Source organism: Chelonoidis abingdonii, chromosome 16 (assembly GCF_003597395.2).
Source record: "Chelonoidis abingdonii isolate Lonesome George chromosome 16, CheloAbing_2.0, whole genome shotgun sequence".
Taxonomy (NCBI): Eukaryota; Metazoa; Chordata; order Testudines; family Testudinidae; genus Chelonoidis; species Chelonoidis abingdonii.
In genome coordinates, this window is record NC_133784.1 from 10,951,522 (window position 1) to 11,023,338 (window position 71,817).

The following is a 71,817-nucleotide window of genomic DNA, read 5'->3' on the forward strand; positions in this document are numbered from 1 at the left end:
CTGAGGGAACTGGGGTTATTTACGCTGCAGAAGAGAAGAGTGAGGAGGGTTTTGATAGCAGCCTTCAATTATCTGAAGGGGATGGAGCTAGGCTGTTCTCAGTGGTGGCAGATGACAGAACAAGGAGCAATGGTCTGAAGTTGCAGTGGGGGAGGTCTAGGTTGGATATGAGGAAACACTATTTGACTAGGAGGGTGACGAAGCACTGGAATGTGTTACCTAGGGAGGTGATGGAATCTCCATCCTTAGAGGTTTTTAAGGCCCAGCTTGACAAAGCTTTGGTTGGGATGATTTAGTTGGTGTTGGTCCTGCTTTGAGCAGGGGGTTGGACTACATGACCTCCTGAGGTCTCTTCCAACCCTAATATTCTACTAGTCAAATGCTTCAGCCGGACAGGCAGCTTGCAAGTCCAGGCCCTGATGTGGTCACTTTTGTCCTCGTAGATGGTAAGCCCAGCTGGCAACTGAACCAGTGTGGCTCCCAGTTGTGGGATACATATCAAAGGAGGAAGGTGAGTATCAGTACGGCGGGGGATGGGGGAAGGGAGGGTGACTTGCTGTCTTACCACGGTAGGTATCCTACTGCTTTCCTGCAGCCACAAGGTGCTAAGGCTGCCACCTCTGATCTGCTGTTTCCCAGGAGAATGTCAAGACCAAAAGCCTATTTGTGAACACGTTAAGGGGGTCATGGCAAAATATAGAGACAGAAACTCCGTGGCCTGAAAGCAGCTTGTGTTCCACAAACCATAAACCCTGCATCTTCTCACCTGTCATGGTTACTCAGCGCATACTGAGTGCAGGGGAATTGTTTTCATTCTCTGTTCTTTACAGTTTACTGAGACCTCAGTCTTTTAAGACACATTTTGTACCAGAAATCCCGAGAAAATCCCAGTGGTGAGCAGCCTCTCTGAAGACTAGGTCTGCAAATGCTCTATGCCTCAGTTTCCCCATCTGTGAAATGGGGATAATGGTCCTGATACTCCTGTAGAAGGTGCTGTGAGATCTGCAGGTGGAAGGTGCTGTCTGATTTCTCAGTGTAATGGTGACAAGGAGAGTCACACAGGCCAGGAAGGCTAGAGACCCTTATCAGAAGGTTTGCTGCCCCCTAACAGGTAAAGCCAGGTATTACACTCCTGACTCCTATCACATAACCTGCTCTAGAGCAGACTTGGGGGCAAGTGACCACTGAGATGCCTGTGCCTCCAACAGGCTTTGGCATGTTCCCAGCCCCCTCTCTGCTCTTGCTGATTGCAGCTGTCCCTTCTTGAAGTAACCCATTGAACACACATGGGAATAGGCTCTGTTGCTGTGTAGCTGGCCCTTTAAGAGGACAGTGGCTTCAGCCCCATCTGTGACACAGCCCACTCTCCTCCCCAGGTGGGAAAAATGAAATTCATGGGCCCCAATCAGACTGCAGGGGTAGATAAGGGAGAGGCTGTGGGGAGGTACAGCAGGGCCTTCTTCAGAAAAGCTGTTGAGATGAAGAATGCACTCTGTATAAAGCTGTGGAAACCCTGCTTCAAGGGGAATTATTTTAGGAGCTGGATTAGATTAAGTAAATTACACCTTCCTTCCTCTACCCTGTATACTTGTGGGGGAATATTGTGTTAAAGCTTCTTTGCTGTGAGTAGATTATTTCTGGGACCCTTGGAGGGAAACTGAGGTGGGGGGCTGTAGAACTGCTCCAGGCCATGCAGGGGGCGCTCTGAATATGGTAACCCTCTTACAAGCCCATTTCCCTCTACACTTGGCACTGAGGAGCAACTGATCCCATTAATGTATGGGGAGGTCCCAGCAGGATAGTGTCCAAAGTGACCCCAGGTTGTGGGGCTGGCAGTGCCCCCTGAAGGACGATCAGTTTGAGGTGATCCTGCTTGGGTGGTGTTTGCTCTGGGTCCCTGGATGAATTCCTTTGTGTTCCTTTCTTAGAGACATTTGCACAGGCTTCCTGTTCTGTAAGGGCCTGATCCAAAACCCATTAGAGCTGACTGACAGATGGCCACTCATGTTGGATCAGGAGCCCATCTGTTCCTACCCACTTGCTGTTGCCTCAGTCCCATGGGTGGGGCAGTTCTGAGCAGCAGGGCCTGGCTCACACCCTGCATGAAGCATGAGAAGGACCAGGTTATAGGGAGTCAGGGCTTTGTATTATCAATGCACTGCACACACTCATCAACCCTCACAACTTCCACTCTAGCCAGCAGGGGCTGTGTCAGCTCAGCACCCTGATCACCAGGTCCCTTTAATTTGGGCATCTGCGTGGGGATTTAGGTGCCTCACTGCAGTGACCTGGGGGGCGGGGGGATTGCTGAATGCTGATCCCAGTTTTAGCACTAATGTACTTCATGGCCTTGGTCAAGTTGGTTTTTTGTGTGCCTCAGTTTACCCATCTGAAATGCTGAGCACCCCAGCCTGAACCTTTGGGCCCTGGTTCTCAGTGCTCAGCACCAGACACTGCTGTCTATCCCAAACAGTGCTCTGTGGGCAGCAGCAACTCTTGGGGTTCACTAAGGGGCAGGGCTGGGATCCCTGAGCTGCCCTGAGGGTGACTCGTGTGGTGATAGCATCCAGGCACCTTGCAATGCATTACAGCAGGGACCAAAATGAAGTGAAAGCGTAGCCTTTATGTGTGTTTGAAGCTAAGGAAAGAGCCTGGTGTCCATTTGCTCTCCTGGGCTTCACCATCTAACCCCAGTGTTGCTTTACCCAGCAGAAGGCTGCAGTGGTCTGGAAAACATGGGAGTAACATGCTGGGGAGAAACACTGCCACCCATGATCCTGCTGCTCTGTCTTCCCCGGCCCTGCTGCAGAGGGGTGAATGTCACCCTGTTACTGCAGCTTGCTGCCTTTGGGTTTGTTGGCCCTGAGCTCTGGGCTGGGCTCGCTGGTTTGGAATGTTAGTTAGCTCCAAAGGAGATGGAGGAGACTGAAACCCCACCCAAACAGGGACTTGGGGTGGCTCTCCACACCCTCCATGATTGCTCTTCCAGGTCTTCAGCTGGGAAAGGGGCCGTAGCCTTTCACACCTCTCATGTGGCTGGCTCGGATTAATTGCTGATTCAGTGGTCAGACCCTTGTCCCATCCCTCCTTCCGAACCCTCCCTGCAATAGATTCTGTGGGGCTGATGTAGCCCAGCTCTCACGGGAGGCTTTCCGTGCCCTACAGTCGATCTCCTGTTCCCGTTGTCTCAGTAGCAAGGCAGGGCTGTGCCATCTGACGTGCGAGGGGATGGATTCACCCAGGCTGCAGTCTGGCAAGAGGCCAAGGTTCAGGATCCAGGAATTGCAGGATTAGGGGCATCTAGTCCAGTATCCTTAGGGTGACCAGATGTCCCAATTTTATAGGGACAGTCCAGATATTTTGAGGTTTGTCTTATATAGGTGCCTATTACCCCCCACCCCTTGTCCTGATTTTTCATACTTGCTATTCTGTCTCTGACAGTCACCAATGCTAGCAGCTTCAGAGGAAGGAGCAAGAAGTCTTGTAGCAGGGAGTTATGGGATGATCTCCCCATCCCTGGAAAATTCCTTCCTGACCCACGATAGCCAGATGTCCACTCATGCCCTGAAGCAGGTGGATTTATCCGTTCCAGAACTCTTCAGTACATTTTAGTCCTTACTCTGGATATTCTTGTTATCCCTATAAATGATGCAGGTGAGTGGCTGTTTCAGTTGTCCCAGTGATAGCAAGGGATAGAGTAGAGAGGGCTCTGAGTAAAGCCCCCCATCTGAGCATAACTGTGGTGATGAACCTTTGACCCCTGTGGCCATCATGGACTGACCCAAAATCCTAGCTCTAACCATCAGGCATCTTTGTGGCTCAGGCTCATCTTACGATCAAAGCTGTGTGTTCCCCCTTTTTCTAACAGTGAGACTCTCCCAGGGCCGATGAGAGGTGGGGAAACCGGTACAAATTACCGGAGCCCAGTGGTCTGGAATGGGGCCTGGGGTCCGGCTTCCCTGGCTTTGTTGGCCCTGTTTAGCTGGTCCACCCTTGCTGGGGGGCCCGAAAAATGTTTTTCACCGGGGCCTGAACCTGCTCTTGGCGGCCCTGGTCTCTCCCCATGTGGAATGGACTGGGGATGTCTCTGTTTCCTACCTGCATTTCTTTCCCTGAATTTCAGCTGACATTGGCCTATCATCAGAAATACTTTCCAGCCCTAAACCGCCTCCAGCTACATGGCAAATTCAGCCCTCCGCTAATAAATACATAGGTGCAATTCCTATGACCTTCAGGGGAAGTTCCACTCCTTTCAATAAGGACAAAAATGGGCCTCTTACATTTGGGACACTGATGACTGAAACAGTGCTATTTTTAGATTAACCACTGGAGGCCAGTACATGACAATGAATTTCCGTCAAACACACATAGCAAAGCCCTGATGTTGCGGTTCATAGATTCCAAGGCCATAAGGGACCCTGTGATCATCTAGTCTGACCTAAACATCTAGTCTGACCTGCCAGAGGCACCACAGGGATCTGTATCCTGGATTTCCTGTTTATTAGGCAGGCACCTTAACCAACTAAGCCACAGCACCCTCTAAAAGTGCCTCGCTGATATTTTGCTATCTGCTGTGTTGTGCCTTGCTAGAATGAGTACAGCTGGGTAGAAAGTTTCCAATAATGTTTTTCTGTTGGAAAATGCGGATTTGATTAAATGGACACATGCTGCAGGCATGTGTCAATTTCAGTGAAATTCCTCTGGAAGCCAGGCAAATTTCTGACAGACTCCTGCCTGCCAGACAGGTTTGCAAACCTACCTGATTTCTCATAAGCTCGCCTTCCAGATCCTCAGCAGCCTTGTTCTCCCAGGGCTTCCTGACTCCTCAGCAGTCCAGAAGCCCCAAGAGCCTGTTCCCAGACCCATGAACCATCCAACTCTTTGCCTAGTAGGCTGCCAGGGTTCCAGGCATCTCTCAGGAAGCCTTGGAAACATTTCAACAGAGAGAAAATTAATTGTCAGGTTTTTTAAAACAAAATCTTGGGATTTCTTTTCTTTTTGGTTCAATTTCAGAACAAAAAAATTTTTTTTTAATTTTGAAATTGCCACTGAATGGAGTTTCCAGACACTCTAATAATGACCTGCCCCCTTCTGCGAGGCAAGCATTTAACGAGATAGTGTCAAGAGTGTTTGGGGAATCCACAAACAACTGTGACTCCTCGATGTTTTTAAAACAAGCCAGACAAGGGAGGGGGCAGGGGTCTGCCAGCAGCCCAGTGCTTGTTGGGGGCCTGTGGTGCGGTGTGTGGCGTGGAGTGCCAGGCACAGAGTTGGAAGGCCATGAGTGAGACAGAGGCAGCAGTGAGAGACACACTGAGGATGACCAGATGTGGAAGCTGTGGCATGTACATGGTCCTGGAGGGGGCACCTGAAAGGAGTTTTGTCTGCATGAAGTGCCGCCTGTGATAGAGCTGCTGGAAGAAAAGATAAGAGGACTGGAGATGCAGGTGGAAACTCTGGCTGAGTTTAGAAGGGGTTTGAGCAGATGATGGAACACAGACATGGATGAGGCACAGGGGATAAGCTCAGACATGCAGATGGAAGCAGGACCAAAGAATTCTGAGAGGGACTGCTGGGTGAGGAAAGTGGACCGGTGGAAGCATGTGACTAGGAGAACCAGGCAGAGGAAAAGACGGGCCAGCGACGGAGAAATAGAACTCAGGAACAGGTTTGCTGAGTTGGAAAATGAAGATGGAGCACAGCAGGTGCTCGCTGAAGGAGAGAGGGCAAGGAAAAGAGACGAGCAGCTAGTCCTGCAGAAGGAGGGGAGGAGTCAATGGAGGCAACACCAAGTATGAGCCCAGGAGGATTGCAAGGCGAATACGAATCGAGAGGACTTGCGGCCAGCAGGTGCAGGGGGATAGACCGGAGAATCACACTGTCACCAGAAAAGGCAGGTCTACGTGATTGGAGACTCCTTACTGAGAAGAATAGACAGGCCTGTAACTAGAGCTGATCGGGAGAACAGAAGGGTGTGCTGTCTGCCGGGTGCTAAGATACAGGATGTGGACCTGAGGCTGAAAAGGATCCTAGCGGAGCGGGAAAGAATCCGTTGATTGTCCTTCATGTGGGAACGAATGATACGGCTAGTTACTCGCTGGACTGTATCAAGGAGGACTATGCCAGACTGGGAAGACGCTCAAGGAAATCGAGGCTCAGGTGATCTTCAGTGGGATTCCGCCGGTTCCTAGAGAAGCGCGACGAAGGAGTGACAAGATTAGACAATTAACAGATGGCTCAGGCAGTGGTGCTATAAGGAGGGCTTTGGGATGTACGGTCATTGGGAAGCATTTACGGACAGACGACTGTTCTCTCGGGATGGACTTCACCTAAGTAAGGAGGGAAATAGACTTCTAGGATGGAGGCTCGCCGACCTCATTAAGAGAGCTTTAAACTAGGAAGTTGGGGGAGATGGTTGGGAGATGTCCAGGAGATCTCCACGCCAGAATTTAACCTGGAGAGGGAAGTAAACAAAGTGAGAGGGATACGCTTGTGGACCGAAGAATTGACCCAAGGAGGAAAAGCGGTGTAGAAACTAGACTAACAGGTGATGCTGGTGGTAGAAGGTCTGTGCACAACGGGGTAAAGAATGTCACTGACGCCAAACGCCAAAAATTAAAATGTCTGTACACTAATGCGAGGAGCCTAGGTAACAAGATGGAGGAACTGGAGCTACTGGTGCAGGAAGTGAAACCGGATATTATAGGGATAACAGAACCTGGTGGAATAGTACTCATGACTGGAGTACAGGTATTGAAGGCTATGTGCTGTTTAGAAAAGACAGGAAGAAAGGCAAAGGTGGTGGAGTAGCATTGTACATCAATGATGAGGTTAACTGTAATGAAATAAAGTGATGGAATGGATAAGACAGAGTCTGTCTGGGCAAAATCACACTGGGTAAAAAAGCTACTAGAGCCTCCCCTGAGATAGTGCTTGGGGTGTGCTACAGACCGCCGGGATCTGATTTGGATATGGATAGAGACCTCTTTAATGTCTTTAATGAAGTAAACACTAAGGGGAAATGTGTGATCATGGGAGACTTCAACTTCCCAGATATAGACTGGAGGACAAGTGCTTGCAAGAATAATAGGGGTCAGATTTTTCTGGATGTGATAGCGGATGGATTTCTTCACCAAGTAGTTGAAGTACGACAAGAGGGGATGCCATTTTAGATTTGGTTTTGGTGAGCAGTGAGGACCTCGTAGAAGAAATGGTGGTAGGGGACAACCTTGGTTCGAGTGATCATGAGCTGATTCAGTTCAAACTAGATGGAAGGATAAACAAACGTAGATCTGGGATTAGGGTTTTTGACTTCTCAAGGGCTAATTTTAAAGAGTTAAGGAAATTAGTTAGGGAAGTGGATTGGACGGAGGAACTTGTGGATTTAAATGCGGAGGAGGCCTGGAATTACTTTAAGTCGAAGCTGCAGAAACTGTCGGAAGCCTGCATCCCAAGAAAGGGGAAAAAAACCATGGGCAGGAGTTGTAGGCCAAGCTGGATGAGCAAGCATCTCAGAGAGGGGATTAGGAAAAAGCAGAAAGCTTACAGGGAGTGAAGAAAGGCGGGATTAGCAAGGGAAGCTACCTTAGTGAGGTCAGAACATGTAGGGATAAAGTGAGGAAGGCTAAAAGCCATGTAGAACTGGACCTTGCAAAGGGAATTAAAACCAATAGTAAAAGGTTCTACAGCCACATAAATAAGAAGAAAACAAAGAAAGAAGAAGTGGGCCGCTATACACTGAGGATGGAATGGAGGTTAAGGATAACCTAGGCATGGCCCAATATCTAAATAAGTACTTTGCCTCAGTCTTTAATAAGACTAGTGAGGAGTTTAGGGATGATGGAGGGATGATAAACGGGAATGAGGATATGGAGGTGGATATTACCATCTGAGGTAGAGGCCAAACTTGAACAGCTTAATGGGACAAAATCGGAGGGCCCGGACAATCTCCATCCAAGGATATTAAAGGAACTGGCGCATGAAATTGCGAGCCCCGTTAGCGAGAATTTTTAATCAATCGGTAAACTCAGGGGTTGTACCGTACGACTGGAGAATTGCTAACGTAGTTCCTATTTTTAAGAAAGGGAAAAAAAGTGATCCGGGTAACTATAGCCTGTTAGCTTGACGTCTGTAGTATGTAAGGTCTTGGAAAAATTTTAAAGGAGAAAGTAGTTAAGGACATTGAGGTCAATGGTAATTGGGACGAATTGCAACATGGATTTACTAAAGGTAGATCGTGCCAAACCAACCTGATCTCCTTCTTTGAGAAGGTGACAGATTACTTAGACAAAGGAAATGCGGTAGATCTAATTTACCTCGATTTCAGTAAGGCATTTGACACGGTTCCGCATGGGGAACTGTTAGTTAAATTGGAAAAGATGGGGATGAATATGAAAGTTGTAAGGTGGATAAGGAACTGGTTAAAGGGGAGACTCCAGCGGGTCGTACTGAAGGGTGAACTGTCAGGCTGGAAGGAGGTTACTAGTGGAGTCCCTCAAGGATCGGTTTTGGGACCAATCTTATTTAACCTTTTTATTACTGACCTTGGCACAAAGAGCGGGAATGTGCTAATAAAGTTTGCGGATGACACAAAGCTGGGGGGTATTGCTAACACAGAGAAGGACCGGGATACTATACAGGAAGATCTGGACCACCTTGTAAACTGGAGTAATAGTAATAGGATGAAATATAATAGTGAAAAGTGCAAGGTCATGCACTTAGGATTAATAATAAGAATTTTAGATATACATTGGGGACCATCAGTTGGAAGCAACAGAGGAGGAGAAGGACCTTGGGGTATTGGTTGATAGCAGGATGTCTATGAGCCGCCAATGCGATATGGCCGTTAAAAAAGCAAATGCGGTTTTAGGTGCATCAGGCGAGGTATTTCCAGCAAGGATAAGGAGGTGTTAGTACCGTTTATATAAGCGCTGGTGAGACCCCACCTGGAATATTGTGTGCAGTTCTGGTGTCCCATGTTTAAGAAGGATGAATTCAAACTGGAACAGGTTCAGAGACGGGCTACTAGGATGATCCGAGGAATGGAAAACCTGCCTTATGAAAGGAGACTCAAAGAGCTTGGCTTGTTTAGCCTGGCCAAAAGAAGGCTGCGGGGGGATATGCTTGCTCTATATAAATATATCAGGGGGATTAACGTTAGGGAGGGAGAGGAATTATTTAAGCTTAGTACTAATGTAGGCACAAGGACAAATGGGTACAAACTGGATATTAGGAAGTTTAGACTTGAAATTAGACGAAGGTTTCTAACCATTAGGGGAGTGAAGTTCTGGAACAGCCTTCCGAGGAAGTAGTGGGGCAAAAGACTTATCTGGCTTTAAGACTAAGCTTGATAAGTATATGGAGGGATGATATGATGGGATAGTTTAATTTGGGCAATTGATCTTGGATTATCAGCAGATAAGTCTGCTCAATGGTCTGTGAGGGATGTTGGATGGGATGGGATCTGAGTTACTGCAGAGAATTCTTTCCTGGGTGCTGGCTGGTGAGTCTTGCCCACATGCTCAGGGTTTAGCTGATCGCCATATTTGGGGTCGGGAGGAATTTTCCTCCAGGGCGGATTGGCAGGGGCCCTGGAGGTTTTTCGCCTTCCTCTGCAGCGTGGGGCATGGGTCACTTGCTGGTGGATTCTCTGCAGCTTGAGGTCTTCAAACCACAATTTTGAGGACTTCAATAACTCAGTCATGGGTTAGGGGTTGTTATAAAAGTGGATGGGTAGGGTTCTGTGGCCTGCTTTGTGCAGGAGGTCAGACTAGATGATCATATTGGTCCCTTCTGACCTACGAGTCTACGAGTCATGGGCGCTTGCAAATAACATATTGCCTCACCAATACTTTCCATTAATAATAGCAGACTTTACAGATGCAAATACCAAGAGTATACTGCTTTTCTACAGTCACTGCAGTGACTCGGCAATGAAAAAGAAAGCCACCATCTCCTTATCATTGGGCAACATTTTCAAATGTGGGTGCCCACGTATGGGCATACAAGACACCTCAATCAAATTGGTCTGATTTTTTTCAGAGCTGTTTGGCTTCTGACTAAGCTAATGAAGTGGGAGGCGCTCGGTATTTCTGATGGTCTGCATGGGGAAATTCACCAGCAGAACTACACTGGGATAATTATACCACTAGAGTTGTACGATATAACTCCCGAGGTGGACATTCAGTCCAGAATAAGAGTGTCCACATCATAGGGAGCTATACCAGTATAATTTCAGCAATAGAACTATCCCAGTAGAGTTCTGCTGGTCAGCTTTCCCCACACAGATAAGCCCCGAATCTCAGGCCACATCCATTATTTGGATGCCTAAATATAGTTTAGCTTAATTTTAGGCTTCCAAGTTTGAAACATTTAGATCAGAGAGAAATTCACAACTTTTGTTGTTGTTTTTTTTATTTCCCATTACTTACTTTTGCAATTGGTGCAATTTTTGCAACCCTTTCAAACTGAGGAAGGCTGAGATCTTGTAGCTAAGGCAGTGGGGCTGGAACCCAGGAGATCTGGAACCCAAGAGATCTGGCTCTGATTCTCAGCTTGCCCTTGGACACTGTGAGGATTAATGTTTGCAAGGTGTTCAGATATTATGGTGACAGGGTTATATAAGGACACACAATTTATGGTAAACTGGATTTCTTTTTAAAGCAACAAAGCCACTCTTTGCTCTTGCAGAAGACTTTAAAAAAACTTCACTTTATTAATTGCATTTTTTGGCCTATTTTCCCTTCTCACTAGTGTACAAATTATTTGTGCGCCATGGCGATTCCTCACCCCCTATCAGCCTCCCCCTTTTTGGTTTTTTGGGGTTTTATATTTGCTTTTTGGTTTTTTTGCAAGTTCACTATAAAACGTGAAAAACCATGTATTTCAAGTAGTTTTGCATTTGTCCAGATGAAAACCAGTACTCAAGAGTTGCCTTAAACAGGACTGTCTGGATTTGTTTGTTCTACAAGTAAGCTTCCACATTATCTAGAGATAAACTGTGGAGAACCAGCCATACCTTTGAACTGCAGGTTGAGCTCACAGTACTGCTGTGTTGGGCCTACGAGGTAGAAAATGAGCCATTACCTTGCAGGGTCCAGTTCTCCAAGCCTGGTTCATGTCAATGAGTACTCTTGCAAAGTGTCAATGGGACAAAGGTCAATCTGAGTGACTTGAGGGTTGCAGATTCAGCATCAGAGAGAAAGCAGCAGCGTGTGTCTATTTATTCCTGCCTCCCATTGCGAAAGGCTTTTGAGAATCATTTATCAGGGAAATGCTATTGCCTTGATCAGGAAAACATCTAAATGTATAAAACTTGAGGCTGGTTTCTGATTTCCATGTAAATAGGGCATAACTGCACTGACTTTGATGAAGTCGATATAGGTTTCTAGCAATGCAAGTAATGAAAATCTGGCCCCCAGAGCTTAGGGTCTGGTCCAACACCCTTTGAAGTCGGTGCCTCTCTTAACTTCCAGGGGCATTGGATCAGGTCCTCAGAGTCAGGGAACATGAAGAAGTAGCTGCTAAAAAAAACTGATTAAAGAATCTGTCTGTAATATTTAAAAAGGCCTGTTTCTTCTGCTGAAGACATGAATTTATATAGCATCTTCTTAGACTGTCAGCTCTCTAGGGCAGATACTCTCTTTTTGTTCTGTGTTTGTACAGCACCTAGCACCTTTCCTGTTCTGCTTATAAGTTTGTAATTGAGTTCACCATTATCCTGGGCTATTGAACGTAAGTACTCCAACTTCTGTCCCTTTGGTAGTGGCTAGCACTACAACGCTGGAGTTAGCTCCTATTTTTACCAAAGGGATCCTCAGTGACCACATAGTCTTTGTTTCTCCTCTCATCTTCTTTATTATAGATTGTTACTGATAGTGTCATAGATCTCCTGGCTCATTACTATGCATAACAGTAACTTGCATCCCCATGATCATTTATGATGTATTAATACATTATTATTTCATTTCCAGTTCCTTTTTTTAAAGGTTCTCTCTTTAGATGGATCAGTGCAAATGTTAAAGCGATGCTGCTAGATTGCATTTGGGTTTTGTGGAAACATGGGGGCTAATTCGCCTCCCACTTTCTTCAGTTTATATTCATGGCTAGCCATTGACTCACTCCTAATTCTCACCAATGTGAGAGTGGAATTGGATGTCAGGTTTTTACTAAGCCTTTTGTTTCTATGCTTTCTGAACTTTCTTCTGTCCTGTTTGCTGCCCTAACACAGCAGGGTCTGACTAGCCTGTTGCAGTAGTTCAGGAGAGCAGGAAAGTGAGTGACTAGAAATAGGCCATGAAAATCTTTACTGTGAAAAATGGCAGCAGGGAAGTGAACAGCATAGATGGTTGAACAGAGGTAATCTGAGATTAAAAAATTCATTACAACTAAAAAATTTAAAACCTAACAGCAATGACAGTCTTCTGCAAGCCATAGCCAGCACTGTCCGTTCTGCTTTTTGCAAGCCAAATCCCTCATTACTTTGCGCTGACACACCCACATGCTTACATAGCAACGACAGCTACTCCACCTGATGATCTCATGTGCTCTTAATATCAGAGGTAAAGAAATTTTGTTTAATAATGTGGGGGGGTTTTAAGCGAATGATATGTGGGGTCACATCTTCCCATGTAGCCAGATGGCTAAATGGGCAGTTAGGGCTAATTGCTGGTAAAGGGGATGTGGCTGGTGGAAGGGGGCATGACTGTGCTGTCCCTACACCCTAGTGATTCTTCACTGGCCTTGGTATCCTTCAGATTGTAGCAGGCTGGACCAGGTCAAACAGAGCAGCCCTAAATTTGAGAGGGCAAAGATCTCTTAAAGAAGCCTTAGCATCCTCCTCTCCTGAGGCCCCACCTTTTAAAAACATATATCAAATCTGTTGAAGTTTGAGCAAACTCTTGTCAGTCATTCTTGAATTCCCCAAAGCTGCCAGTGAGGAAATCAGCACAGAGATTAAACACCACAACCCCAAACCTCTGGTAGTCCCGACAGCAGAACTGAGAAAACCTGAACACAGAGCTAATGTCAGGGGTGGCCCAGAACTCCAGAGACCCCCAACAATCTGGGACGGCTTGCACAACAGGCCAGACTCTGGAAACTTCTGCGTGATCCTGTGATCATCATGGGAAACAATGTGAGGGGTGGAGCTGCAGCTGGCAGCGTTGTTCGCTACCTCAGGGCGTGGATGTTGCTCTCCAGAAAGGAATGTTACTGAGACAGTTATTGACCCCGGAAAGCTGGGCACCGCTCTGGGGCGTAGGAGGAACCACTCCCTTACAATCCGTTTTCCAAAGCCTTGCAATAACTGCAAATCCCCCAGGATGGCTTGAGCACACGGTGCCTGGGCTCAGTCTCTGAAGGGAACAGGGTCTAAAGCGGAGATCGATCTCTCCAGGTTGGGCTGGTCTGCCTAAGTCAAGCTGGCCTAGGCTATGGTAGTAAGAGGGCTGGGAGGAGCAGCCAGTCACTCACTAGAGGGGTCTTACAGTTCATAGTAGTCCAGTCCCTGATTTTCATTGGGCTGTCTGGCATTTGAGAGCCATGGGCCCATTACACTTGTATCCATCTTGCTCAGGATGGGCTGATTCCCTCCCCGTTCCCCCAGGAAGGCACTTATGACCAGATCTGTGTATCCCACTGAGGGATTCGGAAAAGCCACAAAGCGGCCTTGTTTGGCCAGCTTTAATGGGGAGGGGAGGGGACGGAGGGGGGGTTCATGAGTCCATCACCCTGAGAGTAGGTGATAGAAATGGAATCTCCACTGGGCTACATCTAGTTGGTTTGGGCCTGGCTAACAGACCACTTCCCTCCTCGCATCATTCTGGTGCTGCTGTGATTGTCAGAGGCCCTTGAGTTCCCAGACCTTGCTCCAGCAGAGAGGGTACATCTCACAGTGCCTTCTCCACATGGGGCTCTGGAACACCCTTCCCTCCTGGGTCTTCATAGCCTCAATGTAGTGAGCTTCGGTGCAAGTTGTAGGCCTCCTTTTTTTCTCCTAGGCTTTGTGGGGAGGGATGGGGCACCAGGTGGGGATTAGCTGAGGGAATGAGTGTCATGTTTCGTTAGGGTACAGATAGTCTTTTCATAATTAGAGAGCAATTGATCCGAGTGTTGTAGGGTGCTCTGGGCCACAGTGGTATCTTGACATTTATCTGGCTGTAATTTCCATGTTGCACAAGCCCCTGGGGCTAAGACAGGCACATTGTAAAAATCAGAAACGGAAATTCAAACTTTAGTCAACCAGGTTTGCATATGAGGCTTTTAACCAGGGAAGACCTGTTACTAAGCAACCACATCTCTGCCAGTGAGATCATCTGTACAAAAACCGGTTGAACCATGTCTTTAGGGTGTTGCCTTGTGAGGTTTATAGAAAAGGAAGGCGCATGTTTGTACATTTTTGGTGCAGAGGTGCCAGTTAGACCCTGCAGCGATCAGTGTGAATAGACCTCCAGAGAGCAGAAGAATTATTTTTTCTTATTTTCTAGTGGTGAGTTTGCAGGAAACTTTTTTGTCTTTCCGATTCACATGTGCTCAAGACCTTTAACTTTCAAAAGATCTAACGTGTAACTTCCTTTATTTACAGGAAAAAGAATTGCTACCAAGTATACCATGGCGTGGTGGAAGGGCTGGGTAAGTAGAGGAAATACTGGAGTGAGAAACTCTCTATGCATGATTTTAGAGGCATATTGTCATGCTTTAGACAATATATAAATTCTATGTGTAGAGACACAGTAAAATCCTTCCACTTACAAAATGACTACACCTGTTGCATGATTACTCTGTGTGCGTGTGTTTGATTGAGGAATTTGTTAAACATGTTTGCTGGTTTTTAAGCAACAGGCTGGCACTTTTATTGGCTGGTTGCTTATGAAAGGGATTGGGTGGGTGGAGAATTTACTGAAGGACAGCTAAGCTGAGGAAGTGAGTTTTACATTTAGTTCTGAGAACTGTGAACAATTTGGTCTGTCTTCTCCCTTGTGGGAGTGAGTTATATATTCTAGGTCCAGCGCCTGCAAACATTCAACCTTCCATTGTCATCAGCCTCTCGACTGGCCACCAGGCTGATTGTTCCAGGTGTGGTGGTAGGTCCTGGTCCTGGAAGGAGATGTGGTCTCAAGTAGCTATGCCATTGCCATGGAGGGTTTTGAATATCAGTACAGGGAGCTGGACTCAATGGGGAGCCAGATTACAATGTTCCTTTAAAGTTCATATTACTTTGAAATGTATGTTTCAAATATGGTTGAATGTCTGAATGGCTTTCACTGAGGCAGACTCATCCTGTACCTAAGGTCAAAAGTGGAGGGCAGCAACTGATAGTGTGTGTAATCTAGGCCCCACTGAAATTATGATGTGACCTGAAGGAACTCAGTAGGGAATGGAATTGCTCACCCTGAACAGTCACCTACCAGCCACCAGAGTTATCAGGAGCCCTGTCCGCTGTAGAGCGGGTCAGAAACATTTTGATGACACATTTTCAGTTGTTCCATTGGAAGCTTCCTGTCAGCTGGGCCATTCAGCTCCTCCGGAGCCCACCTAGCAGGTTAATGGGGAATCAGGGAGATCCAGCTCCCCAGACTCTAAGGCACATGGTTCTTAGGCAGCTTAGGTTCTTGCACTTTCCAGGGTCTCTGGCTCTAGGGCAGCCCTTCAGGCAAACTGCCCCACAGCTGGGCAGAGAATAATTCCCTTCTGCAGAGAACTTCAGAGCTTTGGCTTTTGTTCCAAACTGGAATGAAACCAGATTCTGAAATCTCAAAATCCTCCACAGAATGGTGGTCCAGTTCTCCATCCAGCAATGGCTCGCCGTGTTCCAAACACCAGTGCCAAACTGTCATTATCCTTATGGGGTTTGTTTAGATGTCTTCCATTAACTGTTTTGTCCCAAGGCCGCCTCCTCTCTGTATTGCCCAGTAATTGGGCTCTATGGTTCTCATGTGATACAGATCCGTGTACACCTCAGATCATGCATCTCCTGGTGCTTTTACTCTATCCAGTATAAAATATGGAGAACAGTGAGGGTCAGGATTCTACTTCAAATGGACAAAACATTTACTCTGGTTTTTGACCGTGATTGTTACTGGTAGAGTTGATTGGAAAATGAACAAACAATTTCATGGAAAAATTTCAAATTTGTTTCCATTTCACAGGGTCCAAATGCAACAATTTTCTGTGTGTTTTGTTAATGTTTTCTCATTTTGCCCCCCTCATATTTCTCCATGAAACAATTGAAATATCAGCATTCCTCTCCCCCCCTTTCACCACCGGGTCCAAGAAGTAGAATAATGGGGGGGGAGGAAAATGACTTTTTCCTTTTTTTCCCTTTGTGTGTTTTTTTTTTTTTTTTAAATTTTGCTGCTCTGTTGCTCTTCCAAAGTTGGAGGCACTTTGAAAAATGAGAGTGGAAAGAGGAAGCAAAGTACAGAACTATGACCACTCCAGAGCCCTGGAGATTGTTCTTTCTAATCAATAAAAAAGTGAGGGAGGGAAACAAAGTTTGAATTTTCTTTTAGTTTTTGAAAAACAGAGTTAAAAATTTCAATTCAAAATACAAAATGTTTTTGTTTGTTGGTTTGTTTTTTAGAAACTTTCCATTTAAAAAAATCCAGGCAAAACCCACATTTTCCCATGAAAAACTTAGGTTCTTGGACAAAACGCCACTTTTCAGTTAGAAGAAAATTAGTTTGGAAAATTGTAACTAGAAATGGTCACAAGTAAAAAAGCCTAAATTAGGAGCATGTCAGGTGGAGTAGATTCCTCTGCTTGCCTGTCTAATGGTCTTGCTCATTATGGCAGTGACACATACATTTACTCATTTCAGTCAGCTAGCTATGTGGAGTCTCCTGGAAAAAGGTGGCCAGATGAGTCTCAGACGGATTCTTGTCCTAACCTGATATGTCCACACCTTTCTCCCTCCAGAGGCTATGACAGCCAGAGAACACAAATAGAGGACCTGGGTGGTTGTGAGTCATGCCTGATTCCTTCTAGCCAGAACGGACTCAAATCCCTGATTGGGATTTTTTTTAAAAAAGGTCATTTAAATTTGTCTGCCTTGCCACCAAACCCCTAAAAATTAAAACTCTCCTTTGCACTCCCCCAATCTTGGAGTCACGGTGCACCAACCTGGAGCACTCCCCAGGCTGCTCTAACTCACACCCAGGCTGCTAACAGCCCACAGGGACTGAAGCTGCAGCCAACAGTGGAGCATTCCAATCTTGCCTTTTTTCTTTGCCCACATCACCTCTGCTAGTAGCAAGAGCAAGGGGTGTCTTGATGTTGGTTATAAGGAACAGTGCGGTGATCCTGCGATCCAAGGTCAGGAATGCCAGCTGGACTGCCACCCTCCACCAGAAATATAGCACAAAGTGGCAGCCCCTCACTTGAGGATCTGGACCTTTGCATGGCTCTGGAGGGCGGTGGAAAGGAGGACAATGAATTTGAATTTCATGCAATGGCGAAGTGGGAGTGGCAGGGCTGAGGAGACAATGCAATCAACAACAAGGAGGAAGATGTTTAGCAGGGCAGCTAACTTTGGGTGCCCATAGGGGGGATGATGTAGATATGAGGATGAGGATAAATAAAGACAGAGAAACAGCAATAAACCTAACAGTCAAACTATGGGCTAAGTAAACCTAACCCCAGTTAACTAAATCTAGACAGAGGAACCCCCTTGGCCCCTAATATAGAAGGAACCAAGCTTCACATACAAGGAAAATTACGCAAGTAACTCTCACTATTCCAACGGCTTACAGTCCTAGGCTGTGTCTCAGAGTGAGCTAGATACAGTAGCATGGATGGACACAGACAACTTTCTATCCACACAGATGTTTTCCTCTGTTTCTTCTGCTTAAAGCTAGGTCACCCCAACAGCTGCTTTCAGGCAGATGTAGTCAGCTGGCAGGAACCTTCGATTCATAGAGAATAAGGCCATAAAGGACCATTATGATCACCTAGTGAGTCTGATCTCCTCCTGCGTGACATGGGCCATAACATTTCACCTTATGATTCCTGCTTAAGTATGAATCCCTTCTGCTATTACCACTGGTGCAGCCTCAGCCTCCACACCTCTTTTCCTAGAGATTTACTGAGCAGTCCAAGTTCTTCACCCACACAATCTCTTTGCTGCCCACATTCTTCCAGCCCACGGCTATCTCCAGGAGACCCTTGCCAGGTAGAAGAGCTTGAGAAAGATTCCTCCAGGACTCGCATGCCTGGTTTCCAGTGAGATTTTGTGAGATCACCAGCATGCAGCTCTGCCCTAGCATTACTATGGGCATGGTTCCCAGTCTCCTGCCTGGCAGATAGTGCTAACAAAAGCCGAATAGGGGTGACTATTGGTTCCATTAGCTCTGCATTGGAAAACTGAGTCCAAGGTTGGCAATTGCCTTTCATGGAGAACAAGAATGTAAATAAACACATCTGACTAGTCAAAGAAAACCACTGACTTCCCTTGTAAGGTTCGGGATAGTCTTGGAAGCAGATGGTCTGAAAGTCTAGCAAGATATGTCATGTTGCTTTCACAAAAGCAGTCTCCTAGACCTGAGTCCAGCTGATCTGGAGACTTTGGGGTCATCTATGTGGGCAAGTTTCACCAGTTATATTGAAATGGCTATCCCATATGGACTCCTAGTCTGGTACGAGTGCCTCTTTCAGGTTTAGCTTCAACCCTTTCCCAAGCAACATAAACTAACCGGAAAAGACCCTCTTATACTGGAAGCTGTCCACCAGGGGGTAATACCAGAACAACTGTATTGGTGTAAGTTCACACTTTTAGTTTACATCAAAAATCTTTCCCATGTAGACAAGACCTAAAGCCCCAAATTATATGGAGTTGGTGGGTAAATCGAAACCTGTCCCCAACTAGCTGCGTTAGGTGAACCCTACGCTGCAAGGCTGGGTTTGGGATGTTTGCATCACAAGGTTGGGATGTGTTAAAATGCTACCACTTAATAAAGAGTACAGGGAGGAGAGGGCTGGCCATTTCCCTGTGGCTTGCCCAGAGACCTCCTCTAAGCCAGGACCCCAGGCCGTGCATGAAGGAAAGAGATTCTGGCTCAAATTTGCTAAACCTGAACTTCTCCAGTTTCAGCCACCCTTGCAAAGTACACTGGTTCCTCTTGCTTGGCCTGTAGTGCTCCTTTGGTATGCCACACCCTGTGAAGCCAGTCATGCCAAACTCCACCTCAGTCAGGAGCCAGCCAAGTAAAGCTATGGCACAGAAAAGCCCATGTTTTCAACAGGGATATGCCATGGAACAGATGAAGTTATGTATGAAACTATCCTGAATGATAACACTCTGATTATAGCAGCGGTATAGTATCACACACAAATGCTCAACCCTGCTCATGATTTACATGGTGTCTGGAAAACTGTGCGTAAAATGGCAAGCGATCACTTTAAGATCGAAGGGTTTCCAGGTCCTACTTGCAACATAGGGGCTCAGTAGGGAAGCTTGTGATCTGGGCTTGCAGAGTCAGTCTGCAGAAAGGCAATCTAGAAGAAGGTGGGAGTGAGTTGTGCTGTTGTTTTAGGGAGCAGCCTGTTTTGTGTCTTTCTGTTTGGGGTCTTGTGTGTTATCGTTCTGGATTCTAAGAAATAAAGTTGTGTTACACTGCAGCCTTTCCAGCAAGAGTATTTTGTGTGTTTATCTAACTTGTGCATGTATATGCTGTGAACATAACAAGATACCACCTTTCAAGGCAACAGAAAAGTCCAGTTTTGATAGTCAGGTCTTTCTACTGGGACTGCCATTAAGGAGTTACTGAGCACCTTTTGCAATAGTGTAATTTGTGCTCTAGGTCCACTGGGACCTGGACTGAGCCCCTTCAAACTAATTTCACATGGGATACATAGTTGCCTTGTCTTACAGCGTGATGAAGATGGGAGCTCAGTGAGAGGCGCCCTGAGCTTTGACCCCACACCCGATGCCCAAGTTCTGTATAAAGCCATGAAAGGACTGGGTGAGTTGACTCTATCTATTACCAGCCATGTGTTTAAAACATTCTACTCTTCAGTTATAGCATTAGCACAATTCCCTACAGAAAAGCACAGCTGTTTATGCCATCATGTGGGGATTCAGAAGCCAAACTGCTCCAAAATGTGCCTAAATTCCCTCATTGTCAGAGCAGTGAGTTTGAGAAGGTCGGATGGGTAATACCCTTGGGAGTTTTAGACATATCTTGCCTAATTCTCCTGCACAGTGTGTTTACATCCCATCATTGTTTATTTCCAGGGACAGACGAACAGGCTATAATTGACGTCCTCACCAAAAGGAGTAATGCACAGCGTCAACAGATTGCCAGATCGTTCAAGGAACAGTTTGGAAAGGTTATCCAGAGAAAGGACATCTGATAAATTTTCTCTTTGCACTGCATGATGCTTTTCCTGGAAAGTGAGGTGTCAGGGACCATGGGAGCACTGCCCTCTGCTGTATGGAATGTCAGATGTTGTGTGTTTGTGTCACCCGTTGGTCTATTGGCACTGGTGTTGTAGCCGTGTTCGTCCCAGGATATTAGAGAGACAAGGTGGGAGTGGTAATATCTTTTATTGGACCAACTTCTGTTGGCAACAGGGACTAGCTTCCAAGCTTACGCAGACTTCTTGTCTCTCACCAACAGAAGCTGGTCCAATAAAATATTCCCTCACTCACCTTGTCTCTCTCTAGGTATTTTATGGAAGGGTGCAGAGGTGACGGACACTGACGCTACTACAACAGTACAAGTCTACCTTCTTAATGGAGGCCTGTGTTCTTGGGACCAAAGGTTCTATCTACTGCAGATATGTGTATAATTAGTGGCCATGATGTTCTGCGGCATCCAGATTTCTTGTCCAACACCAGTCCCCTGATTTATTACCAGGCCTGGGCTGGCCAGAGCATGTGTGCATGAAGAGCAGAGCCGATTGGAAAGCCACAAACTTCCCTATGGGAAATTTCAAGGGTTTGGGTTTGTGGAAGGGTCGTGGGGATGAATTCTAGAATGTTTGTGAAGTGCCCGGATATTGCAGTTATTGGTGGGGGCACCAGAGAAACACCTAGACAGAGTCCACTCATAAGGGTGGCCTCCTGATCAGCCCATAGGTGCTTTTATAATAAGCCAGTCAGCATGACACTGTGCATCAGCTTCATTGCTGTAGCTCGTCATGAGGGTTACAAATGAAGATTCAGGGAAAGCGATGTGCAACGCAGTGAGCATTGGATGCACTCTTCCCTTAATTTGATCTTTCATGTTTAACAGGATCTTATTGCCAGCTTGAAGTCTGAACTGAGTGGCAAGTTTGAGAGGCTCATCGTTGCCCTTATGTACTCACCGTTCAAATACGATGCCAAGGAATTACATGATTCCCTGAAGGTAAATCAGTGACATGCTGCTTATTAAGTGGTAGCAGGAACACTGCTAATTTCCTGTGCTAATACAAGTGCTTAGTAACTGAACTGGATGAACCCTTTCCATGGTATTGTTTCTCAGCAGGCCAATGTTTATAGCAAATATTTGGTTGGATACGCTATTACAGCCCGTCTTTGGTGGAAAGGGCACCCTTTAAAATATTGTTTATGCCTTTGACTTGAGGCCAACAGCAGAACTGTGCAAAACTCCCTATTTCTGGTGAAGAATGATTGCTGAAAATTACAGATCTCTGGTTTATTGCCACTTCTTGCTCTATAAAATTCCAAAGATCCTCTTCTTTCTGTCCAGACAGCCACGGCTCTGATCTAGGCCCTCCTCTGCTGTCTTGACAACATAACCTCCTTCTCTCTCGGGCCTTCCCAACAATGTCAGGTCCCCACAAAACAGCTGCTAACGTCATCATCCTCACCATCAGTGACCATATCACCATATTCTTTGAATCCCTCCAATGGCTCAAGTTTGAAGTTCTTGTCATCCCCTTCCAGGCCCATCACATAGGAATGGATATAATGGGTCACACAAAGTTCCATCTAGCCCAGCATCCTGTCTTCCACCACTGGCCAATGCCAGGTGCCCCAGAGGGAATGAACAGAACAGGTAATCATCAAGTGATCCATCCCCTGTCGCTCATTCCCAGCTTCTGGCAAACAGAGACTAGAGACACCATCCTGACCAGTCCTGGCTAGTAGCCATTGATGGACCTATTCTCTATGAACTTATACAGTTATTTTTTTAACCCTTTATAGTCTTGGCCTTCGCAACATCTTCTGGTAAAGAGTTCCACAGGTTGATTGTGTGTTGTGTGAAAAAATACTTTCTTTTGTTTGTTTTAATCCTGCTGCCTATTAATTTCATTTGGTGACCCCTAGTTCTTGTGTTTTGAGAAGGAATAAATAATACTTCCTTGTTTACTTTCTCCACACCAATCATGATTATCATATCCACTTTTTAGTAGTCTCTTTTCCCAGTCTTATTAATCTGTCCTCATACAGAAGCCGTTCCATACCCTCTAATAATTTCTGTTGCCCTTTTCTGAACCTTTTCCAATTCCAATATATCTCTTTTTAAGATGAGGTGACCACATCTGCATGCAGTATTCAAGATATGGGCATACCATGGGTTTATAGAGATGCAATGCGGTATTTTCTGTCTTATTATCTATCCCATTCTTAATGATTCTCAATATTCTGTTTGCTTTTTTGACTGCTGCTGCACATTGAGTGGATGTTTTCAGAGAACTATCCACAATGACTCCAAGATCTCTTTGTTGAGTGGTAACAGCTAATTTAAGACCCCATCATTTTATATGTATAGTTGAGATTGTGTTTTTCAATGTGCATTACTTTGCATTCATCCACACTGAATTTCATCTGCCATTTTATTGCCAAGTCACCCAGTTTTGTGAGATCCAGTTTTGTAATTCTTTGCAGTCTGCTTGGGACTCACAACACATCCCCTCCCTGCTTGTCCCCTGTTGTCTACGGCAGCCTACTCATTAAATCTGCTCTGCAAGAGAGGCCAGCATCAGCCGCTCATTCATCAGTTTCTAACACCAACATCCCTGCACCTCCTCCCAGCCTGTCCTTTGTGCATGGGATGCCCTCCTTGGACCAACGCATAAGGCTACTCCCCTGTCCTCTTTCAAATCCCTAACCGCTGGCATGAAGCCCATAAGAAATCAGCCAGTCATGATGACTGGAGGGGCAGGCTAGGGTAATGTCTTTTTCCAGGTCAGAAGAGGTTGGTATGGGATGTTTGCATCCCAAAGTTGTGATGTGGGACTTTATTTCTCTACTTCTAATAATTTGCAAAATTACCAGTGGAGAGCAGCTTATGAAAATTGTATGTAGGTGGCTAGATTTGATTGTATCACTCCCCTCACACCCTTCTAATCCCACTTGTCATCGAAAGCCTTGATGAATGCATTGTACATGGGCAGAACCCCATAAAATCAACTTCAGCTCTAGGATTACTCAGAGGAGGGGTGAGCCTTAGCAAACAAATCTGTACTAAAACCGAACAAGTTGCTTGTGGTTCCTGGTTTCACAGTGACAATTTATCACAGCTCAGTACACAGCCTATGGCAACCCTCAGACACTTTAACTTGAGGCCTAGTTTGTAAAGACAGCTTTAATTGCATGGCAAAATATTTTCTCCCACTCTTTTTTTTCTTCTCCACTTAAAGGGTCTAGGAACAAGCGAAGGTGTCATTATAGAGATCCTGGCATCACGGACAAAAGTGCAAATTAAAGAAATAATCAAAGCTTACAAAGAAGGTAAAGCAGCTTTTGCTACACTGTGTGTGATGGGAGCACTGCAAGGGGGTTTTGTGCAAATTGAATTAACTGCTAACATTTTGTGTAATAAGGCGGGATCTTTAAAAGAGCTCAGTGTTTACTTCCCAAAGGAGTCAATGGCAGTTGAGCCAATGCTGGCTGCTTCTGAAAAAATCCCACGTTTAAATGTCCCATCTAGTAACAGGCAAACCTCAAATGTGTCATGAGTTTAGTTCATGTGGGTAGCAAGCAAACCAATGTTGGCATTATGGAATCTTCTTGCCTATGAAGTGTTATTTGTTCACTGGTGTCCACTTTAGTTGGACATGCCCCAGTTGAGAATTTGTCAAATTTATGTCTATGCCCATCCTTCAGTCCCTCAAGGCTCCAGGGCAGCATCTGGCCTTGAGAGAAGGTTTCAGAAAATAAGGCCTGGATTCTGTAAGGTACTTAATTAAATATATGCTTGGCTTTTGAGCATGTGCTTGGCCCCTTGACTTCATGGAACTACTGATGTCTTAAAATTAGACACCCTGCTGATGCGTATTCCTGAGTCGGGGGTAAGTGAGCTGCTCACAGACATGTCTTTCCCTCAGGTTACCTTCTTGGGGCCTGCCAAGCATTTATTTGTCTCTGGAAGGCATGGTGACACTTCAGTGATTCACTGTGCCTTTCAGTAAGCCCACATCACCTCCGCCTCTTTTTGGTCCTCTTTCCCTTGCAGAATATGGTTCTAACTTGGAAGAGGACATCAAATCGGACACAAGTGGCTACTTTGAGCGGATATTGGTTTGCCTTCTTCAGGTAAGGTTGTGATGAAAGAATGGGGAGCCAGGACTCTTCATCTCCCCTTCTTCCAACTGGGGTTAGCAGTGAGTACAGGCCTTTTATTGCAAGCCCACCTGCTGCAGGTATCCATCAGAATTACTAGATAAATCACCCGCACAGATATAGATCTCAGCTATAAAAGCTGATGCAGAATGGAGAGTTCCTTTAGGCACTAGTAGTTAGCCTTCAAAGCTGCTTCTGTCAACACAGCCACTGGGGGCACCATCCTACACACCATCCATTCCTATACAGCAACCAGGGCATTGCTCTCCAGCTAGTTTCAGAAGTGATGTACCCCAATTGCATTGTGCCCCCTTTCCATATCCTGCCCCACAATCTTCAGAGAGCATCTCCACAAATCAGAATTATTGACCTGAGTTAGCAATAGCAACAGATTGACTCCTTATCATATGAATGGTTTTAGCCAATCATCAACCAGGATTTTTCTCTTGTATTGTACGTAACAATATGGCTTCCCTACCTTGCAGGGATGAAGGGCTGGGAGGATGAATTAATCCATCTGTAAAGTGCTTTGAGATCCTCATGCGGGCAGCATTGTAGGAAAACAAATAACTGTGTTTCCATTGTACCCTCCTAGGGTGAGAGGGATGATCCAAGATGCTATGTGGATTCAGCAATGGTGCTTCAGGATGCACAGGTATTTCTATAAAGTGACCAGCCCTTTACCATAACACTGATTCATATGGTGTGACCTGGTAGGGAATGGAATTACTCACCCTGCTGTAACAATTAGTTACTATCCCAGTTTAAACAAAGAAAGCAGTGTGAAAGGGTCTAGCTCACCTGGCAGGAATTGGCATTGTAAAATCGGTTATCCAAGCGGTGCCCCAGGATACATCCAGCGGGAGCGGAATTTCTGCTTTGCACCAAGCTGCTTGAACCCCTCCTCTGTGAGATCCATGCCTCAAATGTCAATGGGAGCTGTAACTGATGTATTTCAATCACAGGCTCTTTACGCTGCTGGGGAGAAGATACGGGGCACTGACGAGATCCAGTTCATCACCATTCTGTGCACCAGGAGCGCTACCCACTTGCTGAGAGGTACAGAGCAGGGAGATGCATTCCCACACACAGCAGCAGCTTCCAAAATGAGAAAGCATCCCCCACAGAAAGCAGAGCCGAGGCCAGCCCAGGCCAACCGAGACACCCAAAGTTAGGCAGCTAAATCCACATTTAAGCACCAAAATACATGCCTTGACCTTTTTTCAGAGGTGTTGAGCATCCAAAAGCTCCCATTCACTTTGGTGGGTGATCTGAGCACTCAACACATCTGCAAATCAGGCCATTTACTGAAGATTCAGATACTATAGAGACTGGTGTGTTAGACAAAGATGGCTGGAGAGAGAGACCAGGTGGGCGAGGTAATATCTTTCATTGGACCAACTTCTGCTGGAAGGCACAAGTTTTTGAGTTTCATGGACTTCTTCCTCAGGTCTGGAGATGGTAATCATCTTGTCACCTTCTCCAGACCCGAGGAAGAGCTCTGTGACGCTCAAAACCTTGTCCCTTCCACCACAGAAGTTGGTCCAATAAAAGATATCACATCAGAGAGAGAGTGTGTCACTTTCTAAAATGCATTACAACATGCTGTTCATACCTGTGGCATTGTTCTGTGTTGAAGAATCACAACACACCCAGGTGGAATCTCTGCACCATGCTTCTAAGAACATGATAGATATTAATTTCAGAGGGAAGTAAGACTTCAGACCGTCCCCTGAGAAGCATAGAGCTGCCAGTGACCACAGATTGTTCAGCCAAACAGGCTTTGTTACATTGGCTGTTGTGCCCAGGTTCATAATAGGCCAGTCACCCGGTGCAAATTTAGACCATGTGCCTACAGCAGGTGAACTTGAACTTAGCTTCTGTGGCCTCTTGCTAGGAATCTGAGGCCAACTCCCTCTTACATTTCCAATTATAACCTCACAGAATCCATTCAGTATTGCTGACCTCGAGAGATCAAAAATCATGAGACAGACCCCCCAAAAATCATGAGTTTAAAAAAAAAATCAAATTGTTGATCAAAGAAGGGCTGGAGGGTAAATAGTCTGAAATCCACTCACCTAATTAAATGCGTCATGATTCACATGCACACATTGCACTTACATTACTTTTAAAGGTCATATTAAAGAACATTAAACCTCTATCAATCACTCATATAAGTGATAATGTCACAGTAAAAACAATATGGGTTTGGTTTGGCCTTTTGCAAGAAGCAGCTCTTCCCTGATTTCCCCCCACCGCTCTGACAGCTGAGTAATGGTATCCGTTTAAAATTCAGTTTATTTCAACTCTGTTCCAGCTCAACTTATTTTTGTTATAGGCCTGAGCTGAGGAGGTCATCTCCAGTCTGTTAGTGTCTTTCACTGTAGTATCTAAGCACTGAGGTTAGAGGAGATAAGCTTGAACGCTGCTGAGGTTTAAATTTGAAGCTCACTGTATTACATAGAAACATGGGCTTAGAAGGGACTGTAAGGGTCATCTAGTCTAATTCCTTGCAGATGCAGGATTTGTTGCATCTCAACCATCCAAGACAGATGGCTGCCCAGCCTTGTTTTGAAAACTTCCAATGAAGGAGATTCCATTACTTCCCTAATACACAGCTCTTCTTTAATGGCTAGCTCTGTATGCAGGTCTAGAAGTCAAACTTGAGGCTTAATAATTCCACACTTGCAGTGTCTACACTCTACATAGAGAGAAAACAAATCTTCACTGCTGTAGTTGAACATGAACTTTCTGCAGGAATCTGAGTAAACCCAAAGATCTTGGAATTTATCTCTGTATTTTTGCTTATGATTTTCTCACTTAGTGGTTTGTTTCTTTTTGCATGGAGGAAAACAAGAAGTTCCAAGTTTCCCCTGGTGTTTTTCCCCATCCAAAAACTTAAGGCCCACAAGCAACCCAGATCTTGTGTTAGTTCAGTGTTACTTCAGCTCCCTGAGCCAGTGACAGCAGCAAACACAAAACTGAATGCTAGAGCCAGACACATCCCTTTGGAACCTGATTTAGATCGATAGCCAAAGACAGAGCTCAAGGGCCAGATTTCCAAATGAACGTGCAATAAGCGAACCTGTATTTCCAAATGTAAGCCAGTAATTACGTACACCAGTGCCCATCTTCGTGCGTTCTTACCCATCATATTCACATGCAGATACTTACTTGGGTTTATGTGGTGCCAGCATTTTTCTCTCTCATTTTTGGACCTGATCTAAAGTCACTGAAGTCAATGGGAATCAGGCCATCCACCTCTACGGGCTTTGGGTCAGGCCCCTCAGAAGTGCAACCAGTGGAAACAAGGCACAAAATGCCTGGGGAATTGTTTGGCCTGGATTTAAAAGTCCTTCGTTTGTTGTTTCCCACAGTCTTTGATGAATACCAGAAGCTCGCCAGTAAAAGCCTAGAAGACAGCATCCGGAGTGAAACCCACGGCTCGCTAGAAGACGCCATGCTGGCTATCGGTAAGGAACACAGGACTCCCTTACTCTTGTCTATACTTTTAATCTACTGCGATAGTGGGCTAAGCACATCCATCCCATAATACCATCCCATGGCACTTCTTAGCTGCCATGATCCCATGGGGCTGTTTAGAGAAGGTGATAGGGAGTTGAATTATTGTCATCTGCTGTCCCTGGGTTAGACCGATCCTGAGCACTAACTGAACGTTCTCCTGTATCTAGTGAAATGCACGAGGAACATCCACAATTACTTTGCAGAGCGGCTGTACCATGCCTTGAAGGTAAGACTGTTATAGCAAAGGCTGTTCAGAGCGGGCCTGCTTCTCTTCTGGCTTCAGTCTGAAGCACTGAAGGGGCAGTGGGTAAAACAGGTGCAAATGAGAGCACAGTCAGGCCTGGCCCCTTTGGAAGAAGAGGGACATGTAGGGTTGAAGTGCTGCAGGAGCTTGCTTCTGTGGAGTTGAGGCTGGCACAAGGAGTCCAGTTCCACCCTCAGCTGCATAAGTGGACCACGGAGGTCACTGGATTTGCACTTGGTATAAATTCGGGCTGGGTTTTGCCCCTAGTGGTGGTTAAATTGTTCTGGTACCAATAAATTTGCTGGTTTTTAGGATGCATTTTTCTCAGTGACATTAAAACAAACAAAAGAAGTCTAGGGGGAAGTACATGAAAATCCCTGAATCCTTTGGAGCTGAATGTGTCAGTGCTAATGGGGCTCTTTAGCCCACTGATCATAGATGTAACAAAGAAATGTGGGGTCTATGCAGTCCCACTCAGTGGAATATACTGCAAATGAGAGAGGCTTTCCCCAAGATTTTTGCTACTGATGAATATCATCTTCATAAGGGTAAAGGACTAAACAGATTGGCTGGAGCCCTGGGCAGATGCTCTGTAAAGCTATCATGCTTAGCTGTGCTTTATGCACCAATAAACCTCCGTTCCTTCTTGCAGCCCTGCAGGTCTCTGGCTTCTGAGTTTTTCATGCACAAAGATTGGCAGTCACACCAAACTGCAGGATGGGTTTTGTGACACGTATAGTGGGCCACCAGGGTGAGAGGCAGAGATGTGCTAAATTCATTTCCAGCAGCATCTGAAACTTGGTCTCCTCCATTTTGGACCAACTTGCAAACGCTAAATCTACCTTCTCTTCTCCCCACCCCCATTCCCAAAAAGAGAGAAAATTTGATCATGCTAATACCCAGCAGCACTGCCAAACTGATAAATGTGTCATTGCAGGGGGCAGGCACTTGTGATGGGACCCTCATAAGGGTCATCGTTTCCAGGAGCGAAATTGACTTAAACCTCATCAAGGCTGAGTTCCTAAAGATTGCAGGCAAATCCCTCTCCACCATGATTCTGGTAAGCAGCAGCTTTCTTGTTGTTATGAATCACTGACATGCCTTTCTGGTATGTCCATCACCATGGTATCTGGGTGCTGTCATAATTGTTCTGGGTGAAGGACTATCCCCTAGTAAGATTGTGACTCTCCCTTCCATAAGTCCTCCAAAAAGAGTCAAACACCAAGAGGGAATTGGGGATCCCTCCTTGTCCATTAGGGAAACATCTGCCTGAGCAGGTGAGTCATGGAATGTCACCTGCAGGTGATAGGACTTGTGCTTAGACTAGTTGCTGATGGAAGCTGGTTCTACTGCCACAGGCTCTGCACCAACCAAGCTCTGCTCCCACGTGCTTTGAGCTCCGCCAGCTGAAGCACTGTGGTTGAATGCAGCTGCTGTCCGCTGTCCTTGCTCCCTTCCCAGCCCCTGTGTGGTTCAGCACACATTGCCCATTCTGCCCTAGTTCCTCTGTCAAGCTGAACACCACCAACTGGCCTAGCAGAGCAGTTTGGAGCCAGCAGGGGCAAAACAGTCACTCATTTAATATCTGTGGTTTTGCAGCCAGGGGGGATGGTGCCAAGGGTGGGGTTTTGCAGAAGGCCGTGGCCCTGTTTGGATTGGTCAGAAATGTTGCAGGCAGAGCTTTCTGCCTGTCCTCTCCCACGCAGAGCCAAGGGCCATGGAAATCTCTTGGACCAACTCCTCCAGGGGGATTACATCCGTGTCGCTCTGTCATAGATCCTAGCAAGCGCCCCGTCCAGCTGCTCCCTAGGGTTGCAGCAAAGGGAATGCAGGCTCTGGATTGCCCAGAGTTTTAAGCCCCTGGAGCCTACAGAGAGTTCAACCATTGCCCCAATGCTGGGTTCCCTAGACACACTCTCAGAACACAGATCTTCTCTCTGGCATCTCCTGTGGGGAGCTGGAACCAGCTGTCCTGTTCCTTGCCCCTGGGCACAACGATGACTCTTCAGACTCCGGTCTGTTTAGACACGCCCTGTCCCAGAACTCCACCCCAAAGGTGTTTGGCTTAACTCGCTCAGGGGGCACGTGGCAGCTATGAACACACTTTGCACAGAGTCTAACGCATTAACGCTCTTCTCCTTAATCATGTAAAGCACAAGAGGGCACAGATCATATAAAACAATAAACACCAGATGCCAGTCCCTACCTGTCTCCTTTCCATTCTAGGGTGTCCTTTGGGCTGGGGGAGAGAGCCTTGCATTGTCTAGAGGCCTTCTGGGTGGACTGGAGGAAAAACGACTATGGTGATATACACTAACTGGGGATCTGGCCCATATGCTGTGTGTGACAGGTCTAGAAACTGAACATTTTCCAACCCCCCATCCACCCACCAAATGCTTTGGAGTTGGATTCTTTTGGTTTTCAAGCGGGTTGCTCCTGCCTAGTAAAAAGCCCCATTCTGCATTGGGGTTGAAATCCCAGTGTTCTCCCATTCTATCTTTATGGTTTGTTCCCTTCCCCTGTGCAAATAGCACAGAGGCCCCCACGAGCAGTCTCCTGGGAAATCTTTCTGTAATTAAGGTCCCTTCTCCTAATCTACACTGTCAGTATCTGTCATGTTGATTAATGATCCGTCGTCGAAGGTCCTGACTGAATAATAATTCCTGCTGAGACGTTGCAGTAGGTCCCCCAAAATACCCAGAGAGGACGAAATGAGCATTTCATCACTTTCTCGTTAACACTCTCCTCGACAGAGACTGAGAGATTGTCTGTTTCCTAAAAACTTGACTTAACGAAGTACGTTGACCAAGGAAGAGTTCTACGCTGCCAGCAATCACGGGGGCACTAAAACTTCAGTGGTGCAATGTGATAATAAGTGATGGACATAGATTGAGCAGCCAGACAGACCATTTTAAGGATGCTCTGTAGGCCCTTGATCTGTAAGCAGCAGTGCTCTATGCCCCTTTGGGATTTGCAGTGGCAATGATACAAATTTGACGCTTCACAACTACGTGCTCCACTCTTTCTCTGCCAGTGAGTGGGGAGAATGGTGCGTAAATGTTCAGGCAGTTTGAACCTTGAGTACAATGGGCTTGAGACTATTTTTCATTTGCATGATTTTTTACTCCTGAGTTACTCCATTGACCAGGGCCACTCAGAGGATTCAGGGGGTCTGGGGTCTTCGGCGGCGGGAGGCCCCCACCGCTGAAGACCTGGCACTTTGGCGGCAGAACCCGGGATGGAAGGACTCCCTGCCACCGAATTGCAGCTGAAGACCCGGAGCGGAAGAAGCTCCGGGGGCCCAGGCCCCGCGAGAGTTTTCCAGGCCCCCTGGAGTGAGTGAAGGACCCCGTTCCAGGGGCCCCAAAAAACTCTCGTGGGGGTCTGGGGCAAATTGCCTCACTTGCCTCCCCCTCTGGGTGGCCCTGCCATTGACTTAGTGGAGTTAGTCCTGTTTGGTTGCAAACCAATATAAGTGAGAGGAGAATTGGGCTCAATATAATACACTGAGGGGAAAACCTATGAGGGTTGTTTCTCCTCTCACAATGGAGTGTAAATCAGGAATAAATCCATTGAAGTCAATGGAGTCTGGCTTTCTCAAAGCCCTTGTCAGATGTGAGTTTATCCTATGGAGTAAGAATGCTAGCATGGTCCTCCATGTTCCAGTCTACTTTTGTTCTTCCCCCTGTCAGGAGGACACGAGTGGTGATTACAAGACAGCCTTGCTGAATCTCTGTGGCAGTGATAAATGAAGAAATCTGAAGGGAAAAGGCAAGATGTTGAAATGGAGGCACGGAAAACGGTGGCAATGAATAAGTGTCTGGGAATGGATGTCTAGAAAATCGTTAGCACTGAATAAATAGAAAATGGAAAATCTGCATAGAGGCTAAGATTTTTAAAGGAATCTATGTGATCTGGGTGCCCAATAAAGAGCTCGTCAGGAATTTTTCAACAAAACATTTTTTTCACAGGAAAATGCCATTTTGTCAGAATTGAAACTGTTCACAAAACAGTGTCCATTTCAACTCAATTATTTTTAAATTTCAAAGTTATCAAAACATCCCATTTTGACTCTTTCAAAACAAAAGTTCTGGTGTTTTGACTTGAAATTGCTTTTTTTGAATTTTGAAATTGGGGTAAATTTAGACTAAAAGCAGGTTTGAAATCAAAATGAAACATCTTGGAAGGCTGCAATTGACCTGAACCATTTCCCCCCACTTTGTCACTTCATGAACATTTTTGAGATTTTAACTTTGTTCTCATTTTCTGCCCATCTAAAGCCCTATATCCATAAAAACCAATGTTTCCTAGGCACCTTTAGAGATCTTACCATTAGTCTTCTAATGCTTTAGCTTCCCTTCTCTTCTACTGGGAGCCCTTCACTCCCCTGGACTTCAAGTGGGTGTGTGGATGCTCAGGCCATGATCATACATGCTGCCAAACATGCAGCAATCCCACTGGCTTCAATAGGACAAGGTCAGGCATAATCCACTCATTAGCTCTTGCAGGATAAGATCCATAGTGAATCCCAAACCTGCAAGGGGGCATCAGAGATTGGCTTTGAGAATTCAACACTAGGGGACTGGGTCTCACAGCCTTTATTTGAAGGAAGAAGCCCTAAGGTTTCAGCAGGACATCTCCCAGGAATAGTGGGTGCCAGAGCAGGTGGGTGCTGAATGCATAGTTACAAACCAATGCAGTTGATTCCCCTCTTGCTGACTGTCAAGGTTTTTTCCCCACTTTGAACTTTAGGGTTCAAGAAGTGGGGACCTGCATGATCACTTTTAAGCTTAATTACTAGCTTAAATTTGGTACGCTGCCACCAACCAGAAGTCTGTGTCTGGCACACTTCTGTTCCCCCAAACCCTTCCCTGGGAACCAGACAACTCCTTGGATCTTAACAAAAAGAGAATTACAATCCTCCTTCCTTTCCCACCAATCCGTGGTGAGTTTAGACTCATCCCTTGGATTCTAACAAGGAAAATCAATCAGTTCTTAAAAGAAAATTAATAAAGAAAGAAAAGTAAATTATCTCTGTAAAATATGGATGGAAAATGCTTTACAGTAATTCAGATTCATATAGACTAGAGAGTCCCACTCCAGCTGATTTCAAAGTTACAGCAACGAGGTAGAAATCCTTCCAGCAAAGACACATTTAACGTAAAGAAAAAAACATAAGACTAATCGCCTGTGGGCTATCCTTACAATTTTGAAACATGAAGACGACTTGTCAGATTGGGAAAAATCTGGGTGTAGTCTGTCCTCCTTAGCCCAAGCGGAACAAATGACAAAACAAAAAGACAAACAAGACTCTCCACCAAATTCTTTCCCACCACACCAACGCTTAGATGAAAGGATCTTGTCCTAGTTGGTCCTCTGGTCAGAGTTCAGCCAGGTTCACGTGAGCTTTTTAACACTTTACAGGTAAGAGAATTAACCTTTAACCATGCGTTATGACACTGACATCAGTGAATAGCCGGATAAACTCAGCTTGAAGAAATGGATTACATAAAACTATGTGAGATAATATTGGCATACGGTGTTTTTGTGAACACATATGTTAGCCTCATTCTGGCTTATTAGCGCTCCTATCTGGCTCCAGATTACAGAATGCATCCATTTATGCTCAGTGAAATTTTCTGCCTTACTCGCTGTGACAGAGGCAAAAATAGGCCAGGACCAGACACTGGCACACGGAGAACAAGATCAAATGTTCCGCAAACTTGTTCTCCTCTGCTCAGCAGTTCACGCACGGCTCCTTCTCTGTCAACTGCAGGCAAAATTATGTGTAATACTAAAAGCTTAATAGTCAGAGGGTAGCTCATGTTGAAGCTGGATCTGTAAAAGCATAACGAATCCTGTGGCACTTATAGGACTACAGATGTTTTGGAGCATGAGCTTTCATGGGTGAATACCCACTTCAATCGATAGCATGTAGTGAAATTCCAGAGGAGGTATATAATGCCAAGCAAGAAGAAGCTAGAGATGACCAGTTATGTTCAATCAGATGGAGGATAAGGCCTGTTCTTAGCAGTTAAAGGTGTGAAAAACAAGGGAGGAGAATATCTGGTTTTTAGTTGGAAGCCATCAAGTCTTTGTTTATCCTGAGTGAGGGTCCAATTTGCAGATGAACTGAAGCTCAGCAGTTTCTCTTTGAAGTCTGGTCCTGAAGTTTTTTTGCTGCAGGATGGCCACCTTAAGATCTGCTATTGTGTGGCCAGAGAGGTTGAAGTGTTCTCCTACAGGTTTTTCAGATATTATATACAAAAGCCTTGCTTTCTTGGGCTTGCTTTCAGGGGGATGAATGGAAAAATCTAGAGGGGTCGTGGATGCAGAAATGTTACCCAGCCTTCATAGGCCTCTCAGTGTGAAACTTTTCCTACCATCGCAACAGGGAAGTGACGACGTTACACAACTCTGCAATTAGCTGTGCAGTGCTATATAGCCGTTGGTAACCCATTGCTTCTACTCTGCTCTCCTGGTCTAGAGGTCAGAGTTGGGGGAAGAAGGTTGTTAGACCAAGAGCCCTGTGCTTTAGCCCTCACTTTGCCACTGACTCATGTTGTGACCCATGTTGCTGCTCTGTGCCTCAGTTTCGCCATTTATTCAAGGGAGGTAATTACACATATCAGTGCTGTGGGGCCTAACTCCTCTCTGTATAGTTCTGTGACATGCTCAGGAGAATCTCTTCTGAGGTGGAGGGCAAAGCAGATGCAGGTCAGACTGTGCTGTCAGGATTCATGCCCTGTGGTATTCTGCCAAGCAGGGGAGAGACAAAGAACCAGATAAAAGAGAACAGGGCCCTGCAACAACGCCAGGCTTGCCTGATGCAGGTGGATGGGGCTGTTCCTCCAGAGGCACTTCCCCTGATGATAAACAAGCAGGGGCTGGGGGCCTATTACCAGCACAAGCTCATCTCTTCCCATTTGTGTAGTCAGCTGGAATCTTTTCCAATGGCCCCGTGTGCTGTCAGGGTCATGTCTGTCTGTGCTCCAGCTGGGATCAGCGCCAGCTGTCCCAGCCATTTTTCACTACCTGGACTGCTCAATGTAGTCACTCCATTAAAGTAAGTAAAGCAAGGACAATCTCCTCTTCCCCCACTGCTGGTGCCAAATCAGGAGGGGGGGCTTAAACTACACACTTCTGCAGGACAGGGGAGTGAGAACTCCCTCCCCCGCACCCCTTGCTTTGCACTGGCTGCCTGGAGCTGGGGTCCGACTGCAGAGGGGTAAGCAGGTATTGAGCATGCATGGTACCTCCTCAGCAGGATGGGGTGGAGAATAAGTGGAGTCTTGGCTTCAGCTCCCCCTGCTTGCTGACCACTCAGGGCCTGTCCTAATTTGTCCCTGGTATAAGCCAGCAACATGTTACTGGAGCAAGGGACAATCAGAGAGAGGGTCTGAGCAACAGACCCTCCCCACGCCTGCCATGGCAGCTTATGCACCATCCCTCGCTCAGGAGTTGTGACTAAAGGTGCAATAGTCTAGCCCTAAAATGATAACCTTTGTACTCGGTCCCTTTAAACCAAAGTGCTGCACAACAGCTACAGTCAGGAAGGAAGGATGGACAGGGTCAGTTTAAGCAAATATGGTGCTCTCTAGCTGCAGGGTTTAAAATTCAGGCCCTGCTCCTGCAGTTGGATTCATGCGGCCCTGCACTGGAGCTCAGTGCAGGGTTCCAGGCTGCAAAATCAGGGCCTAGGGGTATAGCAGTAACCTATCCCCCCCCTCACTGGCCCCAAGCTCTGATGCCCCAATAGCTGATGGGCTCAGCTCTGGAGTGAGGGGCTGTATCATGCGTGTACCACCTAGGGTGACCAGATGTCCTGATTTTATAGGGGCAGTCCCGATTTTGGGGTCTTTTTCTTATATAAGTTCCTATTACCTCCCACCCCATCCTGAATTTTCACATTTGCTGTCTGGTCACCCCAGTGCCACCGCCACAGGGCTACACCCATCAGACCACGCAGGACAACGCATATCTTGTGCTGTGGCAGAATCAGCTGCTGGTTTTTAAGGGATAATCCTGCTATCATTGAAGTCAATGGCAAACCTCCCAGTGACTGCTACGAGGGTAGGATCAGGCCCTTCACTTTCAAATAAACGAGTGAAAAATTGATCTATTTCTTGGAATGAGCCAGAAAGCCAAGCAGGTCTGGAATGCTGGATGCCACCAAACAAAACTGGGCTTGCAGCACCACCTTGTGGATCACTGGGGGTGAGGGAATAGCCCAAGTTAGAAAGAACCAGAGATGTGAGGTGAAATCTTCAAAAGGACCTGGACTCCCTGGTGTCCAACAAACTTAATGGGAACTGAGCACCCAAATCCCCCAAGAAATGCTGAAAATCCTACCTGTGTTCTCTAAAAGAATGTGAACACAAATCCTGTGCTAGGAACCCCAAAAATGGGGAAGCAGCAGCCACTTTACCCCAACTATTATTATTATTCGGGGTGTGATACTGTTTAGACGTCTCAGCCATGGTCCCAGGCTCCCAGTCACAGTCCCTGCCACAAAGAGCAGAAGATCAGTGCCTCAGAGGCATTTAGGCACTTAACTTCCATTGAATTAGGTGCCTAAATACCTTTGAGGATCTAGACCTTACAGTCTAAGTAACCAAGACAGACTAAACTCTCCAGGGCAGGGACTGTCTTTTTGTTCTGGGTTTGTACAGCACCTGGCACACTGGGGTCCTGGTCCGTGACTGGGGGCTCCTAGGTGCTACCACAATACGGGGGCGGGGGGAGAGAGAAAGTGACTTGCCGAGGTCTCACAAGGGATCGGGCAAGAGCTGGGAAATGAGGTTGGTAACAGAACAACAGAAGGAAGCCTGGCTCGAACAGCACAAACACTGGGAAGCAGCATGACTGTAAGACATCGATAAGGATTTAATTATGTATCGATTGCTGGTAGAATATTCACTAGACAAAAGGTGTTTTAATAAAGAGGAATCAATTCCTAACCTCTTCGAGATGGCCTTTTCAAACTGCAAATATTTACAAAGGGGCCTTTCATTTCACTTACCATTTAATTAATAGGAAAAAGTTGAGATAAACGGCAGGAAAAACAAAAGGCAAAGTAGCCTGCAGCGCGAGAACCTTGGTGAATGCTCAGCTGTGATGTGGCCCTTCCACCAACCAGCATGTTGGCTGGTCCCACTCGCCTGGCTATCTGTAAAGTATGGTGACCAGGGAACCCGAGAAGAGGGCGTCCAGGGGATAACTGATTAATCTAAAAACCTACCGGAGCACTGAACAAATGGCCTGTTGCTGATATGGTAGTTGCCCTCAGCTTGTTAGACAGCAAGGGTAGTCCACCAAAACAGGTCTCCTGGGATGAGCCCTCAGATGTCACAGTGGCCATGAAATCCTGAGCCAACTCAGGCCACTTGTCATCCACGTGGGGGTTATCATCACCATGCACTAGGCGCCTTGGAGCCTTCAACATCACGGCAGTGAGGAGCTCTGTTGCCTAGGCAAAGGCTTCACTGTGCCCAGACCTCAGAGCCTTCAGGCTGGTACCTTGCCACTACTTGGTTCATGCTGCATCCAATTCCTGGTTGGAAGCAACTGGGCCCCATCCTGCAGAATCATACATGCATACCCAGGACCCTTGTCTCTCAGGAGATCAGGAATGGTTTATGTTATTCATTGCCAGCCTTGCATTAAGCAGCACACACCGAGGGCACCTTCTCCTCCTCCCGACCAATAGCACCAAGACTGACCCTACATTCCCACCTGGGATTAATCTGCATCTGACCCAGGGAAGGAAACACATCCCAGCGAACCAAACGAAGGGGAGGGATAGACTTTCACCAACATGTTCCTCATAGTGAGTCCCCTATTTTTAGAACTTCAGACACTCCCTCTGCCCCCCCACAATCCCCTGGTCACCAGCCTCCCAACCAACCACTAAGTGCCATCAGCGGGGTAAAATATCCGCAAGTTCCCCCAGCTAATACAGATGGAGGTGGGCTAGGGCAGGTGCCCTCTTAATGCAACAGTTGCACACAGCAGGACTCCCAGCCCTTTGCTGACAGAGCTAGTGGGGCATCCTGCTTCATCCTTCTAAGGTCATCTGCGAGCCACAGTGAGCTGTCAGGGTGCTCCTGAGGGAGAAGCTGTTAATGAGTCTGGTTGCATTCAATGTATGATCATGACACTTCACTAATCTTCGCCTCTCAGACCCATTGGTTCAGCGTGATTTCCTCTCTTAAGTTTGATCAGATTCATGAGCTCATGAGGGCGCCTCATAATGGTAGGCATGCTGCTTGGATGGGCTCTTCTCTCTCTTTGGAGGAGATACTAGTCTGTTCAGGAAGGGTGGGTGGGATTTTGTGTTCCTTATTCTCACTCCTGTTCCAAAGTTCAGCTCCAGTGTGTGTCTGCATTGTGCCAAGGACTAGCTATCACCCATTGGAGATTCAGAGTGGGCAATTCTGATAGAGGATTTTGGGCCTTAGCAGCATGTGTTAGTGGAATGAATACCAGGTCTCTGGTCCTGTCCAAAAACAAAATGCATTCATTGATTTAATTATCACCAAGATCCAGACAGTGTGTGTCATCCTACCTCCACTTACAAACTCTAGGTTTAGTTGGTGCACTGATCCAGAAACCAAGAGTTAGGGGATGATCCCAAACCAAAGTGGTAGCATTCCTGCACATTGATATTCCTTTCTGCTTCCTACAGTTAAAATTATACACAAATTTTGCAATCATTTGTTATGCAAGATAAATATGGCAGGACAACTTTCAGACGTGTACAGGCTGTAATGCTTCCCAGATGCTTACAAGAGTTAATCTACAATAAACCCTGGGGACTTCAACATGAACAACATTTAGCATCGTTATCACTTCCTCTAGGAAACCTATAGCACCTGGAGCGCTGTAGATTGGTGGGCTGTCCATGACCCCGCTACATTAAAAGGACTTTGCAGGCCCTGGGAATCTGCTTCTGCATTTCCAGCTGGATGAAAACAGCTATTGCGAAATGGATGCAGATTTCCCTAAATTCTGTAAGTGAAACAACAAAAGGGAAGGAATCTAACCTTTGGGCAAATAACTAGCTTACAGTCACTCGGAGGAACCCGTGCCAGTCCCCCAGTGATGATGAAGCCCAGGATGTGTTGTAAGCACACTATTAATAATGAGTGAGCACTGCATTGTGAGTCTGTAATTGGATGCAGGGTTTCAGATGAAATTGCTCTTTGGGGTGACAAATGACAATGAGCCTTCAAATCAAGTTACAGCCTTGCCAGGAGCTAACTCATGGATGGGCTCGTCCTCCTGGGTAAAGATGGGTATTGGTTACAGGTGCAAGAAAGCTTCTTTGGCTTAAACTTTGCCTGAAGTTTTCCCCTCCCTGAACAATGAGTCCACACAATTTCGTGGGAGTTCAAATCCACTCTGCAAAAACAAGTGTCAAGAGAAAGGGCAGGGGGGAAGGAAACATAAAATTCACTTCAACTTTTTACTTTTCCAACGTTTTCCAATCAAAGATCTTAAAACACTTAAGAAACTCCCCAAATAGTTTATCTAGCTTGCTTTGTTGTTTATGGTCTAGACATTGACAGCTTTTTTCACCTTATTCTTTGATCCATTATTTTATTAGGATCAATTGCAATAAAAACACTGAGTTTATTTACTGCTTTCCACATGGCTGCCTCAAAAGCACTTTGCAATTATTAATAATTAAGCTTCACAACCATCTGCAAAGCACAGCAGATACGCCTTCCCCATTAAAGCTGGTTGAATCATTTTTTGCGGGTAATTTACCCAACATATGTAGCTCCTTGTGTTTGGTTTGTTTGCAAATCATCCCTAAAACAGCCGTGATTGCTGGGAATGTGTTCACGATTCGTGTTGATCACTGAATCAGTTGATCATTTGCACACACAAGGACTGATTCTCATGTACATTGAGGTCACTTTGTGCAGCCAGGATAGGATCCAGAGGCCTTACTGTAAATGAAAATATTAGTCTGTATGGCTCAGATCCTTGAAGGTATATAGGCTCATTTTTAACTTTGAGGATCTGGACCTACATTGTTTGCAAACTGGCTTTATATGATTATTTGCTATTCCTGATTCACTCTTCATGTAGTGTGATTGGCCACCTGAGTCAGATGGCGTTGTTTCTATTTTCTGATTGGACAACCTCAGCTTTATAAAGGGGAGTCTTGTCTCTAGTTCTGATCGCATTTTTGGTTACTTACTAGTAATTCTTTGATGGACCTTTTGGACAAAAAATAAAAGAGCTTTTCAACACGTCTGCCAGAGCATTCTTAGCACAAATACTCCTGGACTAGACAAGGTCGGTTATTCATTAGCAGAAATGGGAAGTGTACCCAGAGAATACTGGTTCTTTTCCCCTTTTCTAGCTACAAGACGTAAAGGTGGGGATAGTACCTGCATGGCCCCTTGTGGTTGAGATTGGCACTGCAGGTGTGCCTCTTGATTTCCCCTGACTAGGGCAGGGATAGGTTCACTTTAACAGGTGGGGAGGAGGAGAAGCCAATGTGCACTAACAAGACCATGTTCTCTTTTAATACGGCTTGAGAACAGATGCAATTACAGCAAACAAGGTCCTCAGCACAGGACCCTGGTTCAGAGCTCCCAAATATAACACCACGTCTTTGAGTTTATAGGAGCCTCGAAGAACCCATTGCGGTCTGCATGGCTTCTACTCCCCGCTCTCTCACGCAACTTCCTTTTCCTGTGTATCCAGCCCATCCCTAGGGTGGTGCAGGGTGTCCTTGATTACATCCCGAGGGGTAGTACTGCATCACGCCAGACACACATAGTCACTGGGCCCTGGTTTTGTTACCGTTGAGCATGTGAAGGGTGAAACCAGATGTTTTGATTGACCTGAATTGAAGAAAAAAATCACTTTTTCCATGTGAGACAATTTTTGAGCCTGTGACTTTTCCCTCCCAATCTGGGATGGGAAAATTTTTTGAACTCTTGAAAATATTCCCAGGAAGGGAAAACCATTTCCTGCCCAGCTCTGGGCCTTATGTCCCAACAAACATGTAGGGCTAGGGACCAAAGTGAGCCTCAAAGGTGCCGAACCCTAGATGAGAACACCCTATAAAAAATCACTCTGCAGCTGAAATTGGGATAGATGTCCTCTTGGTCAACACACTGGAGATTGAACCAGGAACATCCCAAGTAACAAACTCATGCCCTAGTGCTTAGCTTGTCCCTGGTAACCTGAATTCTAGGGTGTAGCTACCATGCCCCATCATGCCTCATTCATAGCGTCACACTGGATAATCTTTCCCCTGCAAAACCTCCCGAGCTGGAGCATACCAAAGCCCAAGTAGGTGTCAGGGTGAGACACTAGCATGAGCAGGCTAGGAGGCAGGCTGGGCCCCTTTCCACTGTTGCCACTACTCTGGATTTGGCACCATCTGTAATATACAAGCACACGAGCATCCGGCTTTTCCTGGCTCACAGGTTGTTCTGTCTTTGTGTGTGTGTGGCTGGGAGCAGGCTCCCACTCCAATTGAATGAGCCAAATTATCCCTGTTCCTATGGAGCTGTAATGGGAGCAGGGGAGAGAAGAGTGTGCACAAGGCAGCTGTAATTTGGCTGCAGGCACCAGCGAGTGCACAAGTTGGCTGTGTGAGTCAGATCTGCCTAAGGCAATCAGGACCCTTGAATGGGGGCAGGGCTAAGGTGGGACTATAGTTCTGCAGACCAGCAAACACCATAAGGCCCCCGGGGGAGAAGCACTGCTGACATCTTTTTAAAGGGATAGCAAATCCAAGGCTTGGGGACTTAGCTAAGCACACACAAATCCCACTCTCACGGATGTGGCAGAGCTCTGCCCAGGTGTCTGCAGAGCTCTTGTGGTGGTCCCTAAGCTTCTGGCAGGCCCTGTCTGCAGCACTGGAGTCTGGTTTGCAGCTGTACAGGGATGGGATGGGGGATCCAGAACGAGTCTCTACAGCCTGTAGAGAACAACTGAGATGAGCTCAGTTGGTCTTCTTGGGCTTGGCCAAGCTACTTGGCTTGTTTTGGGCTCATCTGGTATAGCTTGCCTCAGGGTCTCAGCTGGGGCAATGCATGGACCGCAGCCCAGCCAGCAGATGGGAAGGACTCTGCTGAGTGCTTTAGTCCACACGTATGTCAGGCTGCCAGATACAGAGCAGTTCTCTGGCAACGGAGCATTAGAGCTGCTGTCCTCTTCCCCTGGGGGTTTCCAAGGGGTCAGAGATCCAGAGGTGAATCTGGGGGAAGACATCAACCCTTTAGCTGAGCACAGCACAGCTATTCCCAAGCATTTCTTTACTCAAGCACCACCAACCACCCCTAGAGAGACCCTCTGCTCCCTGGGCGGGAGTCATGTTGTAGTGTTCGTGCCCATGCTAGAGGTGGATGTAGTGGTCATGGGTGATGGCCAAGAGCCACTGTTTAGATGGGCCACCAGAGGGCATTATGGGAAATCTATAGATGCTCTAGGCTGGCAGGAACTAAAGGTCACTCAGTGCCTAACACTCATTGGGATGGCCCTGCTGTGCCATGGCTCAGAGCTGGTGAGAAGGAGACAGGACTACAGCTTTGCACCTTTCCTCAATGTTGCCCAAGGTCCGTGACACAGGGCTGACCATTCTTTTTGAAGGGGCAACGTGCACCTCCTCTGCATGCAACAGGAAGCAAAAGGAAGGACTGTGCCTCCGGCAGCCAGGAGGCTCTCCAGTGCCCCCAGCCCAGGGCTGTCCTTTAAAGGCAAGAACTAGCCCCACCAATTCAGGAATAGTGGTGAAGTGCCCAAAGAATGAGTTGGAATGGATGTAGGAATTGCTTGTGCCACCTGTGAGTGGAATTGTACAACAGCCCCAGGTTCCTATGACTAGTGTAATGGCAGGAGTCAACAGGTGGAGCTGTTACACGCAGTCTTACCAGTTCTTTTCCTTACTGTGGGAGCATGAGTCAGTCTTTGAACAAATGCTTTAATTATTAGTTTTGTGATCCAGTTGATTTTGAGTGGAGCTGTTGCAAATAGCAGGAGAGTTTGCCCCTTGTCTTAACCTTACTAGTGAATCTCTGCAACAGTTCTTGAGGCAGAGTTGCTCCCTGGGAACTGGGCATTGGAGTTTGGCTGATGTCCCTTAAAGAGGAGATTGCCTGATGTGGTTTGTGACCACCTCTGTTCCAGGGCTTATGTATGTAATGTACATAAATAAGTTACAGTAGTAAAATACACACAGTTCACATCACTGATTTCTCATCCAATGGGGAGCCAGTCAGCAAGACCTACTCCTCTGCTATTACATGGCAAAGAGACAACAATAGTTTGTTTGATGTCCTGATGCCAGGAAGGGATGGAACACTAAGGACTGGCATATTTAAGTCTGGATTTGGGCAAATGCATCAGACAGCACTGACAAAGGCAGGAGAGCCTTTTAATTACAGCTGGGCTAGTTGTTCATGGTGAATAAATGATCAGATAGGGGTAGCCCTTTTCTCAGCTTGCTCTGAGATTGGTTTTCTCAGGCCCATGGAGGGTCGTGAGGAAAAGCGAGGGGATTCTGAGTGGTGGAGAAGTTCTGAACAGTGAGGAGCAGCAGGAATAGGAGATGGATTCTGAGCATGGAAAGGGGAAGGTTCAGGGATGGGTGGATCAGAGACTACAGGGAGGTGGTTAGTGGAGTGGGGGGATGGATGAGGGGAAGTGGGAGGGTTCTGAAAAAGAGGTGTAGGTGGATTGGGTGGCACCCAGGAACTGATGGGACCATGCTCAGAGCCAGGAGGGGGATGGGTGGGTGTGATAGGGTGTTCATCTCCACACTAGCCCAGAAGGGGTTAATGAGGCTGGCAGTTAACTGGATAGGCTGCAGCTGAGAGGAATTAGGTGGCCTAAGTAATCTCCTGAATCAGTGGTTCTCAAACTTTTTTTTTTCCCCAGATCACTTGAAAATTGCTGATGGTTTAAGTGGACCACCTAATGATCTTTCCAAATGTTGTTTGTACCGTTAGCTAACTGTTATAAAGCATTTTGGATAAAATCACTATATAAAATTTTTTAATAATAATTAATTTTTTTGTTCTACAAATAAAAGCACGCAACTCATATTTTAATATTAGTAGTCCTACCTTTCTAATGCGATGGATGTGCCCTCTCTCCCCCACCACAGCAGCCCCTGAGCTGGGGCTGGGAAGGAGTGGGGGTCTCCCCCCTGCCACAGCAGCCAGAGAGCTGAGGCTGGGGAGGGCCATCTCTCCCTGGCAGCCGCACCACTTTCTCTAGCCGCCACAGCCCTGCATGTCCCAAATCTGCCACCCCCTCTTCTCACTCCACTGCCTCCTCCCACCTACCCCTATTCCCCCCAAGGCACCTTACATGTGCATCTTCTCCAGGGTCCAGGCACCTAATTAGTGTGTAGCTCGTGTGTGGCTGCCAGGTGCATACCTTAGAGGGAACTATCTGTGGACCACCTGAATGGAGCTCATGGACCACTAGTGGTCTGCAGGCCACAGTTTGAGAACCTCTGCCCTCACTGATGGTGGAGCTGGCAGGGCTAGGATAAAGCCAGGAAACTGACAGCAGAAAGGAGACTGCAGTGAGGGAGCCTACAGCCACTCTTTAGACATAAGAGGGGGAAGGAGGGAAACCTTGAGGAGAGGGTGTAGGAAAAAGTTTGGGAAGATGGCAGCAAGGGGTAAGATGGTGCAGACGTTGGCTGTTGATTAGAAGGTCCCTGAGCTGGAATCTGGAGTAGAGGGTAGGCCCTGGTTTTGCTTTGAGCAACTGTGGGAGTGGCACGGTCTGGACAGTGTATGGGAAGACGGCCAGAGGCAGTGTATACAGAGAGATTTTGATACCTCTGGAAGGGGAGGACTAGAGTGACCTGGCTAGAGGGCTGTCATGAAAATAGAGCACACTGTAGAGCAGGGGCAGGGCACATGAGCAAGTGGCAGAAAGGGGCATCAGACCTGGAGGGAGCTACTCCCCCAAGAAACCAGAAGGAGGGGCCCTGGACGTGAACGTACCCCGTGACAGTGGGGCTGGCAGGTTACATGAGGAGTGTTAGCTAGTGAGTGGATGTATGACCCGGGGAAGTGGTAGGACAGGAGATGGGTCAATGAGTGAGTGAGCGTGAGGGAACTTGTTTTGCGAGTGAATTGGGAAGGCTGGGGGAAGTCCCAGAGCAAGAAGGCTTAGATCTCTGCTCCCTCTGCAGGGGAAAAGCCAGCTGGGGCCAGCCTCATCTACATGAATGATTGTATTGCTCGCCCCTAGTTCCGCACATTGTGTTTTGGTGACTTAGCTGGAATTTGTCTATGGCCTGATTGTATCAATACTAACAGATTGTTACTGTCATTGTTTGCATGAGAGGGCGTAGGAATTGGGCAAGACATGCCCTGGGGAAAGTGGGTCACCCTGAGCATACATGAGGTGGGCTCTGTTTTGGGAACAGGATTCAAATTCAACATGAGAGGTTGGAGAACTCTGTTGATAAGCCAAGGTGTGCTATTCCAAGGAGCAGGGACTTTGGCTTGAGGCCCTGCTTTGCTCCAGATTCCTGCTTGGAAGTTTTGAGCCCCATGTGGAGTGATTTTGGGGGACCAGACTGGCAGCATTGGCACAAGGCTTCCTTTGGACTAGGCCTGCATGGAGCAATGATGGTAGTACAGAGCTGGCTTTACAGTGAGTTCCAGCTGGAAGACAGAGCTGGCTGCCCAGTGCCCTGACAGGCAGTGATGGTGCTGAGCTGACTTTGCTGTGGGAATCAATCAGAGCAGCTGCAAGCAGAGATGTGGTCACAGAACTGGCCCAGGGAGAGACCCATGGGAGTGACTCTGGAACCTGGTGGATTTCTCTGGTCTAGGCAGATGGGGAGGCAAATCACCTCCTGACAGCTGCCAGTCGAACTGGACCAGTGAGTGGGGTTTAAGGTGGGGGTGGGGATACTGTTGTGTGACTAAGTTTTGGACCTCAACAAACCAAACAGTTAATCCTTGGAGCTGTGGGGTTGATGCGGTGAGGGTGTTCAACTCTGTTGTATCTAAATAGATATCTCGCTATCCTGCTCTTTTTGCTTGGTTATTCCACCCCCTACCTCCAATTTGCCTTCAGTAAGACTTGAGCACTGGCTCCTAGTTAAGCACATGCTTTGGTGAATCAGGGCATTAATATAAAGCCAATATTGGGCTGGATTTTCAGGGGAGCTGAGAACCCCCAGTTCCCACTGACTTCAGTGGGAGCTTGCTCAGCCCTTTGACAATCAGGCTCGACTCTCAGAGCAAGGAGGTGCTTGCGGTAAAGTCATTGGTTTGCAGTGCAGGAAGGCTGGAGTCATTTCGCAGCACTGGAACTGGCTCCCACGGTACGCTTGGGCAAATTACTTAGGGCAGGGGTGGCCAACCTGTGGCTCCGGAGCCACATGCGGCTCTTCAGAAGTTAAGATGAAGCTTCTTGTATAGGCACCAACTCCGAGGCTGGAGCTACAGGTGCCAACTTTCCAATGTGCTGGGGAGTGCTCATTGTTCAACCCCTGGCTCTACCACAGGCCCTGCCCCCACTCCACCCCTTCCTGCCCCCTCCTCCGCCCCAGAGCCTCCTACATGCTATGAAACAGCTGATCAGGAGGTGTGGGGAAGGTGCTGGCAGCAGGGGGAAGGAACTGATGGGGGGCTGCTGATGTATTACTGTGGCTCTTTAGCAACGTGCATTGGTAAATTCTTGCTCCTTCTCAGGCTCAGGTTGGACACCCCTGGCTTAGAGCATCCACAATAGCAGCGCACTGTGGGTAGCTGTCCTACTGGTCACAGGGTGCTTTGGAATGCTTCCTGGGGGGCAGGTACAGCATCACATGATGCAAGTTTCTCAATCCCATTGTTCCATGGACATCCTACTAGATTGCCAGCCACGTTGCTACTGGCCTGGTAACCTGCAAGCCATCCGTCTGTGTCAAAAAGCATGACCTCTATTGAGTATTGTGGCCTAGAAAGAGCATTTTAACACTGAGCCACAGGAATGTTTATTGCTGTAGCATACTGAGCCTGGCATTGTTTGTTTGCACCTTGCTATCACCCTTGTAATGATTGCTCTGAGGGCTCCACTGTAACAATGCACACACATCTATTGCTATTCAGCATAGAGTCTCAGAGTGGGAAGGGACCTCAGGAGGTCATATAGTCCAACCCCCTTGCTCAAGACAGGGCCAATCTCCAGACAGATTTTTGCCCCCAGATCCTCAAGTGGCACTCTTAAGGATTAAATTCACAACCCTGGGTTTAGCAGGCTAATGCTCAAACCACTGAGCTATCCCTCCCCCATGAAAGTGAAGTGCCCACACAGGGACTTGAACCTTGGACCCACAGATTAAGAGCCTGATGAGCTGCCAACTGAGCTAGCTATTGTTGGGGAACATTAGCAGCAGCCACTGTGTGATGGAGAATAATGAAGATAAATTCAGTTTCCAAAGTAGATTTGTATTCCACACCCATGCAAACATACCTATGTAATGCTGAGGGAAACTTCATACATGCAGGGGAAAGTAACCTTAAAGATGGGGGATGGAACAGGGAATTTACAAGAACATACACTAAAGAGACTCTCTCAGCTGGGTGTATGTGTGGCTGTCACCGTGTTCAATCTCCAGGGAAGGAGTGCCTTGGGTACTGCTGTGACCCTGGAAGATATGTGGAAAGAGAGGAGAGAGAGAGAAAGTAGGAAGGTCCTGAAAGGTTGTTTCTTTTCTAATTAAACTTTGTATGACTGGAGAAGGTAAAGCTATCATGAAAACTGTTTTTTTTTTTAACACACAAAGCTTACCGCAGGAGAATTAAATCTCCTTTCTTCAAAACTTGTACCCATTTCCCTCCTTCCATCGGTAACTTAACCATGCACAGTTTACATCTATATGAAAAAGTGAAAGTTAGTGGTATCTGCTTTTACTTGTCTAAGGAAAGTTTTAATTCTGTTTCTTTTCATTCTTCCTTAAAACCATGCCCTCTCTTCCCACAGCTGAAGGCTAAGGACCCTCACCCCCACCTTAACTGGTCCCCCTCCCCAACCCATATACCACCACCTGACCCCAGCCTCCACCCTGACTGCACCCCCACCAGTCTCCCACTCATACACCACGTGACCCCAGCCCTCTCCTTTTAGAAGCAGCAGGACTACAGGCTCTGCACCAGAGTGAGTATTTGCCTCCCTTGCCTTCTGCTATGCCTGTACCAGGTCTTTGATTATTTTACAGGGCACGGCTGTGTGTCTCTAGCATAGCCCTTCCCCTCCAGGCCCCAAGCAAGTCTTTGAGGCTGGAGCGGATCTGTGCCTGCACAGCTTCTTCTGCCCACACACCCAGGAGATCTACCACCTCCCATAAAGGACCATGTTTGCTGCACAGACTCGGGATGCTCAGCTGGGCAGTTGCTCTGTGGGCTTTCCACACCAAGATAAGGCAAGTTCAAAACTTCCTGGAGTTTTAACCCTTCCTGAGGAGGGTGTTCACCTGTGTACGTGGCTGCAGGGCAGTGGAGTTCAAAACAGTGGTCTCGGTGGGCATTGTGGGACACCTCCTGGAGGCCAGTTACGTCGACATAAGCCATGCCATGTCTACACTGATGCTGCGTCACTCTAACTATGTCACCCTAAGAGGTGAGTTAAGTGGTGGGAGGAGCATTGCAGGGTGCATACCTCCATAGTTAGGTAGATGCAAGCTGCCTTATGTCAGCTTAACTTTGTAGTGTAGACAAGCCTTAAGCCAACAAGGCAGTGGGCCAGAGAGCAAGTGTGTGAGCATGACTGTAGTCCAGGAGCTAGGGCACCCTGTCCCTAGGAGGTGAGACCCCGGGTGCAGTCCCTCTTCTCCAATCATTCTTTAATTAGTTATTCACCATGGAACAGCTTCAGCAGGAGAGACTGAGGGATCCCCACCTCAGAGTACCCCACAGACTGGTGGTTAGAGTCCTTGTCTGAGGGGCTGGAGATTCCTGATCAAATCCCTTCTTCCCTTTAGGCAGAGCAGGGAAGTGAACCTGGGCCTCATGGCTGAGGTGAATGCACTAACTAGTGGACTAAAAGTTATAGGGTGAGCACCCCCTGGATTTAGAATGGGACCTTATCAGATTGGGTTTCACAGGGAGGTTTGGTGGAGAAACACCTCTCTTGCCCTGGTTCATGAATCACTCTGGGGCTAGGGTGCCTAGGGAGACAGCAGTTCTCATGCCCAGAAGCAGAAATGGAAGCACTGAGGGACCTTTCACTGTAGAAACTTAGGCACCTAGAGGATTAGGCAGCAGCCAAGTGGGAGTATTGTGGATCCTAAAACTGGGACCTGGGCACTTCAATGTGGGGTGTGGGGGCCTGTGTACCTTTGCAGGTCAGTAGTGTAAATCCTCTGTTCCTGTGGCACAAGGCCTTGTAACTAAGTTACTAAGGGGCAGCTCCCCCTGTTCTACCTTGATCATCCCGTTCTGAACCTGCAACCCTTCTCCTTTGCCTTTATTTTTTTCTACCTCATTGTTCTTCTGGGAAAGGTTCTGGCCTGACAACTGAGGGGACTGAAGTCCATCCCGCATGCAGCGAATAGGTACAGCCATGATTCAATCTACCTACACACATGCTTCAGGCAAGCCAGGGTTGGATAGAAAGTTAGGGTAAAACTTTTCATCCAGCTCTAGCCACAATTCCAAATCCCTCTGTAAAATGTTACAGCAGCAGCAAACGGGGCAAAAAATAATTGTCTTGAGGACATTGTGTCTTAAAGCTCTCCCATTAGCTAAGAAATATTGTGGCTCAAAACTGGTGGTATTTGGATGACCTTCCTCTTGCTGTTCCTCCAGCTGATCCTAATACTCGACTCTAGTCTAAACAGAGGTCACTATCAGCAATAAGAAACTTTCAAGTGCTATTACTCCATTGCCAGCATCTGGATTGCTACTTGAGGGATCCAATGTAATTTTAAAGGTACTAAATTGAAACAAAATCAGTCCGTTGATGGCCCTGCCCATGGTACCTTTAAATTTGGTATCCTATTCATTTGGGGAGAATGAAATTATCCTATTCATTAGAGGCAGATGCTGGAGATGAATGGGTCAGCATGTTGCACAAATGGCATTAATTAAACCCTCATGAGCACAGACAATATCCCAGCAGGAAACAGGAGAAGACAGAAAAGTTTAATTTAAATATGGCAATAATAACAGGACTACTGGCTGGCTAGGATTGCTGGCACCAGCTGAGTGCTTTTTTGCAGGGCGGTTTAAAGAACAATTATTATTAAAGTTGCCCCAACCAAGATTAGAGCCAAGTTGCACTGGGAGCTACATGCACAAATGGTATGAGACAGTCCCTGCCTTGAACAGCTTACATCTAAATAAGCAAGGCAGGTAAAGGAGGAGACATGACAGTATAATTATCCACAGTTTACAGCTGGACTTAAGGGAAAGTCAGACTAGACATTTCAAAAGCAGCTGTGTTACACAGGAGCCAAGGGTGAGATTTATTAAAGTATTTAGGCACAGACCTTGTTAGGCACCTGATGATGCAGACAGGTACTTGATGGGCTGTACAAAGCACTTAAGTGAGTTGCCTATCCTGGATGCTGTTTCTTGTGAGTAGATTCCTTTATTGTAAACAGTCTTGCTACTGATGGGCCCAAACCAAATCTTTGCAATGGGACAGCCCCAGACTTTTGGGACCAGGAGTTTGGGATCTGAACCCTTATTCAGATCTGAATTTCATAGCTGGTCCCAGTGGGTGAGATTCTGGGCATCACAGAGGCACAGCACAGGGCTCGCTATTCAGGGAGTGGGGAAGCTACGGTGGTTTTAAGTCCCTTTGTGCCCTTCTAGTTCTGGCCTGTTATTGGTGATAAAATGTTCCCTGGTGTAACTTATGCAGCCCATCTCCTCCCACCCCTAACAGGTCCTTTTCTATCCCTGGAATTCTGGGGTTAGTTACAGCTGTCTGAGCCCTACCTGCTCCAGAAGGATTCTCCTGCATACAGTGTATAGGGGCTGTAGCTGTAGGGAAATGTTCTGAAGGGGTTGAGCCAACATTTTGGACCCATACACCCCCAAACTTTGTGAGTGGGAGGAGGGGTACAAAATTTGGCTCTACAATAACAACTTGATTTTAAATAGAGCTTTTCACCTGTCGCTCTCTCAGCGCTTTAAGCACAGTAAGCTCATTAGCCCCATTTTACGTATGGGGAAACTGAGGGACATGACTTACAGAAGATGACCCAGCAGGCCAGAGAACTCAGGTCTGCTGATTCCCTGTCCAGTATGCTGCCTCTGTTTATTACACCATTTTCTTTTCCTTACAACAAGCTGTTTTCCTAATGCAGCTGTAGGAACGTGCTTTCACAAAGAGGTTAAAGTTGTGATAGCCACAAACTGAATGACATCAGTATCCATAAAAAAAACAACCATTTCAGGGCACTAATTTCATCAGCAAGCTAATTGCAACTATTGCATCTCAGAACATTTCCAGCCATCTGCAGGAAGGGAATGTCCTAGTGCTCAAAAGGCATCATGTATTTATGATTGTGTCTTGGTGACAAGTAAGTCTGCAGTAGGGAGTTTTGGAAGTCATGAGCGTATTCACTGAACACAGCCCTCTCCTTCGTCAATCTAAGGTACTTGAATGATCCCCATTACCATAGCATCTGAGCACCTCTCAGCCTGCAATTTGTTATCTTCTCAATACCCTTCTGAGGCATTATCTCCATGTTACAGATGGGAAAGCTGAGGCACAGAAGATTAAATTCATTCCCTGTTGGGGAAGCTTTTGCCATTGAATTCAGTGTTGCTCAGAGGCTATGTGACTACCCCAGGTCACAAATGCCCATCCTCACTTTTCATGACCCCAACTAAGTTTCCATTTCCCAAGCATCTCTTCATCAGAACAGAGAATAAGGTCAAGGAGTAAATGGAACAGGATGAAGAGACACCCACACCCACAGGTGGTCTCCCCATGTCAGGGCTGAGACAGTTAAAGGGCAGTGTGGCGGAAGCTTGCACTGCCACTGCCTATGTTGTATCTGAACTGAGGCTAAATGGAGAACTTTATTCTCTAGAGCAGGGTTTCTCAAGCTGGGGTCTGCAAGGGTACTCCAGGGGGTCCATGAGTCATGTCCGGGGGGCTGCCGGCCATGCTGATCAACTCCTCCCCTTCCCTCCCAGTGCCTTCTGCATGCAACGGGGGTCCTCCAGCTGCTAAAGTTTGAAAACCGCTGTTCTAGAGCCATCTCTCTGGCATCTCTTACCAGCACCAAGTTAGGTAAAAGGTAAATATGCTTTTTAAAACTAGCCATTATGGCCGAAGTCCCCAGATAGCGTGGTTGCATGTAGTATTGCAAATGGAGAGTATGCTTATAAAAACTGTCGATGACTTGAAGCTGGGAGGGGTTGCAAGAATTCAAAATGACCTTGACAAATTGGAGAATTTGTCTTAAGCACTAAGATGAAATTCAATAAAGACAGATGCAAAGTACTTCACTTAGGAAGGAAAAAATCAAATACTCAGCTACAAATTGGGGACTAACTGGCTAGGTGATAGTACTGTCAAAAATGAGCTGGGGCTTATAGTGGAACACAAACTGAGTATGAGCCAGCAATTAACATTTTACCAGCAACTAACCAGTGGAACAACTTACCACGGGTCACGGTGGATTCTCCATCACTGGCAATTTTTAAATCAAGAAGAATTATTGTGGGGGAGTTGTCTGGTCTGTGTTACACAGGAGGTCAGACTAGATAATCACAGTGGTCCCTTCTAGCCTTAAACTATGAATCTATGAAATGGCAGCTGTGAAAAAGGCTAATATTCTGGGGTTCATTATCAGGTGTGTCATGTGTAAGACAGAGGAGGTAACTGCTCTGCTGTAACTGGCACTGATGAGGCCTCGGCTGGAGTGCTGTGTCCAGTTTGGGGCACCACACTTCACGAACAAATTGGAGCAAGTCCAGAGAAGAGCAACAAGAATGACAAGAGGCTTAGAAAAGATGACCTATGAGGAAAGTTGAGAGAAGTGGGCATGTTTAGTCTGCAGAAGAGAAGGCTGAGGGAGGAGATGGTAAGTCTTCAAATATTTAAAAGGTTGTGATAAAAACAATAACGAGAAGACCGGTAGCACCTTAAAGACTAACCAATTTATTTGGGCATAAGCTTTTGTGGGTAAAAACCCACTTCTTCAGATGCATCAAGTGAAAATTACAGATGCAGGCATAATTTTCACTCCATGCATCTGAAGAAGTGAGTTTTTTACCCACAAAAGCTTATGCCCAAGTAAATTGGTTAGTCTTTATAGTGCCACTGGACTCCTTGTTGTTTTTGTGGATACAGACTAACATGGCTACCGCTCTGATAAAAATAATCGTGATCAATTGTTGTCCTGGCCATGGTGGGTATGGAGAAGAAGTAAACATTTGCAGCAAGAGAGACTTAGGAAAATGCTTCTAACTACAGTAGACCCTTTGCTATAACACCCTTTGCAATAGCAAACCTTGAGCTATAGCGAATGTGGTCCCTGGATCCCACCTCCAGTCCCACCTGCTGTGGCAGGGGGGCTGAGCAGGGCCGTCCTTAGGATTTATGGTCCCCTAGGCAAGATTATTAAACTGGTGCCCCTGTGCCTGTCTTGCTCTTAGCAACACAAACATAAGCTTACACTATTGGAAAACTTGCCACATGCATGTTATTAAAACCAGTTTAACTTAATGAAGCACTTTGTAATGCTGATGGACTAGCACTAAAGAAGTAGCACTATAGAAAAAATTCTGATTTGACATGATGCAAATAATGTAATTTTTTAAATTTGTCAACATTTTATTGGAAATTTATATGAAGAGGTATTGAAACAAAGATTAGTTTTTAATGAAAAGCAACCTTCTGGCTTTTTTGGCTGCAAAATCAGTAATAACGTCATTGTATACAAAGACAAAGTGATGTCTGATTTAATTGCAAGAATAGCAAGACCAATCAAGTGTTCCTGACTCATTGTAGAGTGGAGATAGTTTTTAATGAGCTTTAGTTTTGAGAAACTCCGTTCTTCTGATGCTACTGTTACAGGAATTGTCAGTAGAATACGAGTGGCAATGTACACATTAGGATATATGTCAACAAGTTTTTGATTTGTACTGTGGCACATTGATGACAGTGTACTCAATTCTTCATACAGTTCAAGTCCATTTTAAATCAAAATGGTTGCTGTGCCTCAAGAGGCGCTTAGTCAGGGGTCCCCAACGCGGTGCTGTGAAGTGCCATGGCTCCCACACAGGCCTCTCAGGCACTGCGTAACTGGCAGGTGGACGACATCCGCCGAAAATGCTACCAAAAATCGGCAGCATTTCAGCAGCGACGCCTCTGGATGACACCGCTTGCCGCCGATAAGCAGCAATCATCTCCAGAAGGCGTCGGCCACTGAAATGCCACCAAATTTCGCGCAGCATTTCGGCGGAGTTCGTCCACTGACCAGGTCTTCGCTGGCGACCCGCCAGATGAAAAGGTTGGGGACCATGCTCTAGGCTTCTTGCACCTGTCATTAGTTGCTCTGTTTTCTGTTTCGATTGAATTTAGTCCCTCTCAGCCCACCTACCAGCTAGTGAATGGAACCCCAGGCCGACAGAGGGTTGAGTGGCCCAGCCGAGGGTCTCATTCCACCAGCTTGCTAGACCGCTGCCAGCCTGGGGTTCCCTTGGGTCCCCAGGCAGCAGTGGGTCTGAGTGGGCCGTAGCCAGGACCCTGGGTTGGGCAAGGGGCGCAGCCGGAACCCGAAAAAACAAAAAGCGAGCAGCGGTGGCTTGAAGTGGCTCAGCCCCACCGCTGCATGCCATCAAAATCAGCTCGCATGCCACCTTTGGCACGTGTGCCTACCTTTGCCGGACCCCGCTTCTATACACTAGTAGGAGATGAGATTATACAGTGTGTTGGAGTGGCTCTATTTAGGCAGTAACAGCCAAGGAAAGTCAGTCAAAGTTTGTGATGAAAACTGGCCCATCCCCCCCCATACCAACTTGTCCACAAATATAATTGTTACAACTTCATTTTCCTGTTTTGCTAGATATGATTTTTTTTTAAAAAAAAAATATTGAATTTCAATTTCCAGATTGTTAGAAAGCATTTTTGTGAACAAATTTGTTAAACTTGACATCTAAAATTAACACAGCACTGCCTTTGCTGCCCCTGTTCCAACGCTGCAGTAGAGGAGGAGATAGGTGGAAAACTGCAAGGACCCCCCAAATCCACCATCTTGGGGTCAAGAGTCCGCAATAGCAGCAAAACCTCAGGTCCCATCACACACCAATGGGCACCACCACCAGCCCAACAGACCATGGTGAAGTTAGCACAGCATCTGATCTCAGGGACAGGGCACCCATGGAGCCACAGCAGCTCATCCTGCCCTGTGCAGCTCCCCCCAGATGTGATGGTTCGCTGCCAGCCCGGGGGAGAGACACGCTCCCCAGCTACGGTCACCAGATCCAAATGTCCTCATTTTATAGGGCCAGTCCCGATATTTGGGGCTTTGTCTTACATAGGTACCAATTACCCCCACCTAGGGTGACCAGACAGCAAATGTGAAAAATCAGGACGGGGGGAGGGGGGAAACAGGAGCCTATATAAGAAAAAGACCCAAAAATCAGGACCGTCCCTATAAAATAGGGACATCTGGTCACCCTACAGGTGAGTTCCTTCCCCCACCCCTTCCCAGAGACCCCCAACAGCCAATCCCTTCCCTCAGACTGTGCTGCATTTTGTTCCCTCTAGGACCCAGCAGCACTGCTCTTACATGCTCCACTGCTTCCCGTCTGTCTGAGCTCCCAGCAGAGCGGTGCCCCCAGACCTAGTGGTACCCCAGGCAGCTGCCTGTTGTGCCTATGGCTAAGGACGGCCCTGGGGCTGAGAATTCCCTCTGCCCCGGGGCTCCAGCAGGTGGCTGAGAGCTTCTCCGATCCCAGTGCTGCAAGGGGGAGTGGGCTGACAGCTCCTCCAGCCTGGGGATGAAGCGGAGGACTGACAGGTCCTCCGGGGCCACTGCCAGGGGGAGCACTGTCTTCTCGTGCAGCAGCCCTGGGGCTGGGAGAAGGCTGTCAGCTCCTGCAGTGCCCCTGGGGCTGCAGGATCTGTCTCTTCCCCCTTGCTATAACAAACCCTTGGCTATACTGAACAAATGACTTGGATGTTAAAGCGAGAGTGTACTGTATAAGGATAGTTAAACACTCGAAAAAGCTAACATGGAAGGTTGTGGAATCCCTATCACAGGAGGTTTTAAGTACAGGTGGACAGATACCTGTCAGGGATGATCTACGTTTACTTGGTCCCACTTCAGCGCAGGGGGTTGAATTAGATGACCCCTGGAGATCCCTTCCAGACTTCCATTTCTATGATTCTTTTTCTTAGCAAGTGAGCAGTGTTCAGTCTTTGAAGAAAATGCTGTATCATTGGTGGGTTTTTTTCTATGCTTCTCATCAGGGGAGCTGTGGCAAGCAGCAAGGGCATTAGCTGCCTGCCTCAATCTCTCTAGTTCTTGACACAAGTTGCTCCCTGGGAACCAGGAGTTGGTATCTGGGCTGAGATCCCTTAGAGGGATTTACCCATGTGCTGCTTGTAAATAACCTCTGTTCAAGGACTCATGTGTAAAATGCAAATAATACAAATTACACTAAGAATATGCTCAGATTTGGTGCTACTGTTTTTTGGCCCTGACATAGCTCGTTGCTTGGTAAAGGGGCAACTTAACAAATAACCCACCAGATTCTCCCAACTCAACCCCTTCTCTGGCTCTGCAAACCAGTGCCTGCAAAATGGAGCAGGAAGGACTGCACAGCCTGACAGTTCATCAAAGCCACATGCCTGCCTATGAGCCAGCTGGGTTTGGAGGTCTTCCGGTCAAGGAGCTGGGATGTTAATGATGTTGCAGCTCTCATTTTGCCAGAGCCCTATAAAGGTCAGGCAAACAAATCTCCGAGAATGTTTATTGCAGGGTCAGTTCAACCTCCCTTTGCAGCAGCAGAAAAAATGATCAACAGAAACCCCCCACCTCAGGAACACTACTAATGGCTTCTTGCAATGGCTGCAAAGCTTGAACTTTGACTTGGGCATTCTGCCAAGTACAAGAGCATTGCCGTGGTGGGACAAGGTCAAGTTCTTGGAACTAGGCTGAAGCCTGACTCATACCAAGAACTAGGGTACTGAGGCCAACTTGGCCACGTAGCTCTTAAAAACATGCCCCACTTCCCTATGGGCTGAGCCTGTTGGAACAACTTGGAATTCCATGTTTATTTTAGCATATCCTTGTCAGGGAGAGTAGGAACTGAAGGCCATCATGCAAGCAATGGGCTTTAAAAGGATTGAGCATAGGCCCTGATCCTGCAAGCCGTTCTGCCCAGATAGACCTTGAAGCCACACTGAGACCCTGTAACTTTAATCGGGCCCTGCGTAGGTGCAGGGGTGCAGCCATGGGACAGATTGTAGCATTGGGGCTTATGGGTCTGATTCCAAGGGGTGCCGACCATCTGTGGTTCCTGCTGACGTCAGGGAGAGCTGTGGGAGCTCAGCACCTTGAAAGTGCAGAACCTGATTGATTGCTCACTGAGTGGCACTTGCCCTGTAGATCACGTTATACACATGCAATGCAAAGATCCTCTGAAGCCCTAGAGCTGTTCTGCCCACCAACAGACTGTCCTGGGAGCAGAGCTGCTTTTCCTAACAGTCCCTGCCTTTTAGCTTTTCAGAGCCAGAGACAGACCTTCTGGCCATCAGACCTGGAATTTGCTTCCCCTGCTGCTTTGACACACCCCGGGTTAGCTGGCCACCACCCGTTGTGTTTTCTGTACATGTGACTTGAGGGTACGTTATGTGGGATTTTGCAAATCCATTAAATAAGTCTGGATTCAGCGTTCATGTAATGAACGAACGTCAGCTCAAGCTCACGATCCCGGGCTCAGGTTCACAAACACCCCTCCCCCCCCATCTCTCTCCCTTTTCCTAACAGTAGCCCCACCTGGACAGACTGCACATTGGGTCGGGGTGAGGTAGACTAAGATGGCCCTCTCTTGTGGACCCCTCCTAAACTCTGCAGCAGAAGGGGAGAGAGGAGCTGTGTGCAGCCATGTGACCGTCACTGATCTCCACATTATGTAGAGTTAGCTCTTGTTAATTATTAGTGTCAAGGCATGCCAGGGATCGGGGCCTTATTTTGCTCAGTGATATAAAATGCATGGGAAGACACACTCAAGGTATCAACGCTCCAGTTACTCCTCTGAAGTTAGCCTACCTCAAGTGAGAGCAGCCACACTGGGCATGTCCACACTGCATTGTAAACCTGGGTCTGTGGGACCCAGGCCGTGGCCTCACTGGTTCCAAGCCCATGCTTGAGCAGCCACACTGTATTGCAAACCAGCCATTGTAAAATGGCTGGTTCTGGGTCTCACAGCTGTGCTAATGCGTCCAGACTGCACTGCTCAGACCTTCTGACTCGAGTCTGTGGCTTGAGCTGTGTCCGCACTGCAAAATGACAGGGCTTGGACCTGAGTCTAAGCAAGACTTGGGCTCTGACCCACCCCACTAACAGGGTCCTTGGACCTGGATCCTGAAGGCTTGCTGACCTGAGTCAGACTGATTTGTGTGTAGACAGAATAGGGTATGGGCTTGGGTTCAAAACTGAGTCAGAGCCTAGGCTTATTGTGCAGTGTAGACAGATCCACTGTAAAATAACCCTCAAGCTGCTGTGTATAGACTAACACTTCACTCACTCACATCTGCATTAGGATTTCTGTGGACACAGCCCATTGGTCTTTGCACTGCAGCACACTGAATGGCTCTGACTGCTTTCCCAGGGAGTAGTGGGAGAACTTGTCTGTCCTCGCAGGGCACATGGTGGGGGGAGATTGTGGGAAGGCAGCAGAGGACCAGCAGCACTCGAGTGGTGCTAGCTTGCATCCACACTGCCCGGTGCCAGCAACTTTATAATGAAGACAAGCCCTAAGGGCTAAATTTTCAACTGTTATGAATCAGGGTCGCTCTGCTGAGGCTAGATGAGGAGTATTTAACTGACTACAGGGGAGCTCTGCTGATTTGCCCCGGCTGTGGATCTCACTGTACCGCCACAAAATTTCAGCACCCAAGATTAGGAAAATTATGAGTGACTGAAATAATAATGCCTAGATTTGTGTATAGAGTTTTTCAGTGGTAGATCTCAAAGGTCTTCACAGTCTTAGTGTATTTAGCCTCACAGCACCCCTGTGAGATACGGCAGCATAGATGGGAAACTGAGGCACAGAGAGACTAAGTGACTTACCCAGAGTTTCAAATGAAAATGCTACTCCAAGCTTCCCTACAGTGGTCAGTCCTGTTTCCCCATAATAGTCTTGGCCTTGCTCCTAGGGCTGTTGTGTGGCACCATTAATGTTTGCAACACACCTGGTGATCCTCTAAGAAGTTGCTACATAAGCATGACACACTGTTACTACTTTTAAGACACAAACATCATAAATGAAGAAGTGGCTCAGTGATAAGACGTGGACATAGAATCATCAGCTCTGAGGTTGGAGTGTAGGGAATGGGATAACAAAGCGCACATATTATTCCCATATGAGGCAATGAGACCCTCGTGAGTGATTATTGCTGAGGAAGATCCCTGAAGATTTCTCCTCTGACTCGGCTGCTGCAGAGGTAGAATTTAGGCTCTAGGGAAGCTGTATTTGAAAGTGGGAAAGGTCTGGAGCCACAGGAGTGGGATTTGCATAATTGGTTGCTGCTTTCTCTCTTTCATCACGGGAGTAAACTGAGCTCTAGCTGGAGACCAAGCTAAAGCCCAGGATTCCTGAGTAATTCTAACCCCCCTATTTGCAGCAGCTTATTGCTTTTAGAGACATTCACCTGTTGGTCTGGAAACATGCCGGCCTGGTCTGTGCCTGATGGTGTATTTTCTTTGAGCAAGTAAATTTCCCATGGTTTCTGTGCGTGGAAAAAGATTCCTTCTGCTGCTGCTCTGCACTGCTGAAAACCAGGTCTGAGGTTTCTCATGCAGGGAACCTGGTCACAGAGGCGCCGCCAATCAGTGCATGCTTCTGAAAACTTGGTTGTCTGCGCACCTCTGGGAAGGGGCTGATTTTTATCACCCGCATGATACAAATGGAGGAACTGAAGCACAGAGGATTAAAGAACAGGATTAAAGGTGGTGGGGCTGGGAATGTCACTCAGATCTTCCAGCTTTCAGTCTTAACCGAATGACAACATACCGTAGAGCTCATCTGCCATGCAGAGCCTAGTCACTGGATCTGCCCTGTTCTTTCCAATATGCTAAAGGCTCATAACTTTTATCTGTGTTCTATGCGAGTGCCATTTCCATTGACCGGTTTCCTGGGACTGACAGCTTCCAAATCTGTTCAACTGAATGACATTTTAAATGGTAGGGCTTCCTGCAGGGACTAAAAAAGGTTAGAAGGGTCATGAGGTAGTGTAAACTAGGGCAGGGTCTGTGCATTCCCACATCTGAAGGAAGCCCATGGGTGTGCGAATAAAGCAAGCCATGTGGGAAAGCAACAGTAGGGGTTAGTGAACAATAGCCACAGTTGGAGGGCTACTCTCCAATCAGTGCATACCAGCTTACAAGGAAGAAAGTATGGTCCAGTGGTTGGATTGGTGCTGTAGAGGCCTAAATTCAGGCCCTTGATGTGCCCCAGATTCTGTATGAATGTAGATGAGATATTTAGGCCCAGATGTGTAGATTCTGAACTGTTACTGAATTCAATGGGAGTTAAGCACCTAAAACAATTTGGAGGATCTGTGCCTTAGGTTCTGTGTGCTTCAGTTCTCCACCTGTAAAACAGAGATACTAGCACTGCTCTGCTTCACTGGATGTTGGAGGATAAATACGATAGAAGTTTGAGGTACTCAGATACTACAGATCTTGGATAAGGATGTGTAGAGCTCATGGAGTTATTGCTTGGGAAAACTGAGGTGAACTTTGCTAACTTTTCTGTTTATTAATAGTTTTATAAAAGGCCCTGATGACAAATACTTCCATAGTTCATTCAAGTCCTCGTGAGTAAGAAACATGAGCTTAGTGTGAACTCCTTGCTTCCACTCTTTGCAGAGGATTCGTTAACAGAAAACAAGGCTAGTTTCACCAGCTTTATTTTGTTGTTCTGAATTGTCCCCCCAGCTCCTCACGGACAGTAGCAGCTGTTTAAAATCTCCCCAACAGTTTAGGAGGGAAGGTTAAAAAGAACACTCTTCAATCCCACTGACGCTCCGTGGAGGAATTGAGGTCAGTGCTCCATGATTAGCTGAGCTGGAATATGACTAGGTTGCCAGATACACAGCTGGCGAAAAATGCCACAAAGTATTTAATGACCACAAGGGAGCAGGACCTCAGGTCTATAGCTCATTGGAAAGAAGGACTGGCCAGCTGTGACATTAAAGCTATCGCAAGCCATATATATGTATCCTTATACCACCTGGTGCTATGAGCCTTTTATAGTCTGCTCAGCAGAAGCTGCCTGTGTTAGTAGTGGGATGGGAGACCTCTAAAAGGATTCTAAGGGAATTCAGCAGCGGGTGCTTTTCCACCGCTCAGTGTTGCTTCAATGCAAGAGCATTGATTCAGGGGCTGCTGTGGGTGCCTTCTTTTTGGGGAGGTCTTATCCATTTGTAACAATTAAAGATTCCACATCATTCCCTGCTCCCCTCAGATTAGATTTTCTAGTCCTCGTGTTTGGTCCAAATTTCAACCTGGGTGGTTACATTCTGCCTATCTATAATCCCTCCTGCATTTTCAGTAGGATACAATATTCTTCAGTTCCTGCCCTAAATTCTTGTGCAGCTTTGCTGAGCTCTGTTAAACAGCTGCAGTGTGTCACCCCAGAGTTGGCCGCATGTCAGTGACTGGTACAGTGATTCCTGTAATTAAAGTTTCAAAATGTTTTTAGCTGAAAAACACAGTGGGCAAGTCTTTATTACAAGCTATTATTATAATTATAGCATCCTCTGTTTAATGAGGACGTGTTTTCTCAGGATAGTCATTTAAGTGGGACATTTCCCAAGGAACCTGAGTTAACTAATGATATAACGCTGTTTAATCAGGACAGCTTAGAAAAAAAATCTGCTTTTTAAAACTATTAACGTGGGGGAGTGGGGAAATCAAGTCCTGGCCGAGGAAAGGTTCACCCAAGCTCCTGCCAGAGTCAGCCCCTGGTCATTCAGGGTTCAGTGCACACCATGAAGTCACAGGACAAATTTGTATCCATTCCCCCTTGTGTACCCGCTCATATACCAGGTGCCACCTGATCTATATGTATTGATTTCAGTGGAGTTCCGCCAGGATAAAACTGGTGAATCCAGCCCATTCATCATATTAAGTCCAAGAGAAAAAGTCTCCACTAACAATATAAATGACAGTTGTAAACACCGTCATGTTTCAACCACAAAAATATTCATGAGGCTCAGGAACAAAATTGCAGGTGAGAATGAAGACATAAAGGGGGAGATTTCAAAGGCATGGAGGGCAGTTATATGGCCCTTTCTCACTGAAAGCCAGTGGGAGTTGGGCACCAATCTCTCATTTGTGCCTTTGAAAAATCTCTCTCCAAATCATTTTGTTTTTGAAATCCATTCCACTATCTCTATTTGCTAGGCACTTCAGCTGCAGCCATCTAACTAGTATTGTTTTCGACACTATGAAAAAGTATGAAATGTTATCACTTAGTCTCAGTTCAACAAGGTACTTTAATATGTGCCTAACTTTAAGCACTGACTTCAACGGGACTATTCACATACTTTAAGTTAGGAACATGCTTAAATACCTTGCTGAATCATGGCCCATATGACCCCGTGAGCTAACACGATCCAAATGGGTAACAATAGCTGGAACAACCTGCATGGAACTAGGAGGGAGAAGCACAGGTGGCAAGAGAGCAAAGTTTGGAGGAGGCAACAGAAAGCCAGTCTGTGTGCATATGGCTGGAATGTTAGCTTTAGTTGCAGCACCTTTGTAAGTAGTTCTCTTAATAAAGAGTCAGGTTAGTTTTAGAAATATGGAGTCCATGTTATTACCTAGCACATGCCATAGTTTGACCAGCACCAGAGCTACCATTCAGGTTGGAATTTCAAAGAGCTTTGAGAGATTTGGAGCCAACAAGTCTGAATTGGGGACAAAACCTCAGCTGATGTAAATCAGTGTAGTTCCATTGAAATCAGTGTAGGTTCACTGATTTACACCACTGGCCCTTGACCAGTAAAATGAATCGGTGATACTTTACTTGAGCAAGAGTCTGATCTCATTTACGCCAGTGTAACTCTATCAACTTCCTTGCATTGATTCACACTGGTGGAGCTGAGGTCAGAATATGGCCCATTAATAGCAGAAATAACGGCACCCTGTTTTTAATTAAAAGATGCAGCCAGTTATTGCTATTCAATAGTACTTCTTAAATACTGTTCCTATGGATCTAGACAGTGCATGTAAAGCTCTGCCTTTCCTGGTTAGGTAAAGGAGGTCTAGTAGTTAACAGAATAGGAATAATCACACTGGAAATATAACCAGCAAGGATTGCACAGGAATGCATTCTTTGGGGACTGGATGGCTCATTACTGCTACAAAGCCTACAAGATGTGAACTAACTCCAACTAAGTTAATTACAAAATCAGATGGCTCCCCGAGAAATGCATCTGGGCTAATTGTGTCACTGCATGATCTCATTAATGTCACCTTGTACTGCCGCCTTGTCTTTGTAATCCTCGCACTCCTGGTGTCTAGGCTGAATTCTGGATTGTAAACTGGCAGGCACCAGTCTGTGGGCAAGGTAGAGGCCGGCTGGTTCACCTAGTTAAAGCACTAGCCTAGGACTGGAGTTCAAGTCTCCAATCTGCTACAGGCTTCTTGGGTTATCACCTACCCCCTCTGTGCCTCAGTTTCCCATCTGTACATTGGAGATAATAGCACCTCCCAGCCACTCCTAAGGATGGAAGAAGGTGATGGTGTTGGAAAGAGAACTACCTTAGAAAGAGGAGATGTTGAGCTAATATGGTAATAATGGGGGCTAGAGGAGTACCAGAGACCAGTAAACAAAAGCACCCTGTCTCCAGGACAGTCAAGACAGCGTCATTCAGGGTCACTAAAAGGGTTCCCCTTGATTACCCATTGCCACTGCTGGTCATTTCCATTTTCTTCCATCATGAGTTTGGGAGAGGGTCAGGGGAGCACACATGGATGCTTCGTGGGGGTGGTGAGAAGTGTCTCTGGCCACTGGAAGGAGGGGGCTAATTAGGATTCCTGGGTAAAACCCCTCCCACCTCACATCCTATTTCTTTGCTAATAAACACAGCCCACAACTGTGGATCCCATGCAGGATCAATAACAAAAGAATCACTGGGCTGGAGAGAGCGGGTGAGAAAGCAAGTGTGAGACTGACGCTGTAGCTGGTGGTTAGAGCACTGGTTGAGAGGTGGGAGACCTGGGGTATAGGCCCCTGCTCCAATGACACTTCAAGTTGCTTATCCATAGTGAAAACAGCTCTAACAGGAGAGAATGAGGATGGGCCACATCACATCACATTCCATGTGATTACCCTCACCACGGGGCTAGAAATCATCTCCGCCACCATGTTATGTTTGAGTTTGTCTACGAGGCCTGGTCCAGGAGGTGAGCTCTGAGCACGCTTACTGGATCAGGTGAGCTAGGCAGAGGAATGCTTATCTTCCTCTAGTTCAGGAATTGCTCTGAGGCTTTGGAGTCTGGACGCTTCTAGTGGGGCTGCAGTGCATGTGCCCAGAGGCAGAAACATGGCACTAAGGAACGTCAGGCATCTACAGGGTTTGGCAGTGGCTGAATCCCAGCAGGGCCTGATTCTGGGATTTAGGTTCCTAAAGTGGCAGGCACTGAGTCCTTTTGTGAAGTAAGCCCAGAGTATCAGAGCGGTAGCCGTGTTAGCCTGTATCCACAAAAACAACAAGGAGTCCAGTGGGACCTCAAAGACTAACAGATTTATTTGGGCATAAGATTTCATGGGTAGAAAACCCTTGAAGAATTTGTGGCCCTTGAAGAATTCCACACAAGAGAGCCACTTCCTGGACACTACAATGCAAATAAGTGATGGTCACATAAACACCACCCTATACCAGAAACCTACTGACCGCTATACTTACCTACATGCCTCCAGCTTCCTTCTGGGATACATCACATAATCCATTGTCTCCAGTCAAGCCCTAAAATACAACCACATTTGCTCTAATCCCTCAGACAGAGACAAACGCCTGCAAGATCTTTATCAAGCATTCTTAAAACTACAACATCGACCTGGGGAAGTGAGGAAACAGATTGATAGAGTGAGACAGGTACCCAGAAGTCACCTACTACAGGACAGGCCCAAAAAGGAAAATAACAGAACACCACTGGCCATCACATACAGCCTCCAGCTAAAACCTTTCCAGCACATCATCAACAATCTACAACCTATCCTGGAAAATGTTCCCTCACTCTCACAGATCATGGAAGACAGGCCAGTTCTCGCAACCTGAAGCAAATACTCACCAGCAGTTATACACCACATCATGGAAGCACTAACCCAGAAACCAATACCTGTAACAAACCCTGGTGCCTACTCTGTCCCCATATCTATTCAAGGGACACCATCATAGGACCCAACCTCATCAGCCACATCCATCAGGGGCTCATTCACCTGCACATCTACTGATGTGATATATGCCATCATGTGCCAGCAATGCCCCTCTGCTATGTACATTGACCAAACCAAACAGTCTGTACATGAAAGAATAAATGGACACAAATCAGACATCAGGAATGGTAACATACAAAAGCCAGTAGGAGAACACTTCAATCTCCCTGGACATTCTATAACAGATTTAAAAGTAGCCATTGTTCAACAAAAAAAAATTCAGAAACAAACTTCAAAGAGAAGCTGCAGAGCTACAATTCATTTGCAAACTTAACACCATTAATTTGAGCTTGTGGCTGGCTCACTGCAAAAGCAATTTTCCCTCTCTTGGTATTAACACCTCCTCATCAGTTATTGGGAGTGGACCACATCCACCTTGACTGAAATGGCCTTGTCAGCCCTGGTTCTCCACTTGTAAAGTAACTCCCTTCTCTTCATGTGCCAGTATATTTATGCTGAATCTGTAATGCATCTGAAGAAGTGGGTTTTTTATGCATGAAAGCTTATGCCCAAATAAATCTGTTAGACTTTAAAGCCCAGGGTGTGTTGGCTGCATTTAGAGCAGGTCGGACAGTCCCCTGCAAATGGATGGCCAGATGGATCCCCGTCTCCACTGATTTAAACCATCCAGGTCAGATCTTCAACCGGAGCAACTTCATGTAGCTCCATTGAAGTCAATGATGCTATGTCAGTTCACACCAGCTGGGGGCCTGGCCCTCTAGCCACATGGACATTCATTTTGTCATCTTTTCCTCCTTTCCCCCAACACACCTTCCCTCTTACCCTCCGTATTATTTACTATTGGTATCGGGGGTGCGCTTAGAGGCCAGGGCTCCAGAATGATGGGCACACGCCATGTCTTCTCCCTTGTATTTTTCACTCAGATCTCTCTCGATGGACAAAACGTGCAGCTAATTCAGGCGTTGGTGTCCCAAGCCTTCGCAGGCGGACATGCTCTCCTTTCCAGTTCTATTCTTCTACAACTCCACTGCCCTCCATGCTGCCAGAGCTCCCAGGCAGGCTCAAGTCACTCAACGCTGCTGTTTTTTGCACTGTGTTTGTGCTTCTGGCAGGTTTTAATGAGTAATGAGGGGGAAATTGCAGGGCTAAGAATAAAGCTAAATGTAAACCGTGGGCTAGCATTTCTATAGCTCCCTGCTGGCTGCCATTCACCGTGTGTCGCTCTGGGCTTTCTACATCCTTCCCTTTTGTTTGTGCAGAGACATGACAAGCATGGCTCAGATCCTCATCTGGTGTAAATCAGCATAGTCCCATTGGCTTCAATGCTATAATGTTGCTTGACGCTGACTGAGGATCTGGCCCTGTATGCTGAAGATTGTATGTCTTTTTCCCCCCCCCCCCCACAGTCTTCCTCGCAGAGGAAGGGACAGCAACTGCCCAGAGGAGTTTACAATCTGCATAGGCAAGACAGACACAAAGAGGGAAAGGAAAGCGAAGCACAACTAAGTGTTTTGCTCAAGGTCACACAGCAAGTAAGTCAGAGGCATGGAACCCACGTCTCCAGACTGCCAAAGCAGTGTTTTATATCCTGTATGCTGGGGGAGAATGTGAAAGGACTCCATGCTTGTCAAATTAAACTGTGGCTGTATGAGGAGAACTATTTACAGAGATGCTGCAACTGCAGTTGGCATTCCAGCCATGTGCACACGGACTGGCCTTCTGGTCCCATTTCCAAAGCCTTCCCTCCTGCAACCTGTGCTCCTCCCGCCAAGTTCCATGCAGTGCCCTATCCACTAGATCACACTGCCTCTCCATTGTGTAGATGGATAGTAGTGAATGAATGGGAAAAACTTACAGTCTAGTATCCACTGTATTTCCAGTTCATGAACCCCACTTGCTCTCATGGATTGGGGGTGGAGGGAGGAGGAAGAACCATGGTTCCTGGATCTTCAGGGTTTTAAAAGAAGGGAGATCCCAGGTGGGCTGGCTCAAACCAACTCAGAAATCAGAAGGGATTAAATATGTAAACTCTCTTGAGGGTGGGACGATCTTTTCATTCTGTCGCTGTACAATGCCTAGTATAATGCTGGTCTGATTCCTAAGGGGGGTCTCTAAGCACTAAAGTAATTGAAATAAGAAGAATCTGTAGGGGTGTGAACTCTGAATTTGCTGAAAAGAGAAGAGTCTACTGAGGGCCAGTGTAGAGCCTGCAGCAGTCTCCAGTCAAGGTGATTCCAACCAGGGGGACATGGGATTACCCAGGGGGCAGGAAGGTGGGGGTGGAATTATTGAAAAGATCAGGAGCATCCTTCCATGGCTTCCAGCTGCAACACTGGAATCCAGATCTGCACTGTGCCCAAGTTTGGATTGGGGCTGTCGGTTTGGCCCTGGTCTCTCTTCTGAACATTACTAAGCCACAGACCCCAAACTGTGTGTCCTAGGTCACCTGGGTACCAGGCCTTTGGGCAGCAACAATCTTCCCCTGAGACTTCTCTGCCTTGCTGTGAGACTCTGGGAATCTTCCTGAAAGAGCTACTCAGCCTGTAGTCCTAGGCAGCTGACCAGGCTGAGAAAGTTACAGAAAGCAGGGGGCAGGAAGGAAAGGATGAGGCAGAGCAGGCAGCTTGCTGCATCTTGTTAGCCATGGAGCAAGTGCTCTTGCTCCCCACTCTCTCCCTGCCCCAGTTCCCATGGGGCATTGCCCCTTGACCCAGCATTGTGCCTACTGATCTTCCATCCCCATTCCCTGCACAGCTCTGCCTCTGAACGTCTCTGATCCGAAGCCCATTGACATCAATGGGAGTCTTTGCATTGACTTCAGTGGACTTTGGATCAGTCCTTTTCTTTCCAGCTCCTCCATTCCCCTTTGAGTCCTGATGCCGTGGTAGGTGCTGGAGTGGAAGTGGAGATCATGAGCAGATGATCTGACTAGTCAGTGAATCTGGCATCAGTGCTGGGGGTCTGCACATGTGCTTAGCAGGAGCCCATGCAGTGGAGAGGGAGATCTATTTAATTGAGGTAGGAGGAGAGACCACCCCACAAGAGAATCTGCACCACAGACTCCAGGGCGACATATGGCCCAGACTCCACCCCACAAGGAAAATGCTGGTATCAGACCTCCATTGACTCCACAGGAGCTAAACTGACTGACACCAGCCAAAGATCTGGGCTCTCAGTGCCCTGCTCTGTGGTGTGAAGTGGGTGAGACAGCTGGTCCAAAGAGCAAAGCGCACTCCTGAAACACAGATGGAACAAGAGGAAGGGGAAAGGTCCATCTAGCATCAGAATGCACCTTGGGTGGGAATTCAGCTGGCCAGAAAATTGCAAATCTTTCCAAATTTCAATGAATGAGAAGTGAAGGATGAAAAAGATCAGTGACATTTTTGCAACTTTCTTTACCTGCTCTAAGTGGGATGGGTTTTTAGCCAACAGGACAGCTTCCAGTTGCTAAGATACACAAGACATTGTCATGCTGTTCCTTGGCATTTTGTCCGGCTTGGAGTTATTCAGTAGAGTGTGTATGGGGAGGGGGAAGGTGTTTGGTATTTTTTCTTTTAATTTCAAGATGGCCCTTGTCTGGTTTTATTTTGAGAGAGTAGAGCAAGCAACAGAGAAATGAAGGATGGTCGGATCTTTAAAGTGGCTAGGGAGAATCAATGTCTGGGAATTATTGAAGCTGAAGCATTTTCACTTTGCAGTGCCATGAAGAGGCAAGAGCTAGCATAATGAGGTTTCTTCCAAACAGGTCATTGATTTGAAAACCCAAAATGTGCATTCAGTTAATTATCTCCTCTTTCCAGGACTGGTTATACAACTGGGGAGACTAAAATGGAGAGATGTGAAGGCTCAGAGCCTTAAAGGTATTTAGGTACCTATCTGGCTCTTTAGACACCTGTGGTAATCTAGCCTCCCAGTCCCAGACCTGAACTTTAGCGTCCACAATCTGATCCAGTCCCAAACCTGGACTTTTGCGTCCAAAATCTGGGGGCTTACCTGAAACTCCCCCAAGCTCACTACCAGCTTGGATATTCTCGCTGCCACCAGATCAGGAATTGATGGGGCCTGATCCCCCCTTTCCTCTCTCTGGTGTCCCCAACCCTCCCTTGGGGGGACACCCAGATTCCAAATGCCTTGGATGCTAAAAGCAGGGGAGAAAATTCCTTCCCCCCCCTCCTTCCCAGGCTTGCCAAGAAACCGGTTTCTCTGCTTCCCAAGAGATAAGCGTTCTCTACCCTCAGGACAATTGAGATGCAAAATACCAACAGCTTGGCTTTGCCTTTCCCCGTGCCTGCCTTCCCGTGAGGGAGACAGATACCTGATACAGAGGTGATTCTTTTTCTCTTTCCCCGTAGCCTGCTCTTTCCCTGAAAGCAATAGGAAAATAGCCCACAGCCTGGCTTTTCCCTTCCCTTTGCCTCCCTAGGAAAAGAAACTTCCACACGTTTTAAAAGAAAAGTTTATAAAAAAAAAGAAAGAAAATATAAAACAATAATCTTGCATTAAGAAACTCAATACAGGCTCTTGCTTATAAGAAAATATGAAGAAACAGTCTGATTTAAAAGATAGCCCGATTAAACCAGTCCAACCAATCCACATACATGTAAATACAACCCAAAGCTCCTCATAGCCAAATTGCTTGGGGTTCCTTTGTACTCACAGATGTGTAGGAGACACTTGGAGATAAGATGCAGTTAGGAGAAAGCTTGTTAACTCACAGCCGAGAAAACAACAAAGACACAGCCATCCACATCTATTCGTACAACACAAAGCTCCTCATAGCCGAATTGCTTTGCTTTTCCTTTGTCCTCACAGATGTTTAGTAGAGTATTAAGAGAGAATTAGAAGGAAACTTGTTTACTCATAGCCAAGAAAAACAAAAAAGACCCCGAGTATATAAATTCTCGCCCCTGACTTTTAAACAATCCAGTTCTCTGATTGGCCCTCTGGTCAGGTGTTTGGTTACCCTTTCCAGGTAAAAGAAACTTAACCCTTACCTTACCTATCTACTTATGACAGCACCTAAGTCCACTGTTTAGGCTCCCCTGATATTTTCAAAGCCAGCACTAAGCTGCCGCCTAACTCTGTACCTTAGGGTACGTCTACACTGTAATAGAAAACCTGTGGCACCATGTCTCAGAGCCAAGATCAATTGACTCAGCCTCACAAGGTTAACAATTGCAGTGTGGATGTTTGGGCTCAGCCTGGAGCCCAGCCTCTGAGACCCCACCCCTTTTGTGAAGTCTCAAACCCCAGGTTCCAGATCAAGCCTGAACAACTACCCTGCAATTTTATAGTCCTGCAGCCTGAGCCCAGTGAGCCTGAATCAGCTACGCTGGGCCAGCCACAGCCATGCTGTGGGTCTTTTATTGCAGTGTAGATGTGTAATAAGCTTTCACCAGTCAGGATTTTCAAAGCAAGCTATGCTACCCTATAGCTAATGAGCCACTCAGAGCCCTTGCTCCAGGGCAAGCCCAAGAGGCCCTGATGCAGGAACTGTAAATGTAGCAGGGGAATGCCTAGCTCCCCAATGGTGCCCTATCCTGTAGGTGTGCTTTGGGCAGGCCTAGGGCCTGGTACCCCTCAGATCCTGCAGCAGGAGGGCCAGATGCCGGTCACCAGGAAGCATGGGGGCACCAGGAAACTGCACAACCCTTGCACAAAGGAGAGCTGGGGGCACAAGAAAAAGTAAGGTGAACATGAGAGGTCTCTAACGCAAGCAGGAAATAGACAGAGAGAGACTGTTTCAGCTGCTAGGACATGGATTGCATAAGCCAGGTCAGCCACTTAGGACCCAAACTCCTCACTGCTGAGGTGACTTCCTTCTGACCCATCAGCCAGGCGAACCAGGTGGGCCACTTAGGTGCCTAAGTGCCTCTCCTCAGCCTTTCGTTCTTGGATTGTTTCAGTGGCTCCCCACTCAATTTGCTGGCTTCTGGGGA

At 46.8% G+C, this 71,817-nt stretch overlaps 1 protein-coding gene across 1 annotated transcript; it reads left to right on the top strand.

Annotated features, from left to right (window-relative positions):
* Positions 1-14,354: 14,354 nt before the first annotated feature.
* Positions 14,355-32,156, top strand: ANXA8L1 (annexin A8 like 1). The gene is made up of 13 exons (XM_032797392.2): positions 14,355-14,488; positions 14,585-14,631; positions 19,868-19,958; positions 20,231-20,325; positions 21,234-21,347; positions 23,590-23,680; positions 24,405-24,484; positions 25,107-25,166; positions 25,477-25,570; positions 27,889-27,984; positions 28,204-28,262; positions 29,218-29,340; positions 31,973-32,156. Exons 2-13 carry the CDS (start codon positions 14,611-14,613, stop codon positions 32,030-32,032), a joined length of 984 nt encoding a protein of 327 aa, XP_032653283.1. The 5' UTR covers positions 14,355-14,488; positions 14,585-14,610; the 3' UTR covers positions 32,033-32,156.
* Positions 32,157-71,817: the final 39,661 nt, after the last annotated feature.

Bases quoted from the DNA above. Each gene is read 5' to 3' on its own strand.
- ANXA8L1 (XM_032797392.2), top strand. From the start codon at position 14,611: ATGGCGTGGTGGAAGGGCTGG. The intron at 23,681-24,404 runs GTAAAGCAGCTT...TTTCCCTTGCAG, and splicing joins AATCAAAGCTTACAAAGAAG to AATATGGTTCTAACTTGGAA. The intron at 27,985-28,203 runs GTAAGGAACACA...TCCTGTATCTAG, and splicing joins AGACGCCATGCTGGCTATCG to TGAAATGCACGAGGAACATC.